This window comes from Musca vetustissima, unplaced genomic scaffold, assembly GCF_032173495.1.
Source record: "Musca vetustissima isolate MV318-11 ecotype Yass unplaced genomic scaffold, APGP_CSIRO_Mvet_v1 utg174795, whole genome shotgun sequence".
In the NCBI taxonomy this organism is placed as follows: Eukaryota; Metazoa; Arthropoda; class Insecta; order Diptera; family Muscidae; genus Musca; species Musca vetustissima.
Genome location: NW_026884114.1, coordinates 466 through 72,554, shown reverse-complemented (window position 1 = coordinate 72,554; position 72,089 = coordinate 466). Strand labels below are relative to the sequence as shown.

General features: G+C 34.4%; 2 protein-coding genes across 2 annotated transcripts; both read right to left on the bottom strand.

Moving 5' to 3' along the window:
* Positions 1-25,414: 25,414 nt before the first annotated feature.
* LOC133331120 (uncharacterized) lies at positions 25,415-54,658 on the bottom strand. Its single transcript, XM_061539525.1, is given in 3 exon segments — positions 25,415-25,722; positions 52,225-54,013; positions 54,107-54,658. Coding segments are annotated over 3 exon segments (2,649 nt in total).
* A 5,789-nt stretch (positions 54,659-60,447) lies between these two features.
* On the bottom strand, positions 60,448-60,903 carry LOC133331124 (uncharacterized). Its single transcript, XM_061539530.1, has one exon. The coding sequence runs from the start codon at positions 60,901-60,903 to the stop codon at positions 60,448-60,450; it is 456 nt and encodes a 151-aa protein (XP_061395514.1).
* Between the last annotated feature and the right edge of the window lie 11,186 nt (positions 60,904-72,089).

The following is a 72,089-nucleotide window of genomic DNA, read 5'->3' as shown; positions in this document are numbered from 1 at the left end:
CAATTTCAACGTTTTATAACATAAAATAAACATAATTCGACAAAAAACTGCATTAATTTCATTTTAAGCTGCTCAAATATCGAAGAAAATAGTAAAATCTAGAAGAACCAATAATTAAGTCACTAGGACGTAAATAGGTTAATTGTTAATATTTTTAAAATTGTCACATTATGAACTTGAATTAAGTTAATATTTAGTTGTAGTTAGTAGTTATTTACTTCTGCACATATCTTGCTCATAGAACTGACGAGTTTGAAACATTGCTCTGGAGTTATTTTATTCCATTAGTCCTTTATAATTTCCCCAAGGATGCTTTGTTTGCTGGCTTTCTAACTGAGACAGCTCTTTTTATGATACCTCAAAGATTTTTCAATGTGTTTAGGCCCGGCTTTTGTCTAGCCACTCTAGCATTTTAATATGATTGGCCGCAATCCAGTTCTACGTTTGATCAGTGTTTGGGGTCGTTGTCCTGTTGAAATATCCAGGCCAAGGGTAAATCATCAGAATAACCATTTAAAAGGTGTTCTTCTGAGATATCTCTGTACATAACACATGTCATTTTTCCGTCTATTTGGACATTTGGACCCACGCCTGATGCCATGAAGTATCCCCATACCATCACAGACCGTGTGTAACGTGGATTTAATTCCTGTAAAGGAGGACGTGTCACATAAGGTCTAACATCATTTCCGAACACATTGAACTTAGATTAATCCCTCCAAACAATTAAATTCCAGAATTCGGGTCGCTTATGGAGGTGTTGCTTAGCAAAGACAAGTCTTTCTGCAATGTTTCTTTTTGACACATTGGGTTTACGTCGTGAAATTCTTCCATTCAACGAATTTTCTTGCAAATCTGTAGATGTGAGACATAAATCGGCTTTACTCAAATCATGGTATAATAATAGAAGGTAACAGCAAGTGTTGTTGTACAAAAAAACGATACAACAACCACATGGAAATTTGTTTTTGTAAGTTCTACTAGTGTCAACTCATTTGACAGAAAAATGTAAATAAACAAACAAATTATGATCAAATTATTTTTATTTTGAAAATGAGATATTTTCGAATCCTCAAAATAAAAATTGAAAAACATGAATGAAAATCTATCAAATTTATATTTCTATCGCTTCCACATCATTCCTATAATTGAGCCATTGCCATATATATGTGTAACACATATGAAAATGCTGGGAATAGCGAGTTATTCCTTGAAGAACGATTTGCTTCCTCAAACTTTCCCAGCAGACAGATTGAGTAAATTGAATACGGGAGCACTTTTAATAAAGAACAATTTCAAATTGTATGCGTTCCCAATTTTCCTGTTGGGTGATTTTTAAAAACAAAATTTGTCAAATTCATATTGACACTAGTATTACGTTGGAATCAAATCAGCTGGGATTTGCTGTTACCTTTAATAATTGTACCATGTACTCAAATTAACAAAGTGTCTATCATCAGCTGGATTTGTTTTTCTCGGCTTCTTACGAGGTAATATGGAACTAAAATGCCAATTTTAGTTCCATATTATAAAGTAGGTTAACCCGGTAAAAAGTTCTAATGTATATGCCGTTTTATGTTGATTTTGAAGTATTGACATCTAATTTTGGTATATTTTCTAGATTTGCGTACCCAGTATTTTTTTTAATGGTAAAACTAGTAAAAGGGAAACATTTCAAAATTGCTCTCAGTGTACAAAATAATTTCAAAAGTTCGGGGACGCAAATCTAGTAAATATGCCAAATTTAGATGGCAATACTTCAAAATCAACATAACAGCCAATCAGAAGTAGGCATTCCTGTTTACCATTTTTACTCGACCAAATTTCTCGAGTAAAAAGTTTTCAAAGAGAACGCCATTTTGTTTTGTGCTCTCTTAAATTTTAGTCAATGGTTTACCAGTTTTGTGAGTTGAGGAACGGTTTTTGAATAAAAAGTTGGAAAACATGTAAACTGAGTAGATTCTTTTAGGTTCTGGAACGGAACTATAGTATTAATGAATGCATGACTTGTGGTCTGTTCCCGTACTGCAAGAAACTACTAGATTTTATTATTTTCTTCGATATCATAAAGGAAAAAAGTGTTATCATAGTAAAAAAATAGTAGATTCTTGTAGTACGGGAACAGACCATTGGTTATATGAAAAAAATACTTATTTAAGAAGAAAATAATGGAACGTTTAGACAAAAAAAATCTCCTCAATTTCAAACAGAACATTTCGTATGGTTTTGAACTCTGAGAGCGATTTTCACATTTTTCATTTTTACTAGTTTTACTCTGGAAAAAGTACTGTTTAATTTTCATTTCAGCAGCTCATTTATTTGGAACTTTTTATTAGGTTAACCTACTTTATGAGAATTTATTTGGCATGTATGTAATGGAATTGGCAATATAATAGTACGTTTACATTTACCCGGATTTCATTAACCAAGTGGGTTTTAATTGTCAATTCCTTTGCATATACGTCAAATAAATCCTCATAAAGTAGGTTAACCCGGTAAAAAGTTCTAATGTACAAGGAGTTTAAACCCAGCACAATGTAAATGTACTATTACGTGAAAATATAGAAATAAATTTTGTATACCATTCGTATTTTCTTTAATTAGCTGACTTTAATTCATGCAGTCATAGGTTTTAATGTTTGTATTAATACAGGTTTCAAAGTTTAAATTGAAAAAACTTTCTTTCAAAATGTACATACATCTTGTATTAATTAAAAATTGCTACATTTTTTATATTTATAAAAATTGTTAAGTTCCCTGACTCTATAACCTATTTATATATTATTTTAACACCCACATATCTTGGGAATATTGTGAATATAATTTATTAATTTCTTGAAAATATGTCAATCGACTTAGTCCCTGTCCACACTAAAGTAATTTCATGAAATTTTTTACATGAAAGTAGGCGTTCTTAGATCGAGTTCCCCACTACAATAATTTTAAAAATTGTTGAACTGAGGAACTCGATCTAAGGACTCATAGTTACGTATAAATTGTTTCATGAAATCACTTTCGTGTGGTCTTCGACTTACATACAATTTTATGGAATTTATTTTTTATTGAAATTTATTCGAAATTGATATATGAGTTACTAATTGAAAAGGGTTGTCATTACCAATTCCTCAAATGAGACAACCTTAATTAATTATGCCATCTTTTTTATTCTGACTTATCAAGCCCAAAGATAGAGGTGTATTTTTTATTTGGCCATGGTTTGAGTTTTTAATACAATTTTATGAATTACATCATGCATAATTATACAAGGTAGTCTCATATGTTTCAAATTTTTCATAAATTTGCCTGTATTCAGCCCTCAAAATTTAAATGAAAATATCTTCCTTCGAAATGTACGCATATTATGTGTTCAGTAGCAAAAATTTCTGAATCATTTGAATTTATAAATATTTTGAAGTTCTCTGCGTCTAAAACTTATACGATTTAAAAACCATGGTTAAAGTTTGAGATCAATGTTCAGCTTTAGAAAATTTATTTTGTTTAATTTTTTGCAAAAAAAATGTTGTTGAATTTATTTTTCATATTATTTAAAATTTATAGTTGAGTTTTAAATTAAAAAGAGTTTCCATCATAAATCCTCAAATGAGACTACATTCTGTAATTATGCCATGGAATTACACAAATTAATTTAATCGATAGTCGACCTATGTATCCCTAGCTGTGACTATGCCTTACTATGACGCCGTCAATTTGTATAAATTGTTTGGCAATGTTGCCGCCAATTCTGTATGACACATGATGCAATAAGAAGATGATGTATTAAAACAAAAACATCTGTTTTTTATTCTAACATCTGTCAAATTTTATCTAGTAATATTACTTATGTTTGGCAACACAAACAAAGTAAAAGCTATACACGTCAAATTCAAGTAGAAGCTATGCACTTTGACATTTAATTGGATAAAGGGCTAAGCAGAATGCTCGCGTTGAGCCATCCGTCGCGTTATATGTTATCGAAAATACAACAACCACAAGGAAACGATAACATAAACGCATATCGTTTCCTTGGGGTTGTTGTATTTTCGATAACATATAACGCGACGGATGGCTCAACGCGAGCATTCTGCTTAGCCCTTAAATGATGCAATAATAAGGTGATGTATAAGAACAAAAACGTTTGTTTTTGTCTCGACCATCTGTCAAAATGTTCCTTATAATATTTCACATGGTTGGCAACATTGCACATCGACTTCAAGTAGAAATTACGCACTTTGACAGTTAATCGAGTCATTAGCTGCGCTAAGTGGACTACCTATTTATTGTGCCATAGTTGAATAGTCAGCTGCCATGGTACCATGGTATGACATAACGTACTAGCTTTACGTTAGTATCAAATCAGCTGTTACTTGTTATTACCTGTACTTTTCTTAAAAATTAAAACACATATTTGTTTTTTTCTTATTTTTTACAATTTTTATTTAAACCAGTTACAAATTCATTTTTTTTAATTATTTATATATAATTTTTATTACTGTTGTTTTTTGTCTCTGTGTTTTTTGTTTCTTGTTGTTGTCTTTATTATTAAATTTATACTGAATCTACATAGTTTGTTGAGTTTGGTTGTGGGGGATTTGTTAATACAATTTTTATTTAATTATTTATTTTTTTTTTAAATATTAGTTTGGTTTTCTTCATTCATCTATGGTTTGATTTTTGATTGAAATTTGAGTTTGAAATTAATTCTTGATTTATATTCATGGTTTGTTTTTCACTTTAATTTCTCAACTTTATAAAAAAAACAAAGTTGTCAGTTATTTCATTTTTTTTTAACAAATTGTTTATGAACAAATGTACCTTTGTTGCGTTTTCTTATTTTTGTTTGATTTTTGTGTTTATTTGTTGTTTGTAGTTTCGGTGTCTTCTTATATGAGAATTTATATCTCATTTTGGTTGCGTTTTTTTTCTAAACTTCATTCTTAGTAATTACAATATTTAGTATTATTATTATTTTTCAACAATTAACATTTTATTATTACTTGTTTTTTTTTTTTAAATATGTATAAATTTATTAGTTTTTCTGTTTATTTTTTTCGAAATTTTAGAAATGCTTCCATTTTTTGTTTGTTTTTTGGAAATTCGTTACCTTATTTCTAAAAAATTTCATGTTTTTTTTTGGTCGTAGGTTTGAAAATGTTTTTTTTTTATTGGGAGAGAAATTTAAAACACATAATCAAGTAAGTGGTTGGTTTAATTCAAATTTGTTTTTTCTAACGCGTTTTTTAATAGTCTTTTCTTTTGAATATATCATAAAATAAATATGGTGTAAACATAATTTAATGTTTATTTATTGCAAACGAAACAAAGATACTCCGATGACGAAAAACAATAAAGAATTCCGCAACTTAAAATTTATTTTTGATTTATTCTTTTCAAATTAAATTGATTTGTGGCCTGGCCGCTTTAAGTTATCTTCAGTTTAATTATTCTATCACACATTTGAGGACAACTGTCTTTTGGAAATTATAGTGTGTACAGCACTTAAGATAGATTTAATTAATTTGTGAATTACCCTGTTTGTATTTATTATTGATCATAACCATGGCACAATAAATAGGTAGACCATTTAGCGCAGCTGATGTCTCGATTAACTGTCAAAGTGGGTAATTACTACATGAATTCGATGTGCAAAGGTGCCAACCATGTGAAATATTATATGGAAAAATTTGACAGATGATCGAGATGTAATAATAAGGTGATGTATCAAAGCAAAAGCCTTTATTTCTGTAGAAACTACCCACATTGACAGTTAATCGAGACCATAGCACAATACGCATTCCAGTTAGCGCAAATTAACTGAATCAACGACAAAAACATCTGTTTTTTATTTGACCATCTGTCAAATTTTATCTAACAATATATCTCATAGTTGGCAACACTGCACATCGAATTCAAGTAGAAACTATGCATTTTTACAGTTAAGGAGTACCTATTTGTTGTGTCATGAATGAGCTTCGCATATAGCCTGTTCACACATCATATTTGTTTTTTCTTTTATTCTTAAAGCTGCCTTGCCAAAAAATATTTTTCAAAACCAAATTTCGAATTCTGCTCTGTAATTAGGACGGGTTGACAAATGAGTATTTTGTTTACTAAACCTACGAAAATCGCTTCAATGATTGTGTTCTTGTTCGTTATTTGTATTGTTTCAGACTACAAATAATTTAGATTGCGATGTTACTGTTGTTTTCCAAATACGGGTTTGTTAAATACTATTTTCATTTTACCACTTAGTTTTTGGTTTCTATAGCTGTTACTTAGTTGTTTAACTATAATTTTTATTATTATTATTGACATTAGACTTTCAGTTTTAGATTTGATTTCAAGGTAATGAGAAATAACTTTTTAATAAAAAATATATTAATATTATTATATTATATTATTAACAAATCAGTCGATTTAAATAATAAATAACACTGTATTTACACACCCTAAACTGTAATGTAATAAAACTTTTAGTCATAAATAAATCTTACAATAAAATTATAGGAATAAAACAGCTGATTAGTCTAACAGTTTAACTCATGATAATAATTTCTCCCGACCATAAGCTCAAGTATCAAAACAAAAACATCTGTTTCATTATTCGATCATCTGTCAAAATTTATCTAGTTATATTTCGCATGGTTGGCAACGCTGCACATCGAATTCAAGTAAAAACTATGTACTTGACAGTTAATCGAATAGTCAGCTGCTCTCATTGAATTACATTTTTATTATCCCATGATGGTGTGGACATTTTACATCGATCTAGTTACCCCTGGAACTTATTACATTTACTATATATCAGGGATGGTCCGTGTGACGAATTTTTAGGTTTTCGATTGTCAAAAAGGTGTAAACGTCGAAAACGTCATATACCTGTATAAAATGTAATAAACGTAGTAAACGTCATTTATATCAATATTATCAGCATATACAGTTATTTTCAAGAATATATATTAGTTTTACATATATCTGACTATTTCTTACTAGAACTGATAAAAATTTCTAAATTTTTTTGAGAAGAAAATTTTGAAATTTTATATCGATTTGAGTAAAGCATGCGTAATTCCCAAATTGGTTAATGGAAATAGCTATTTTGTCAAAAACCTAATGGATTTAGGTAGGTTTCCGACGTTTCTGACGTATGTATTATACGTCGGAAATGTATGTCATTTACGTCACTGTTTCTGACAGGCCATCTCTGTATATAATGCGATAATGAGGCGATGTATCAAAAAAAAAAAAAAAAAAAAACATCTGTATTTTGTTCGACCATCTGTCAAATTTTGTCTAGTAATATTTTTCATGGTTGGCAACATTGCTTGTCGAATATAAATAGAAACTATTCATTTTGACAGTTAATATGATAATCAGCTGCACTGAATGTTGCATTTTTTAATAGAATATATTTTATATTTTATATATATTTATATTTTTAATAGAATATAGAATATAGTCTAAATGCGCTTTTAATATTAATTATGCCACTGTCAACATATGACGAATTTATTCATTACATTACAGGGTGTGTCAAAGAAAATTTAATATTTATATTTTTAGAAAATGACAATAGAGGTTGGTATTTTTAGGAAAATTTGTAAATTTTTTAATACAATAACACTGTTGTTTTGAAATAATCTCAATTAGGCACATAATTGAGATAATGCACACCCTCACTATAAATTCTATAGTCTAAATGCGCCTTTAGTATTCATTTTACTATTGACAACATATGACTCATGGCACAATGAATTGGTAGTCCATTTAGCACAGCTGATGTGTTGATTAACTGTCAAAGTGGGTAATTTCTACTTGAATTCGATGTGCAGTGTTGCCAACCATTTGAAATATTATATGGAAAAATTGGACAGATAATCGAGACAAAAACAAAGGTTTTTGTTGGTATTATTGCATCATGATATGAATGATTTATTCATTACATTACAGGGTGTGTCAAAGAAAATAAATATTTATATTATTAGAAAATAAGAACAGAAAGAGTTGTCCTTTTTGGAAATTTTTAGGAAAATGTATATATTTTTTTATACAATAATACTTTTGCATTTGAAATTGTCTCGATTTCGAAATTTCAAAATGCTCCTTTACTGTTCATTTTATCATTGAAAACATATGACTGCATTATTTATTACATTACAGGGTGTGTCAAAGAACTTAAATATTTAAATCATTGGAAAATGAGAATAGAGGCGTTGCCATTTTGGTAGTTTTAGGAAAATTTATAAATTTTTTTAAATATAAAACACTTTGAAATAACATTCATTACGCGCAGAATCGAATTTAATGAACACACATCACTATATAAATTTTAAATGGTCCTTTACTATTCATTTTACCATTGACAATATATGACGGATTTATTTATTACATTACAGGATTTATTTATTACAAGAAAATAATTATTTAAATCATTAGACATAAAAATTGAAATGTTTTGTTTGAAACTGTGTGCGTTATCAGCATTTGGGAAATCTTATAAAAAATTAATTTCATTACAATATCCATATGAAATAAATATTTTATAAATATATTTATATTTAAATAAATATATTTATTTATATCAAAAACTCGTTTCAAATTTTTAATTATGACTAACTATAACTAAATAATACAACAAAAAATGTAAACCAAAAACAAATAAAAGTATTTTTTAAATATTATTTTACATCTTAATGTATTATTTATTTTTTAATATTTATTAATGGGATGATAATGTGTTTTCTTGTTTTTGGTGGTGATTGAATTGATTTATTAAAGCTTTTTTTCTCTCCTAATCAAATATTTTGTTTTCGATTTCTATTTCCATTATTTTTTACAATTTCCATTTTAACGAACATTTTTGTTTTATTTGGGCTGATTTCTTCTCTACTTGCCGTCAATTGAGTGAAATTGACAGTGATTTATTTTTAAAATGTTCTAATATTATACAAATTGTTTTATGTTTTAATGTTTCTAATTAATTTGTGTTGGTTTTTTTCTTGTTTTGTTTATGTTTTTCTCCTTTTTATTAATTAACTGGTGACAGGCACAATCTCTGCAAATTCACAACAATACTTATTATAAATAATTTTTTTATCGTTTCATAATCATTTTTGCTTGTTTACATTTTTATTATTTTTTTTTTTCATTTCAGTTTTTTGTTGGTAATAAATACAAATTTTGACACATCTCCAAATAATGCTTAGCCTATGTTTACACTTGAAAATATTTGTTGCATAAATTGTGTAGTTGGCAAGCCACTTAATAAATTAAGTAGTACACATTGTCGTGTGTAAACGGCTAATTGGAGATGTTAAAAAAATATATAAAATTATAATAAAAAATGTTTTTAGTAATACAAACAAACAATAAATAAAAATCATTAAACTACAGGGTGTTACAAAGAAACTAATTATTATCATTTTGACATTTAAAGCAAAACAAAATAATAATTGGTTTACCCATAGCATATTGTCATTATTATATCTATCAAGAGATAATGAAGCTCTATTAATTGGACACCGTTTATATTAACAACCACAAAGCATCTGTCATTTTACACAATTTCTTTGATTTAAAATATCCCCTGAAATTATTAAAAAAAACATTTTTTGCAACACCCTGTGAAATATTAACATTTAATAGGTTAAGCAGCAGATAATTTATTAAATTATTTTTTTTTTGAAATAGTTAATGTCTCAATGAAATAACAACAGTTATACTAATTACACAGTTTGAATTATAACATAGATTTTTTTTGGTTTATATTTTGTACCTAAACTTAACACAAAAGCCTAATTGAAACCTTTGGTTGCAGCAAATTAATACAAATATACATATCGTTTTTTATAAATGTATTTAGGTTTTGTAGTGTTATTTGTCTGTGTTTTTTACATTTTTCTAAGTACTTAATAGTAATTATTTAGTTGTTTTGCGTGTTTTCAAGTTGTCATTCTAAGTCAAATCTCTATATCGAAACTAGTCTAGATGTAAACGTGTGTGTATGTGTCTGAGAGTTTTTTTTTAACAAGTCGTATTAATTTACAAGTTAGAGATAATTATTGTACTGATTCATGGTTTTATAAATTAGATTAAAAATAACTGGAAAAGAAAAGTGAGGTTAAATAGATATTTAAGATGTCAACTTAATACTCATTGTAGTTGGCAACTCGAAGCGGTGTTGTTAGGTTAAAGCAGGAATAGCCATTGTGTATTCGAGAAAAGTAAAAAATAAATGTTTGACTATAATATAGTAAAAGCTATTCTGTTTTGCTGTTAAGAAGTTATACATAAAGGCAATACAAATAATACTGTGATCCAACTTATTTGTTATTTATTAGAAAAAAGTTTAAATGTCAAATCATCACATTTAAGGGGACTGCACACTATTAGTTTTGACTATCAGTTTTTTTTTTGTTTATGACGGACATAAATGGTTACACAATCAAAATTTTGGGTCAACATGTTATTCAAAAGAATAGACAGTTCATTATATATTAATAAGGTCACCCATCAAGCAAAAGTCAGCTATTTTTTCTCAAGCCGAATGTCAAAAATTTGCACATTATTTACATTTCATAATGGAAGTCAATTCACAATAATGTATTTTGACAGCAAACTAGAGAAGCAGCTGATATCAAGCTGACCTCCATGGAGGATCATATTAATAGTCCTTGATACAGGACAAGGTCTATTAAAAAGATCATCCAGGAAGACTACTAGTAAATTAGGTGATTCTCAAATTAGTTGTCAAAATGCATTATTGTGAATAGTTTTCAATTTATAATATCGTACATAACATCCAAATTTTTATCATTATTAATTACAGTTGTTTTGCAATACAGGCTATCAGGAAAGACAAATATGATAGACATTATAACAAAACGGAAGGGGACCAATCTGTTTCGATAATAGCTACCTCCCGATTACAATTTTGGTCTATTCGTGTATTTAAAATGCGGTAGAAACCGTGATGCAATAATAAGGTGATGTAGCAAAACCAAAAACATCTGTTTTTAATTCGATCATCTGTCAAATTTTGTCTAGTAATATTTTTGATGGTTGGCAATATTAAACGTCGAATACAAATAAAAACCATGATGTAATTATAAGGTGACGTATCAAAACAAAAACCTTTATTTTTGTCTTGATCATCTGTCAAATGTTTCCTACATGGCACAATGAATAGGTAGTCCATTTAGCGCAGCTGATGTCTTGATTAACTGTCAAAGTGGGTAATTTCTACGTGAATTTGATGTACAGTGTTGCCAACCATTTGAAATATTATATGGAAAAATTTGACAGATAATCGAGACAAAAATAAAGGTTTTTGTTTTGATACATCACCTTATTATTGCATCATGGTTTCCTTATAATATTTCACATGATTGGCAACATTGAACATCGAATTCAAGTAAAAATTATACACTTTGACAGTTAATCGAGACATTAGCTGTACTAAATGGACTACCTGTTTATTGTGTCATGGTAGATACTATGCACTTTGGCAATTAATCGGATAGTCAGCTGCGCTAAATGGAGTACCTATTTATTGTGCCATGGCTAAAACTTTTCTCTCTGGATGACCTAATCAATAGACCTTGGTCTGTCTCAGAAGTGCAAGAATGTAAAAATGTTTAAAACGAAAACAATTTGTCCTTTATGATTACAAAATAGCAAACATTATTAGATTCTTGCAGTTCTGGAACACAAGGTACACTAGAATTTTATCGGTAAAATCGGAAGAAATTATCGGGATATAATAACAGAAATGTTGAGCGGATTTTTTCAGCAAATTTTCAGACCAAACTCTTTTTCTTTATCGGATGTGTAGTATCAAGGAATATCCGGATTCTAGGAAAGAGAAAGATGGCAGCAAAGTAGCCAGGATCACTGTAGAAAGGATGGTGATAGCATCATGGTAAGGAGGCAAATCGTTCCTCAGCTACAGCATGTAAATGTTTTTGTAAGAGAATCGAATGTGTGAAGTCAGAATGTGAAGAAGTGGGAAAACGTTCACAGGGAGTTGCACGAAGGTGGAGCTCTCTTTGCGGTGGTTTTAAAACAAATTTCCATGGCCATAATAATATGCAACAAGTTTTGACAAACAGCTGATTGAAGCCATCAGCTGTTTGTCAAGCAAGTAAATGCTTCTGTAAGAGAATCGATCAGCGAGTCCGAACGTGAAGAAGTGGGGAAACTTTCACAGGGAGTTGAACGAAGGCGGAGCTCTCTTTGTTGTGGATTTAAAAAACACTTTCCCATGGCCACAATAAACTTCAACTATTTTTGACAAACGTCTGATCAGCTGTTTGTTAATTTCTCATTTATGTATGTAGTTGTGTCACCTTGTTATACTAAAATAGATTTAAATGTGTTTGTCACTTAGTCCTCTTTTTCAAAGGCAAATTGTTATTTGGCAAATTTTTTAGTTTTCTCTTTTGAAATTATTAAAATAGGTTAAAAAGGAAATGTCAACAAAATTGTTTTCAACGAACATAGCCAAGCAGAATTTGGGGGTACCGCAAATTCTGAACATGCAAAGTTTTGTTTGCCAATTAAAAATTAGCCTGTGGAAAAGGGGACTTAGTAAAATAGCGGAAAATGTCAAAATTTGGTATATAAAAAACATGGAATTGATTCACATTTAATAAAAAAAAAACTATTTTATCAGTGTAAAACAGGTCCATTTTTTTAATTTTAAAAATGTTTAAAATAAGGTTTTATTAAATAATTAAGGTATAAGATCAATAAAGGTATCGTGTAAACCCAATAGATCGTTGACATTATTAAGGGGAACACATACCAAGATTTAAATAAGTTGGCTTTTTCAGATAAGTTGGCTTTGATTAATGTCATGAAGCAATAATATGGTGATGTATAAAATCAAAAACATCTGTTTTTTATTCGATTATCTGTCATGGTGGCCTACATTGTACGTCGTATTCAAATAAACTATGTACTTTGACAGTTAATCGTATAGTCAGCTGCTCTAAATGGACTATCGATTTATTGTGCCATATTTAATGTAAAGGAATGAAGGCGTTCAAAAACCAAGTTTGACTCTGATATTCCCATGATTCAATAATAAGGTGATGTATCAAAACAAACACCTTTTTGTCTCGACCATCTGTCAATTGTTTCCATATAATATTTCACATGGTTGGCAACATTGCACATCCAATTGAAGTAGAAATTACGTACTTTGACAGTTAATCGAGTCATCATGGCATACTCCCTTATAAATTGACATTTCATACAATGCCAACGTAACACGCCAAGTCTGAATCCTTGTATGTGTTTCCCGCTTTACATCCTATTATATCTATTTATTAAATAAATACATAGCAGTTCACACTTTTCTTGTTGGGGGTTTCTCTTGTCATTTCTTTATTGAAACTTTGTTGTTGTCGGTTTTCCATTGGTTTTGTTTTCTTAACTAATTTTGTTAATAACAAATTACAAATATTTTTAGACATTTAATAACAAATTTGAAGTTCGTTTATAATTTTTTTTTTTTTGCTTCTATTTCAGTTCACTTATTTTTTTTTTTCATTATCATACATTTTTGCTAGTCTCTTTGTGTGTATGTGTTTGTGGTTTATAACTATTTAAAACACAAAATTATTATTTAATTAATAATAATTAACTATACTTATATATGTAATGTTTTAATTTCAATGTAACCTCGTTTTGTTTTGCTAATGGCTGTCCTTAAAAAATTGTTACGCCTGCGCAAAATGCCCGTTTAAATGTCATTTCATTAGTGGCCACAACAATTTTTTTTTAATTTTTTCTATTTCTTTTTCATTTTCTATTTCATTTGTTTTTTTGATAATCAACTAAAAATATAAATATATGAATGTACGTACGTCAGTATGTATGTAAGTAATAATAAAACTTATTTAAGGATGGGAAGATCAATGAAAGGCCATTTGATGGATCACATTAGGGTTTATTTTTATTATGTGATGATGACCTGTGGTGACCCTCCACCCCCTATATAGACCCTGTGTATTAAGGTGTTTTGCGTTTTCAATGTCTCTTTACCTTTCATATTTTATTTAAAATTAATTATTTCTTATAATTAATTTTTTAATTGTATTTCTTTTTTTAATTTTTCTCTAAGTCTGATTTAGTTCTTGTTTTGTTTTTTATTTTAAAAAATCAACATTATTTTTTATTACTTAAAACTAGCAATTAGCATTTAATTATTATAAATTAATAGTTACGTTTACTAATTTTTTCTTTTTAATTTTCGTTATATATTCTAGTATTTACATGAGTATTGTTATTCTTATTTTGCCCAATTTGTTTGGTTATTTGGGAAATAGTGGATTTTGTTTGCGGAACTTTAATTAGTCCATGTGGTTTTTTATACAATCGTTTGGTTTGGTTGGAAACATAATGAAGGCTTTATGCTAAGCGTTCTCCAAGCGCAAACAATATTTTATTATCAATTATTTTCGCTCGTAATAATAACAAAGTTTGAAGATTTATTTAAAGCTCGGAGCAAGGCATAAATTGTTTGCATGGCTTTCATTTTGTGTTTGTTTTTTGTTTTTTTATAAATATATGTCTTAGTTTGTATTAAAAAATGTCAGTCCGATTTTTTTAAATAAGCAAAAGCAAAGTTTAAATTTGAAGGTCCAAAGCCTTTTAATAAAGCCACCCAATAAGATCAGCCATATTTCATCCAGTAAGATCAGCTGTTTAGACATTACATTCTGAAGATGTCATTATTTCGCCTAATTTCTTTCGTCTAAATTTTGGAAATGAGAAAAAGATTATTATCCAGAACACAAAAAACTTTTGGCTGTAGCATGGTGCAATAATAAGGTGATGTATCAAAACAAAAACATTGGTTTTTTATTCGACCAACTGTCAAATTTCATCTAGTAATATTTTTCATGTTTGGCAATTAGAAACTATGTACTTTGACAGTTCGTTGAATAGTCAGCTGGGCTAAATGGACTACCTATTTATTGTGTCATGGTCTGAAGCATGATGCCATAATAAGGTGACGTATCAAAACAAAAATCTTTTTTTAGTCTCGATCATCTGTCAAATTTTTCCTTATAATATTTCAAATGGTCGGCAACACTGCACATCGAATTCAAATAGAAACTTCCCACTTTGACAGTCAATCGAGTAGTCACCTGTGCTAAATGAACTACCTATTTATTGTGCCATGGTCTGTAGTATTTAGTTTCGTGTTACCAACCACGAAACTGACGTTGGTTTTCGTGTTACCAACCACATGAGTTTCTTATGCCGTGCATGATGCAATAATAAGGTGATCTATTAAGAATCTAAACGCAACTAGAGCGTCTATAGTCAACGACGGTCGTTTATCGTGTATTTCTTATTGGCAACGGAAAATCGCGACGGCTGACGTTCACGTCTAGCGGCTTGACTCTAGAATAGATTTTATTCATTTTTGCTTAGCGTTATAATCAAATTTTCTCTCTTGCTCTCAATTGTGTTGCCATATTTTAGGAAAAAATCAGCAGTGCTAACAACATTTCAGTGGAAATTTATATCAAAACATACGGCAGTGCTGTTATAAAACAAATATTTTAAAACATTTGGACGTGTTTTAACGAATTAATAATAAAATGGAAGAAAAAATTAAAAAAAAAATGAAAAAAAAATCCACAAGTTCATTGACATTATTGTTTATTAAATAATAAATTGAATTTGTTTAAAATTTTCTGCCAGAAAATGAAAACAAATAATTGACATATTGCGCCGCTAACGCTAAATCTTTCGTTTGATTTTCACGCCGGCGAAAAAGTATGCCGCTGACTCCTGACTCTATGGTTGCCTTTAGACTCTAAAACAAAAACCTTGATCACCTTGATCATCTGTCAAATTTTTTCGTTATAACATGGTTGGCAACATTGAAAATCGAATTCAAGTAGCAATTACACACTTTGACAGTTAATCGAGTGATCAGCAGGGCTAAATGGACTACCTATTTATTGTAACATGACGCTGTGGTTGCCTTCGCTTTCATTGTAAGGCCTATTAATAAGGTCATCCAGGAAGATCAGATGTTTCTCAAGTTTACTTTAAAAATATATCATTGTGAACTGAATTAGCGTCAAAATTGTTGACAATTAACTCGTTAGCTGGGTGACAGAATAAGCCGAGAATAAGTAAGCTGTATAGTCCTTAGAGGAACTTAACTTCGGAGAGATTTGAACCAGTCTGTTATGCAGACGACGTTAAGAGGAAAATACAAATCTAACATGCATAAAATCCGAAATGGCTTTAAATAATACAAGAAACTTAAATGGAAAGACCATATTGAGCCCGGTACCACCATCTGTATGTCCCCGAAAGGTTAAGAAAATATTCCGATATTTGGCAAAACGCTACTTTTTTGCTGGCAGAATTTCCTTAATGAGACCGATATATAAGCCAGATCCTCAAGAGTGACAAAGCAAATGGTGCCGTCATGATGCAATAATAATTTGATAAAATTTGTTTTTGTCACATGGTTTTTTTCAAATATTTCACATGGTTGGCAACATTGCACATCGAATGCAAGGAGATATTACGCACTTTAACAGTTAATCGAGACATCAGCTGCGCTAAATGGACTGTTAAAAATTTCACAAAAAAAAAACTACGAATTGTCGTCAGCTGCGATAATTGGCGACATTTCTTTTAGATTATTGCAATTCAAAAAACCTGATAAATCTACTACTAATGGAAAACCCCACCGCCCAAATTCTCTTCTTTCACTAATAGCCAAGCTTTAAGAATTTCTGATATTAGGAGAGTTTTTCGGATTATTTCAATTCTAACACTTGATAAAACTCTTAATATTGGGAAATCCATATTTGCAGAACAGGAGTAACTATCAGGAGATGCAGTGAGGTGTGACAATTGTCTCCGAATTCAAGCAATAAAAAGGCCATAATACGGATGGCAAAAGGGCTGGGTTATCTAACAAAAATCCTCTAATTAGCTTTTTCATAGTGGATAATTTCTGATATTTCAAAAACTGTCCGGATTATTCCAATTCAGTGGTGTCAACAATACCAACTAGGGCCTCAGAGACTATAATGTATATACATGTGTACATCTAATGGATATCCAAATAAAATACGTGGTGGCCCACCCAGGTTTAAGACTTATAACCATAAACTAATGAATCGATACAGGCCACAATTCCCCGCATAAATATATCGGATTGTTAATCATTCTCAATTTTGAGTCAGATTAAATACCTGAAACAATAGCAGACACATCACGTGAAATTCTGATACCGGAAACTGTTGTTACACTTACTCGTAACTCGTCTAGCATGGATGTGGAGTTAAAAACAGTAACGGTGAACGATTGATAGGACTGTGTGAAACATTACTTCTGGCCATTGATCATATATTCGTTAGTAGAAGATGGCCCTTAGAAAGAAAAGGCGAACTGACAGTGAGTCCATGAGCTCTTTATGGACGAAATCAAATTCAAATACCCTAGAAGAACCACCAGACATAGCAGACGAAAACAACTACGCCTATAATAGCTACAAAACAACGCAGTCAGAAACACCCTAGCCGTGCCAAACTCGGAAAGCTGGCAATAAACCAACATCATACATAGGAAGAAATCTCATTAACACGGAAGAACGTGGACTACATTTGGGACCTAATTTCTCAAAGAAGGGAACCTAAGATACGCTTCATTCTAAAAATGTGTCAAGTCCATATGTTTCACTTTCAAATTAACTTGTCACGAAAAATATTGGCAAATTTAATTTTACACACACTTTAAATAATAACAGACCGGCATATATTTTACATATATATATACATATATTTTACGCCCACAATGTACATATGTATGTGAGTTTGTAAATTATACATAGGTATGTAAATGCTCTGCTCACGATGTTGACGTTTAAAGGTATGCAAATTGTTTGTTAATGGCGAAATTTACTGTTGGTTTAACACTATCTAGCCTGAGTCGTTTTTTTCGGACTCGCTCTCTTTTCATTCGGTTTATTGTTTCAATGTATGGCTGTTTGTTTGTCCTTCTTTTTGTCCTCTTTGTGTTCAACACAAATGGCTGTTATCAAAGCTTTTGTTGTTGACATGTTCGCAACGGGAGGGCGGAGGAGAATGAACTGAAGGATATACTTTTTTTTGTGGAATGACAAATGTAGCCAAATGTGGGAAAAGTATTCCATGGTGTAAGGAACTAATTACATTTGGCAAGTGAACACCTAAAAAGGTTGGGTTCACAGTTTATTTGAAATGTTTCCAAGTTTGACAGTTAAACATTTGCTGAGAAATTACTACCGAATTCGCAGTAATCGAGATGTTTTGGAAGCATAGTGGAAATAAGAGAGTAATGTGTGAGAGCATGAAAACACTTGGCAACTACTTCAACAAATGTAGGACTTAAAATCAATGTTGGAAAATGTGTCAATAAAACATTGTTGTTCGTTCCATGCAAACCCAAGTCCAAGGTTAGCAGTTAAAGTCGGAAAGCACATTCCATCCTATATCGAGAGGATTTATACAAGGTGACAGTTTGTCGTGTGACCTGTTTAACATCCTGCTGGAATAGGTCATACGAGATGCAAATGTGAACAGAAATGTCATTCTGTACACCTGCATATGAGTCTAAACACAACCAGAGAGTCTAGGGTCAGCCACCATGTGTATTCAGTGCTTTCAAAGGCCAAAAAGATGAACTTTGCCCATCAGAGACTCTTCCCAATTCCAAGAGGGCTTTCTTCGGAAGTAAAGCTGCTAATATACAAGCAAGTGATTCGTCCAATCATCACCAATACTTCCAGTTGCTGCAAGTGTAGAACTTGTAAACGACAGCTTCGAGGTAGTGAACGATTTTATATACCTTGGTACCGTCATAAAAAAACTAATTCGCATCAACTTTAAAATCCGTAGGAGAATAGTGTTGGCCAACAGATTCTACTATCGTCTGAGTATGCAAATCGAAAGCAAGGCCACCTCTCACAAGACCAAGCTCACACTCTACAAGACGCTGATGTTAACCGTGCTGTTGTATGGCTCTGAAGCATGGACTCTTACGCCAAGCTGAAGAGGCATCTCTTGTAGTGTTTGGAGAAAAATTCTCCGCAAGGTTTATAGACCGATTGGCTTCGGCGTTGAATATTGCCATCGAATGAACCATGAGCTGTACCATCTATTCTCATAACTTCGACATAGTCAAAGGTATCGAGCTACTGCGACTACGTTGGCTAGGCCATGTTGTGGGAATGAATGAAAATGTCCCAGCTTAAAAGGGGAATGCCACGAATCCGATGGAAAGATCAAGTGGAAGACAACGTCAACGTCGGAACATGGTTTTTCAAATTGGATCAACTGCGCTCAAGAACGACGCTCCTCAATTTTTTTAAGCTCGGCTTATGGAGTAAACGTTCTGTCACATGCCAGCTAATTAAGTAAAGCTGTAACGTAAAGTTGCAAATAAAGTGTGTCGATAAAACATTATAGTAATAGTAACCTTCAAGGATCCAATAGAGAGTATCGGGGAATAAAACAACATCTACACGGGCTAAAGATAACCCAAGACAGAGGTAACGAGCTGCAGCGACTACTTTGGCTAGGTCATGTGGTGAGAATGGATGAGGATAACCCAGCTCAAAAGGCATATAAAAACGAGCCAAGTGATGGCTCACGCAGAAGGGGAAGGCCACAAAACCGATGGAAAGATCAAGTGGAAGACAACGTCAGTGTAGGAAAATGGTTTTTCAAATTGGATGAAAACGTTCTGCCACATACCAGCTTTTTTAGAGTCGCAAATAAAGCGTGTCAATAAAACATTGTAGTAATCGTAATCTGCAAGGATCCGATACAGAGTCTCGGGAGATAAAACAACGTATACACAGGCTAAAGATAAACCCAAAATCGTAACAATATATCTTCTTTATATTTTTAATATCTCATATCATAATATCAATCTTGACAGCCCAAAAAAGAGAAACTACATTTAGAAGAAGTATAGGTTTGAGTATCATGAACCAAAATGATCTATGGAACTAAACGGATAACCTAGCTCCTTTTTAGAAGCGAATTGTTTAGAAAAGAGTTATAAAAAAATAAGGCAATCAACAATCATCCTCACTGATTTTATGGCTCTCCTTTTACAAGGTCTTAAAAACTCATATTATTTCCCTAAGAGAATATAGCCCTTAGTAACATGGCGCAAGGTGTCACTTTCAGTGTAGTAGTTAACTGTGGACACCTTATGTTTTATTTGTTATAATTTTTTATATTACACTTCATCTGCCCTAATATTCATTCGATAGTTTTTTTTTTTGTTTTCCTGTTTTAAAATTTTGACATTTACTATCGTAGTTTACAGGTAAACAAACAACAACAGAGTTCCATGGGCGGTCCATACATAGTTAACACCTATTTATTTTGTAAAACATTTTTTGTTATATTTTACAAGGACAGAACAAAGCATGCGAAGCCAGATCACATATTCAATCAATTTAGGTGAAATGAGAATAAATAAATTTTTTACATTGCATTTCTTGTTTTTAAAAAAGTGAGAATTTAAGAACCTTATCTATGTAATTGAAGTTATATATTATTTTTGAATTAAATTCACAATACCCCAAACTTTAAAAAGAATAAGAAAATATTGCATATTTTGGGCTGATTAGAATATTCAGTATAAAAATTGTCTTCATATGTCAAATAATTTAAAGAATTAAAATGGGAATTAAAGTATCTCCGCTAAGCAACCAAACCGCTGCTATGTGATGCTCAAATTTTTTAATTATCTAAAAACAATAAATGGCGCCCAACGTGTGTCCCTTTAGGGTCCAAACTAAGCGTATATGGTCTACAAGTCTCTTTAAAGCGATAATTTTTAGTTGAGAATCTTCGCTAAGCCAGTAATGGGTTTTTATGATATTCCCACACATTTTAAATCATATAGATCCATAAATGGCGCCCAACGGGTGTCTTTTGTTTTTTGTCCGACATAAGCATATGTGATGCTCAAAATTTTTAATTATCTAAAAACTATAAATGGCGCCCAACGTGTGTCCTTTTAGGGTCCAAACTAAGCGTATATGGTGTACAAGTCTCTTTAAAGCGATAATTTTTAGTTGAAAATAATAAATGACTACCAACGTGGGTTATTTCGGATTCCAACTAATTCCCATATGGTCTAGAAGTCTTGTTCATTTATGAACTTTCGCTAAGCCAATAAACGGCTGCTATTACATTGTCAAAACCTGTAAATAGCAAAAAACAATAAATGGCGCCCAACGTGTATAGGTATATAATGTTTCAAAGTCGAAAAGTTTTATTTAAGAACCTTCGCTAAGCCAGCAAACGGCTGCTATGACATTCTCAAACATTTTAAATAGCAAAAAATAATAAATGGCGCCCAACGTGTATACCTTTAGGGTCCAAATTAAGCGTATATGGTCTACATGTCTCTCAGTTCGATCAGTTTTAGTTGGTAATCTTTGCTACGCCAGTAAACTGCTTCTATGATCTCCTCAAAGATTTTAAATCATATAGATCCATAAATGGCGTTCAACGTGTGTCCCTTTAGGGTCCAAACTAAGCGAGAAACTTCGCTAAGCCAGTAAATCGTCTTCTTTAATATTCTCAAACATTTTAAATCATATTGATCCATAAATGGCGCCCAACGTGTATCCCTTTAAGGTCCAAACCAAGCTTATCTGGTCTACAAGTATCTTTTAAGCGATAATTTTTAGTTGAGAATCTTCCCAAAGCCAGTAATCAGCTTCTATGATATTCTCAATCATTTTTTTTAAATAATCCATAGATCCATAAATGGCGCCCAACGACTGTAATTTTTTGGTCTGACATAAGCATACAATGTTTCCAAATCTTCTAAGCAATTGATTTCTCAAAATATGTATATCACATGAAACCAATAATGGCACCCAACGTGGGTGCCTTCAGATTCCAACATAAAGGTTTATGGTCTGGAAGTCTTTTTAACAGGGGCGCCCAACGTGGGCGCCTTCAGATTCCAACATAAATGTTTATGGTCTAGAACTCTTTTTAAATAGACACTTTGTGTTTAAGAATCTCCCCTAAGCCAAAAGTTGGCTGCCATGAGTTCTCTTAAGATTTTCTAATCGCATAAAATTATAAATGGCGCCCAACGTGAACACCTTCAGATTCCAACATAAGTGTATATGATCTAGAAGTCGTTTCAAAAGGAAAATTTGTGTTTAAGAACCTCCGCTAAAACAAAAGTTGGCTGCTAAGAGTTCTCTCAAATTTTCTAAACGCATAAAACAATAAATGGCGCCCAACGTGGACGCATTCAGATTCCAACATAAATGTATATGGTCTAGAGGTCTTATTAAAAAGACAATTTGATTTGAAGAATCTCCCCTAAGCCAAAAGTTGGCTGCCATGAGTCCTCTTAAAATTTTCTAAGCGCATAAAACAACAAATGGCGCCCAACATGGGTTCCTTCAGATTCCAAAATAAACTGATATGGTCTAGAAGTCTTTTTTGAAGAGACAATTTGTGTTTAAGAACCTTCGCTAAGCCAAAAAATGGCTGCTATGATCCCTCTCAAAATGTTCAAATCTCATAAAATTATAAATGGCGCCCAACGTGTGTTCTTGTAGCGTCCAACCTAAGGGTATTTGTCTCCAAAAAAGTCATTCACATCATTTTCTTTAGATTACAAAAAATGTTCTTTGTTTTACTAAAGTCTTCTTGATGTTTCTCTTTAACATTGCCTACTTTTAGGCAGCTTATTATATAAGAGTGCCTAAAAGTAGGCAATTAAAATTAAAATAATATATAAAAAGGCTTTAGTAAATCAAAGAATATGTTATGGTAATATTTTATTAACAATTTTTATTAAATAGTTTTTCATTGTGGACTAAACACCCTGAAAGTAGGCAACTTTCTGTTGTTGTTTATAGCATCCTAAAAGTAGGCAGCATATTTTTGTATTTTGTATGAGTATTCAGATGTTAAGATTATTATAAAAACTTAACAAAAATATTTTCGAAATTTAGAGAATAATTTACGTAAAATAAATAATAATTCTTAAAAAATACCAAGTGTGATTTTTTTAATTAACCAAAATTTTTAATTTTTTTTAAAAAACTATTGCCTACTTTGGGAGTTGTTTTATGCATATATTGTAGTATGTATTTTAAATTTGTCTATAAAATATTATTAAATCATAACCTATGATTTTTTCTGAATTCTTTTTTTATGGTTTAAAAAAGAAGTTGCCTAATTTTAGGCTGTTTATTATCGTTTATAAAATCCCAAAAATAGGTAGCATTTTCTTATATGAGTGTTTAAGTGTTCCTATTATAAGAAGCTTAACAACAAAATGTTCGGAACAGAGAAAATAGTTTACGCGAATAGATAATAATTCTTAAAAAAATACCCAGTGTGATTTTTTTTAAATTAACCAAAATTTTGAAAAATTTTTTAAAAATATTGCATACTTTTGAGTGGAGTTTTATGCATAATTTGTAGTATGTAATTCAAATTTGTCTATAAAATATTATTAAATCTTTACCCATGATTTTTTCTGAATACTTTTTTTATGGTTTAAAAAAAGGTATTGCCTACGTTTAGGCTGTCTATTATTAAAAACATATTTTTGCCATTTACAAAAAAATGAAAGAAATCTATTTTGTAAAAATTTTAGGACTTTTGTTATTGTTGTTTCTAGTTTGTGCAAAATGCTGCCTAAAAGTATGCAATATTTTTTGTCATTTATAAAATCCTAAAAGTAGGCAGCATTTTCTTATAGAGAATAGTTTAAGAAAATTAATAATAATTCTTAAAAAAAATCAGTGTGATTTTTTTTAAATTAACCAACATTTTGAAATTTTTTTAAAAAATATTGGGGGTTTTTTGATGCATATGTAATTGAAATTTGTCCATAATTCAAATTTGTCTATAATTCTATTTGTCTGTAATTCAAATGATTTTTTCTGATTTTTTTCGGTTTGAAAAAGTTATTGCCTACTTTTAGGCTGTTTTTTTACTAAAAGTATATTTTTGCCAAAAAAAGGAAGGATCTTTCTTTTGTAAACAGTTTAGGGCTTTTGTGCGCAAAATGCTGCCTAAAAGTATGCAGCATTTTTTGTTTGTTTATAAAATCCTAAAAGTAGGCAGCATTTTTTTGTTTTTTTATGTGAGTATTAAAGTGTCCCTATTATTAGAAGCTTAGCAAACAAATGTTTGGGAATATAGAGAAAAGTTCTTTAAAAAAATTTAGTGTGATATTTTTAAAATTACCCAAACTTTGAAATTTTTAAAAAACTATTGCCTATTTTTGGGGGCTCTTTTTATGCATAACTTGTAATTCAAATATGTCTATAAAATATTATCAAATCATAACCTAGGATTTTTTCTGAATTCTTTTTTTTTTTGCTGTTTAAAAAAGTGTTGCCTATTTTTGGGATGTTTATTACTAAAAGCCGAGTTTTTGCCATTTACAAAAAAAAAAAAGAAATTTCTTTTGCAAAAATTTTACTTTTTGTTGTTGTTGTTTTTTCTCATTTTGTGCATGTGTTTTTTAGGTGGGCCGGAATATACGAGCTGATCTGCAAAACTAAGTCACTAGGTGAAATGTATATAAAGCAAGAAAATATATAGGTAAAAGTATTGAGTAAAAGTGCCATGCCGGCACACACACACACACATCCAGCCTTACATAGTATATACAAAATACTGTTGTTATGGCATCAGCAGGGTTCTATGGGTTTTTACTTCGATGCCTGCTGGGATGCTTGCATTATGTTTATCGAACTGTTCTTGGCCCTCAGTTAGTTTGGCCATTTACTGTGTATGTGTGCCGAAATAGAGATAGCACACGTTTTTGTTTTGTTGTTGTTGTTTTGAAATATGTTGTTGTAATTTGTGGGTGGTGGTGGTGTTATAGCTGGCTGACTGACTGGCTGTCTTCAGGGCCCATGTCAATTCTGTTAATTTTTACCCAACATCGTATTGTTGCCTTTTTGGGTAGAATATGGATATCCTAAAGACAGGCAACATGCTTGGCTAACAACAACATGATGCTTATTATTACTATTGATGTTGTTGTTGTTATTGCGGAATGCTTCAGCTGCTGGTATATCGTTGATCATTGCCATAATCATCATCATCATCGTCGTTGTCGTTGTCGTAGTCATTGTCATATTCTTGCTCGTCATAGTCATCGTTATTTGAGTTTGGTTTTTGTGCAATGTCAACATTTATATCCATTTAACAAATTAATTTCATTATATCATCTCCTTTGCTGTTGTTGTTGTTCTTTGGTCATTAAAAATTACTACTGTTGTTGTCGCTGCTGTCACTGGTGTTGCTTTAAGGCGCTGTCATTGTTGATGATGATGGTCGGTCGGTCATGTCCACAACAATTGTTTCGTTTGTTATGGAATCTGCTGCAAATGAGGCATATGGTGTTGTTGTTGTTGTAGCTGCTGTTCCGCCTGGTATTGAGCCGGCATCATTAGTGCCGGTCCATTCGGGTCCTGTACTAACGGCTGGGCATAGGCTACGGCCTCACCATGAAGCTGCTGCTGATGCTGTTGTTGGCCACCTGCTGCCCCCGCCGCCACCGCTGAGACCAAGGATGAGGTAGTTGCCGCCAGCAATGAAGAAGCCGCCTCCGTATAATTCTTACCAAAACGAGCCCGATCCATTGTTTCCTTCATAATACGTTCGTTTTCTTGGCGAACTATAATAAGATGGCACGTCGCAAATGGAGCAGTGGATAAAGGTGAAGAGGGAGAAAAGAGAAGGAGAAAAAATAGAACAAGAGAGAGAAAAAAAATATTCAATTAGTATTGTTTGCTGGCCACACACAAGTAATGAATGCAATTAACAATTTCAAAAGCATAGGCATTTAAATAAAGTATTGGAAAATTAAAATAAAAAAGGAAAAAATTGAAAATTATTTCTTTCAAAATTAATATATAAAAAACTAAATTGTATATTAAAAAATGGAACATTTTATATATTTTTATTTTAATTTTTTTAATTTTAATTTTTTTTTTGATTTTAATTTTTTTTTAATTTTATTTAAAACAATTTTTTTCCTGATGATTTTTGCCAAACGTACAAAAAACTATAGTCAAAGTAAATGCCTGTTGATGAACAGTTTCTAATAATTCATCAATCCAGACTATTTACTTTAAATATAATTCGGCAGGATATTTTTGGTTATTTGTATTCTTCATTTTTTGTATTTTCATTTCACAATGGCTATACGTTGAAATTTTGCTTGGGGAAATATTTTATATTTATATTATACTTACACCTTCTTTGCAAATTATTATCCATGAATATTCACATTTCATATAACAGCTTTTTATTAATAGCCTAATTGTGTGCTATACAATTTGAAACAAAATTGACAAAATTCACAGCTTCTGCATACGATTCTTAGTTCATATAATATAATAGTTTTTTATTAATAGCCTAAAAGTATGCTAAAAACTAAAAAAAAAAAATTAAGAGCCCCATACAAAAATAGGACAAGGACTTTTATTTCACATTATTTTTTTAAAGCATTGTAAAATGGTTTTTAAAAACCATTGCCTATATTTGGGAGCTTTTATAATCAATTAAACATATGGAGTGTAAACTGTATTTTTACTGATTAAAATAGTTCAACGAGTTCAAAATCCATGTCTCTACCATTGTTTTAAAGCCTTAAAAACTAATTAAAAAATGTTGCATACTTTAGGGAGCTAGACATTTTTACTATAAAGTTGACTGTAAATTATGAGATTAAAGAAATATTTTTTTTTTTATTTAAAATTCGTAATATCCATAAAATGAATTTTTTGAAATTTTTATAGTTTGTTTGTAACCTAAAAGTATGCTACGGATTTTTATTTCATTTTATTTTTTGCAAAAAGAACCATTATATGTAATTTAGAAATTTGCCACATAATTTTGGGGGGAAAAATAAAAATTAATTAAAAATTTTAATTGTCGAATATTTTTAATAAGCAGAGCCTACTTTTGTGGTGTTTCATAGACTAAACAAATATATATTTAAAATTGTTAATATGCATAAAATGTAAATTTTGAAATTTTTATAGTTTGTTTGTAACCTAAAAGTATGCTATTAATTATAGCCTTCACCACACTGTGGTACAGGGTATTATGTCTTTGTGCATATGTTTGTAAAAGACAAAAGGAAACGAAATAGACACATGGTTCCTTTTGAGAATATGCATAGAATCACTTTTTAAGACGATTTATGCATGTCCGTCAGTCCGTTTGTCCGTCTGTCTGTCCATGTTCAATTGTAAACAAAGTACAGGTCGCATTTATAATCCGAATTTGATGAAATTTGGCATAGGTCACTTATTTGGCCCAAGGACGAACCATATTGAAACTGGGTAAAAATCGGTTCAGATTTAGATATAGCTCCAATATATAGTTTCGTCCAGTTTTAGGTAAATGGTGCACCAAAATTCCAATATATTTCCGATTGTAACAAAATTTTGTACAGCGAATTTTTGTGGAAATCGGTTCAGGTTTAGATATAGCTCGCATATATAGTTTTGTCCGATTTTAGATAAATTGTGCACCAAACTCGCAATATTTGTCCGATTTAACCAAGATTTTGCATAGCGTACTGAATTAGGCCCATCTTGGTGTACATTATGTTTTGTTGAAATCGGTTCAGATTTAGATATAGTTCCCATATATAGTTTCGTCCGATTTTAGGTAAATGGTGCCACAAAATCCCAATATTTTTCCGATTGAGACAAAATTTTGCATATATATAAAATGCTAGAAAGTGCTAAAAAACTTAAAAAAACTTAACTTCCAGAAGGAGTGGACCAATGGGTACCATCTTTAAACTTCATCTAGGCTTAGTAGAGATAATAGGTTGTGCAAAGTTTGGTTCAGATCGGACATTCCATTAGGCTGATATTGAATTTAAAATAAGGAAAAGGAGTGAACCGATATTCACCATCTTCGAACTTAAATTTAGTTTGGAAGAAATATTAAGTGCAAAGTTTTGATGAAATCGATAATTCCCTTCGAGAGTTATCGTGCGCACCAGCCAGACAGTCAGACGGACAACGGACGGACGGACATGCGTAAATCGACTCCAAATTTTCTGAAACGGATTTGGTCCAAAGTAACACCCAAGTGGGTGTAATTAAAAAATAAATTTGGCGAAATTTTTCGAAGTAGGACCATTTTTTACCTAACTTCCATATAAAGTGGGACGTGACCCTTTTTTTTGTACTATGAAGTGGCTATAATTTGACATTCCAGAAAGTTTATAATTTAGGTTTATGATTGTTGTTTTTTTTTTGTCATTTTCCCAAATAAACAATCTAATACCAGACAATGTTAGAGTCACCATATGGGGTACCGAACCATGTTTTGAGCAAATTTTAATAAACACCACGTGGTGCAGGGTGGTGTTTAACATGGCGTTTAGAACAAGTTCCCCCGTTCACAGATATACTGACACTTCTTTAACATTAAAGCTCATAGCGTGAAACATAAAAAAATCTATAGGTCTATGTGGAATCGAAAAACTGCAAATTTTTTGGTATAAAATCAAATAGACGGAAAATTTTGAAAATATCCAGAAAAAAAACCAGTAAGGAAAGCAGTAAAGTCGGACGGGGCCGACTATATGATACCCTTCACCACTTTCGGTATATCCAACAGATGAAACCTAAAAGACGTCGAATTTTTAAAGGACCAGGGATTCAAATTATGAAAATCTATTATAAGCGTATATATATATATATCGGACGATATATATGGAGCTATATCTAAATCTGGACCGATTTTCACGAAACTAAACACACATTCATTAATTCATTACGCAATGCCAAATTTCGTGCAAATCGAAAGATATATAGAGACTTTGGTGCACCATTTACCTTAAATCGGACGAAACTATATATGGGAGCTATATCTAAATCTGAACCGATTTTCTCGAAACTTGACACACATCATTCTGGACCTCTGTCAGTACTCTGTGCCAAATTTCATGCAAATCGATATACAGGGACTTTGGTGCACCATTTATCCTAAATCGGAGGAAACTATATATGGGAGCTATATCTAAATCTGAACCGATTTTCTCGAAGTTTGGCACACATCATTCTGAACCTAATTCAGTACTCTCTGCCAAATTTCATGCAAATCGAAAGATATAGAGGGACTTTGGTGCCCCATTTACCTTAAATCGGAGGAAACTATATATGGGAGCTATATCTAAATCTGAACCGATTTTCCCGAAACTTGACACACATCATTCTGGACCTCAGTCAGTACTCTGTGCCAAATTTCATGCAAATCGAAAGATATAGAGGGACTTTGGTGCCCCATTTACCTTAAATCGGACGAAACAATATATGGGAGCTATATCTAAATCTGAACCGATTTTCTCGAAACTTGACACACATCATTCTGGACCTCTGTCAGTACTCTGTGCCAAATTTCATGCAAATCGAAAGATATACAGGGACTTTGGTGCACCATTTATCCTAAATCGGAGGAAACTATATATGGGAGCTATATCTAAATCTGAACCGATTTTCTCGAAGTTTGGCACACATCATTCTGAACCTAATTCAGTACTCTCTGCCAAATTTCATGCAAATCGAAAGATATAGAGGGACTTTGGTGCCCCATTTACCTTAAATCGGAGGAAACTATATATGGGAGCTATATCTAAATCTGAACCGATTTTCCCGAAACTTGACACACATCATTCTGGACCTCAGTCAGTACTCTGTGCCAAATTTCATGCAAATCGAAAGATATAGAGGGACTTTGGTGCCACATTTACCTTAAATCGGCCGAAACTATATATGGGAGCTATATCTAAATCTGAACCGATTTCGTTGGCACACATCATTCTGGACCTAATTCAGTATAAATATGCAAATCGAAAGATATGAAGGGACTTTGGTGCACCATTTACATTAAATCGGACGAAACTATATATGGGAGCTATATCTAAATCTGATCCGATTTTCTCGAAATTTGGCACACATCATTTTAGACTTAATTCAGTACTCTGTACCGAAATTAGGCTGTGCAAATCGGATGATATATAGGGACCGTTTACATTAAATCGGTTAAATATATATATGGGAGCTATATCTAAATCTGAACCGATTTTTCCCAATTTCAATAGGGTTCGTCCTTAGGCCGAATAAGTGACCTATGCCAAATTTCATCCAATTCGGATCATAAATGCGACCTGTACTTTGTTTACAATTTAACATGGACAGACAGACGGATAGACGGACGGACGGACGGACATGCATAATTCGACTTAAAAAGTGATTCTATGCATATTCTCAAAAGGAACCATGTGTCTATCTCGTTTCCTTTTGCCTGTTACAAACATATGCACAAAGACATAATACCCTGTACCACAGTGTGGTGAAGGGTATAAAAAATATATTTGGCGAAATTTTTCGAAGTAAGACCATTTTTTACATAACTTCCATATAAAGTGGGACGTGACCCTTTTTTGGTACTATGAAGTGGCTATAATTTGACATTCCAGAAAGTTTATAATTTAGGTTTATGATTGTTGTTTTTTTTTCATTTTCCCAAATAAACAATCTAATACCAGACAATGTTAGAGTCATGTCATATGGGGTACCGAACCATGTTTTGAGCAAATTTTAATAAACACCACGTGGTGCAGGGTGGTGTTTAACATGGCGTTTAGAACAAGTTCCCCCGTTCACAGATATACTGACACTTCTTTAACATTAAAGCTCATAGCGTCAAACATGAAAAAATCTATACGTCTATGTGGAATGGAAAAACTGCAAATTTTTTGCTATAAAATCAAATAGACGGAAAATTTTGAAAATATCCAGAAAAAAAAAAATAAAAATGCTAAAAAAAGATGCTAGGTGCTAGATCAAATTTTTTTTTGGTGTTAAACGAGTTTAAAAAGTGCTAAATCTATCACTAAAAGAGCTAAATTGGCAACACTGGTCCTGATTGATGTATGCGAAGTTATGTTGAAATCGATTCTATTTTAGATATATCTCTCACATATATTTTATTTATATTTGTAATTTTTTATACCCTTCACCACACTGTGGTACAGGGTATTATGTCTTTGTGCATATGTTTGTAACAGGCAAAAGGAAACGAGATAGACCCATGGTTCCTTTTGAGAATATGCATAGAATCACTTTTTAAGTCGATTTATGCATGTCCGTCCGTCCGTCCGTCTGTCTGTCCATGTTAAATTGTAAACAAAGTACAGGTCGCATTTATGATCCGAATTGGATGAAATTTGGAACAGGTCACTATTCGGCCCAAGGACGAACCCTATTGAAATTGGGAAAAATCACTTCAGATTTAGATATAGCTCCCATATATATATTTAACCGATTTAATGTAAACGGTCCCTATATATCTTTCGATTTGGACGAAATTTGGTGCAGCCTAATCATTTAGGTCTAGAATGATGTCTGCCAAGTTTCGTGAAAATCGGTCCAGATTTAGATATAGCTCCCATATATAGTTTCGTCCGATTTCATGTAAATGGTGCCCCAAAGTCCCTATATATCCTTCGATTTGCACGAAATTTGGCATAACGTACTGAATTGAGCCTAGAATGATGTCTGCCAACTTTCGAGAAAATCTCCAAATTTAGATATAGCTCCCATATATAGTTTCGTCCGATTTCATGTAAATGGTGCACCAAAGTCTCTATATATCTTTCGATTTGCACGAAATTTGGCATAACGTTTAATTTAGTAGTGTGTCTGTCAAGTTTCGAGAAAATCGGTCCAGATTTAGATATAGCTCCTTATAGTTTCGTCCGATTTCATGTAAATGGTGCCCCAAAGTCCCTATATATCTTTTTTGCACGAATTTTGGCGTAACGTACTGAATTGATATGTCTGCCAAGTTTCTATATATATATAGTTTGTGTGGGGATGTAAATGGTACACCAAAGTCGCTATATATCTTTTATTTGCACGAAATTTGGCATAACGTACTGAATTGAGCCTAGAGTGATGTCTGCCAAGTTTTAAAATCAGATAATATAGCTCCCTTTTAATATAGATTTACTATATAATCCTGTTTAGTATACCCATAGTGGTGAAGGGTATCATATAGTCGGCACCGTCCGACTTTACTACTTTCCTTACTGGTTTATTATTATTTTTATATTATTTTCAAATGCGTTTTGTGTTATTTAAAACCTTTGTTTGAAATTTATAAAATAAAGTTGAAACTTTCCCTGACTTCTTTGTCAAATGTATTTCCAAAAACCCAGAAATCCTTTGCCATATTTATTTTTACACACACACATAGAAATATATAAATATCCAGCATTTCAAATCTAATGACTTCTCTCAAATCCAGTTGACAATTAATTTAACACAAGGAAGAAGAAGATGAAGAAAAATGAGAAGAAGAGAACCGACTTTCCCAAAAAAAAAACTTTTCTCTTTTATTGTCGGTCATTTGTTGAGCATTTTGAACGAGATTCAAGTGCCACTTTTTTGGCAATTCTTTTCCGGAAGAGGATAGTTGTCCAAATGAAAAAGGACTAGCATTTCTGCATGTTTTGTTTTGCTTTTTGGTTACTTTTTTGTGTGTGTGTCAACTATGCAACCATTTGTTTGCAGCTTATTGTGTATTGTTTTGTAACTGGGGGAATCCATTTTTTTTTTGTTTTCAGGATATTATATAACTATTATAGGAGTATTGGGTTTGTGTAGGGAGAAAGGGGTGTTTTTTTATTTTCCAAATGCTCATCCGCTTAAAGTTTTACATGGAATAATTAATGAACGCAGCTTGTTCGGGTAATAGAGGTATTTCTCTGGCAGATTCCTTCCAACAATTTTCTATATACCAATTATGTACCAGAGGTCTTAAAAATTCTAAGATCCTCCAGTATAGATACCGACATAAGTTCTTCAAAAGTTCTTCTAGAAAGAGGATTCCATTCTATTCCATAGAAGACAAATGTTGGGGGTCTTAGCTTAATTTTCTCAACTAAGAGTCGTAATATGAATTTTCGAGTTCATAGAGGGTAATTGTTGTATTTTATAGAGAGAATACATCGGGAAGGACGCGTAAAGGCAATAAACCTGTTAGCGATATTTTTATATACAGAATAGGTACAAGAGTCCTTCCAGACCGTGTATTGATAGCGACACTAAATATTCAAGAGATTTTCCATAAACAGAATGCCATAGAAGACCTACGAAAGTTCTTCAAGGGACTTTTCCTGATAGAAAACCTTCTAGAGAGAAGAAATATTTGACTGTACTCTATAGACAGATGACCTCTGAGAAATCCGATATAGGCAGAAAAAAACCTATAGACAGAGAATCCTTTCAGAGACCTTCCATAGACGGTCTTCAACAGTACTTCTATAGACAGATGACAATCGAGAGGTCTTTAAGTGATCTGCTATAGACGGAAAAATCCTTCCAGAGGTCTTCACGGATACTCCTTTAGACATAAGGCCTTTGAGAGATCTATAGACAGAAAAACGTTCTAGGGGACTTTTATAGATTGATAACACTTTTAGAGTTCTTTTATAGACGAAAGAACGTCAAGAGGCCTTCTATAGACAGATTACATTGGACAGATTTTTCAGAGCTCTTCTTTAGACCGAAAAATCTTCGAGAGGTCTTCGAGGGTATCGTTGAAAGATCTGCTGTACGCAGAGTCATTCCAGTGGTCTTCTATAGACTTAAAACCCTTTCAGAAACCTTCTATAGCCGGAATACCTTCAAAAAATTTTGCAAAGGTATTCTATACTCTGAAACCCCTATCAGAGAGCTTCCATAGACGTAAGAACTTCAAGAGGCCTTCTGTAGACAGGACAGATGACAATCGAGAGGTCTTTAAGTGATCTGCTATAGACAGAAGACCTTCAAGAGAGGTCTTCTTCCATAAACCAAAACCCCCTCAAGAGGCCTCCTATACACAGAAGAAATTCGAGAGGGTTTTAGAGCTGTTCTATAGACAAAAGAATCTTCGAGAGGTCTTCGATGGTAGCATTACAGAAAATTTTCCTTATGAACACAGAAAATTTTCACAAACCACCTCAAGAGGCCTCCCATACACAGAAGAAATTCGTGAGGGGTTTTATAGATCTTCTATAGACAAAAAAATCTTCGAGAGGTCTTCGATGGTAGATGTACACAGAAAATTTTCCTTATAGAGGACTTCCTTTCAGAATAATTTCACTGAGGGAAGAGATTTCAAGAAGTCTTCTATAGACAGATGACAATCGATAGGTTTTTATGTGATCTGCTATAGAAGGAAAATCCTTCCAGAGGTTTTCGAGAGTACTCCTATACATAGAAATGAATTTTAGAAGCCTTTTATAGACGAATTTCTATAGCCGGAATAACATCTGGATGCCTTCTATAGATAGAAAACATTCGGGAGGGTTTTTAAATATATTCTATAGACAAAAAACCTTCGACAAGTATTCGAGGTAGCTTTGAGAGATCTGCAGTACACAGAAAATCCTTCCAGAGCTCCTTTATACCTTCCAAAAAATTTTCAAACGTCTTCTATGCGATGAAACCCCTTTCAGAACCATTCCATACACGGAAGAGGTCTCCTGAAGTCTGAGAGAGATCTGCTGTACACAAAAAACCTTCCAGAGCTCCTTTATTGACTTAACACCCCTTCAGAGGTCTTTTATAGCTTCCAAAAAACTTTCAAACGTATTCTATGCGATTAAACCCCTTTCAGAATCATTCCATAGACGGAAAAGGTCTCATGAAGTCTTTTATAGGCAGATGACAATCGAGAGGTTTTATGTGATCTGCTATAGACAGAAAATCCTTTTAGATGTCTTCCGGAGTACAGAGAGAAGACCTTCGACCTTTACAATATATAGACGGAAGATCCTCAAGAGGCTTTCTATAACCGGAATAGGTTCCGGATGCCTTCTACAGACAGAAAACATGCGAGAGGGGTTTTCAGATATCTTCTAAATTGCAATAGGTCTTCGAGGTTTGAGAGATCTGCTGTACACAGAAACATTTTTTCAGAGTAATAACTGCAAGAGGATTTCTCTAGACCGACGGCATTCCAGAGGTTTTTGAGAACTTTTCTATAGATAGAAAAATCTTGCAGAGGTTTTTTGTAGACGAAAAATTATACACTACAGATTGAAACCCCTTGTTAGGTCTTCAATAAATAGGATACTTTCCTGAGGATTTTTAGATACAGAAGAAAAATACCTTTAAGGGATTATTCATCGTCTGCTATAGGTGAAAGTTTGAAAGATTTTCGAAAGGTCTTTTATAGCCTCAATTTCAGAGGTTAGAGGTTCTTTTAGAGTCAGAGATTCTTTTCATTAAAGAGTTCTGAAAAATCGAGGCACTTATTAACAAAATACCAGTCATTCGATTTTTCGAAGCTCATTTTGCAGGCAGAAGATCTTGAGGGTGTTTGTAGAAATCCATCAGGTTCTAGTAATAGTCTACATTCAAAATTTAGAGATCAGCATACTTCCTTAAGGATTTTTAGAGACAGAAGAAAAATACCTTTAAAGGACATTCATCGTCTGCTATAGGTGAAGTTTTGAAAGATTTTCGAAAGGTTTTTTATAGCCTCAATGCCGTTGAGAGGTCAGAGGTTCTTTTCAGAGTTCTTCTATTAACAGAATACCCTCGAAAGCCTTCCAATAGATTTCTGCCTCTGAATGATCATTAAAGAGTCTAAGGATTTCTATCGATGGAAAATCGAGGCACTTATATAGGCAGGCAGACCCTTCAGAGTCTATCTATTCAGTCATTCGATTTTTCGAAGCTAATTTTGGAGACATATGATCTTGAGGACTTCTATCGATGGAAAATCGTAGGTGTAGAAATCCATCCAGAGTTCTATCTATTCAGTCATTCATTTTTCAAAATTTTGCAGACAGATGATCTTGTGGGTGTTTGTAGCCATCAGGTGTAATTGTCACATTCCATTTAATTATTTATTTATGGTAAATATAAATTCTTAGAGAACATCAAGAGACTTTCTCTGGACCTACAAAATGTATTCTATAGATCTCCTACAAGAGTCCTTTTTTCTAATATCTTTAGAAAATCGAGACACAGACAAAATACCCGTAGATTGGAGATTGAGGGTTATTTGTTGAAATCAATTGAGTTTTATGTAGAAGTCGAATTTGAAATTTAGAGATCCGAATCTGTCTGACATCAATTTATGGTAAATAAAAATCTTAGAAAACATTTTGCATATGTACTCAAACCATGTAGGGTGTCTACAGGTGCTTCCATGCCCATGCCCATATATTGCTTTCTGGTCATGGTCTTTACACATAAGAAACCTAACAAAAACGCTTCCCAATAACTGAACACCAAAAAAAGAGCTCTAAATTCCCTTTCAAATCTGCGGATAAGTTTTTTTTATACCCTTCACCACACTGTGGTAAAATGCTTCCCAATAACTGAACACCAAAAAAGAGCTCTAAATTCCCTTTCAAATCTACGGATAAGTTTTTTTTATACCCTTCGCCACACTGTGGTACAGGGTATTATGTCTTTGTGCATATGTTTGTAACAGGCAAAAATAATCCAGATAGACCCATGGTTCCTTTTGAGAATATGCATAGAATCACTTTCTGAGTCGATTTATGCATGTCCGTCCGTCCGTCTGTCCATGTTAAATTGTAAACAGGTCGCATTTATAATCCGAATTGAATAAAATTTGGCACAGCTCATTTGTTTGGCCAAAGGACGAACCCTATTGAAATTGGGTTCGGTTCAGATTTAGATATAGCTCCCATATATATTTTCATCCGATTTAAGGCAAATGGTGTACCAAAGTCCCTATATATCTTTCGATTTGCACGAAATTTGGCACCGTACTGAATTAATTCTAGAATGATGTGTGTTAAGTTTCCTGAAAATCGGTTCAGATTTAGATATAGCTCCCATAGATAGTTTCGCCCGATTTTAGGTAAATAGTCCACTAAAGTCCCTTTAGATCTTTCGATTTGCACGAAATTTGGCACAGCGTAATGAATAAGGTCTAGAATGATGTGTGCAAAGTTTCGTAAAAATCGGTTCAGATTTAGATATAGCTCCCATATATAGTTTCGCCCGATTTTAGTAAATAGTCCACTAAAGTCCCTCTATATATATATTTCGATTTGAACGAAATTTGGCATAGCGTACTGAATTAATTCTAGAATGATGTGTGTTAAGTTTCCTGAAAATCGGTTCAGATTTAGATATAGCTCCCATATATAGCTTCGTCCGATTTAAGGTAAATTGTGTACCAAAGTCCCTATCTATCTTTTGATTTGCACGAAATTTGGCATAGCGTACTGAATTAAGTATAGAATGATGTGTGCAAAGGTTCGTGAAAATCGGTTCAGATTTAAATATAGCTCACATATATATCTGCGTTCGATTTAAGATAATTGGTGCACGAAAGTCCCTGGAAATTTTTTCATTTGCACGAAATTTGGCATAGCGTACTGAATTAAGTCTAGAATGATGTGTGTAAAGTTTCGTGAAAATAGGTTCAGATTTAGATATGGCTCCAATATATATTTTCGTCCGATTTTATGTAATTGGTGCACCAAAGTCCCTATATAGGATACATCTGTTGAATATACCCAAAGTGGTGAAGGGTATCATATAGTCGGCCCAGTCCGACTTTACTACTTTCCTTACTGGTTTACTTTCGAAAATATCTTAGCAATATTCATATGTGGGTGTAGGTGAGTGTGTGTGGGTGATTGCATGGCAAATATGCAAAACTTTATCCTTCTATTTAACAGAGATTATAAAATTTTTCCATATAGCCATTTAGTTTATTATTCCCAAAAATAAAAAAGACAGCAACAACAGAATAGCACACACGAACATGAACAGTTTTCAAAACTTTGCCTTTTGGGAATTTTTTACTTTCACATTTCATTTTTGTGGCCATATGAATTACAACAAAAGGAGCATTTGTCTGCCTAACTCTCTCTCTCTCTCTATCTCTTTCTCTCTCCCCCTTGAGTTCATCGTTCGTCGAGAGCCGTAACAAGTTCTTGTTCGTGCTAATTGGTTATAATACTTTTGTGAGTAGTAAGAATTTTTGTTGTTGTCGCAGCCAGTGCCAATCCATTGTGAGATTGGTACTCCTCCCACAACAAAAAACGAAACTTCTTCGTCCTGTTGTTGTTCTTCTTCTTCTTTCTATGCAAGTTAATTGTTTCGAAAACATTGTTGAACACGTTTTGTTTTAGTTGGCACTTTGTGGCCAATTACCAGTTCATTTTTGTAATGCCATGGTAGAATATGTCGAACATATCGAAATATAATATATTTACATAGCAGATGGAGGAGAAGAAGAAGAAATTGAATCGGCAGGAGCATTGGAGGTATGAACAAGAGGAAGAAGTTATGCTCTATATTTGTAGTCAGGGACAAGGACACCAAGGACTCAAACATGCCATTGATAACTTCGGAAAGCTATGAACGTTTTTTTACAATCCAATGCTTCCACCTTGGTAGATCTATAGTCGGACCAGAAAATATTTTGTTTCAATATTTTCTTCATATTTTTTCATTCCCTTCTCTCTTTCTTTTTTTTGGCCAGCACATTCCAGCATAAAGAAATTAGTTGCCAAACAATGTAAATTTAATTTATACAAAGAAAAAAAGCAATGAATAAAAATTATCGATGCATAACTTAGTAGCATAAGCAAAGAGAGCAGAGGCAAAATATTCAATGTTGCATACTTTTAGGAGCTAGAATGTTTTTTTTTTGAAAAGGAAATTAAAAAAAAAAAAAAATAAAAAATGTTTTCATACCCTTCACCACACTGGTACAGGGTATTATGTCTTTGTGCATATATTTGTAACAGGCAAAAATAATCGAGATAGACCCATGGTTCCTTTTGAGAATATGCATAGAATCACTTTCTGAATCGATTTATGCATGTCCGTCCGTCTGTCCGTCTGTCCATGTTAAATTGTAAACAAAGTACAGGTCGCATTTATGATCCGATTTGGATGAAATTTGGCCCAGCTCATTTGTTTGGCCCAAGGACGAACCCTATTGAAATTGGGAAAAATCGGTTCAGATTTAGATATAGCTCCCATATATATTTTTGCCCGATTTACGGACTTTAGACCCTGAAAATCTTTCGATTTGCACGAAATTTGGCATAGCGTACTGAATTGCGCCACGAAAGATGTGTGCCAAGTTTCGTGAAAATCGGTTCAGATTTATATATAGCTCCCATATATAGTTTCGCCCGATTTACGGACTTTAGACCCTGAAAATCTTTCGATTTGCACGAAATTTGCATAGCGTACTGAATTGAGCCACGAAAGATGTGTGCCAAGTTTCGTGAAAATCGGTTCAGATTTAGATATAGCTCCCATATATAGTTTCGGCCGATTTTTGGCAAATGGCGTACCAAAGTCCCTATATATCTTTCGATTTGCACGAAATTTGGCATAGCGCACTGAATTAAGTCTAGAATGATGTGTGCAAAGTTTCGTGAAAATCGGTTCAGATTTAGATATAGCTCCCGTATATATCTTCCTCCGATTTAAGGTAAATGGTGTACCAAAGTCCTTATATATCTTTCGATTTGCATGAAATTTGGCATAACGTACTGAATTGAGGCTAGAATGATGTCTGCCCAGTTTCGCGAAAATCGGTCCAGATTTAGATATAGCTCCCATATATAGTTTCGTCCGATTTCATGTTAATGGTGCCCCAAAGTCCCCATATATCTTTCGATTTGCAGAATATTTGGCATAACGTACTGAATTGAGCCTAGAATGATGTCTGCCCAGTTTCGAGAAAATCGGCCCAGATTCAGATATAGTTTCGTCCGATTTCATGTAAATGGTGCACCAAAGTCCCTATATATCCTTCGATATATTTGGATAGAGCTTCCATATATATTTTCGCCCGATTTTAAGTAAATTGGACATCAAACTCTTCATGCTAGTCAGGTTGACATCAAATTTTGCACAACGTACAAAATTGAGCATAGAATTACGTAGTTGCGTTTTCTAGAAGTACAGACATAGCCCAACAGATAACCTATTTATATTTGATTGAAGTCGATTTATATAACTTATGGATATATAGGTAGATTCACATTTAGATAAATATCACATATTTTATTTCATCCAATTTCATGTTAATAGTCGGCCCCGTCCGACTTTACTACTTTCCTTACTGGTTTACTTTTATAGAAATAGATAGGGGGAAGAAGAGAGAGAGAGTGAATATTATTTAGAGAGATAAAAAAAAACTTCAATAATTCACCTACATACAAACATTGTATATATAGAAGATCCTAGATCTGTTTCAGAGGTCGTATATATCTAGAAGACCTACCAGATGTTCTCCAATTTTGAGAGTCATTTGAGTGATTTAGAAAATACCTCCTTAAGAGGTCTTCCGATGAGAAACCTTTAAGAGGTGTTTTTCCAAGAGAACTTCAATAGGCAGTTTCTCTTGAGAGAAGTCTTACGAGTGGCCCTCTCTAGAATTAACTGTCTTCTGTCTATTTTGCCAAGGCGAACTTTAAGAGGTCTTCCGATGAGAATCCTTTAAGAGGTGTTCCATCGACATAGGACATCTATGGTTAGAAACATCTTCCAGGCAAAAAGACCTATAGTATGCCCTCTATAGATAGAAATATCTATAATAATTACCCTATATATTCATGAGCTCTTCTAGAGATTTTTTTCAAGTTGGAAGATCTTTGAAAGGTATTTAATCGATTTCAATATATTTCTAGAGACCGCAACCGTGATAAATTTTTTTATATAAAAATCTTCAATCTATAGGAGACCCCAAAAAATTCCAAGTGTCTTCTATAGATGAAAGGATTTTGATTGTCTATGGACAGAATATCTACAATATGTCTTCTATCTAAAAAAGGTCTTCGATGAAAAGAAAACATTCAAGAGATTTTCTATATACGGAAATCGTCTGAGAGGTATTCTATAGAAGGAGAATTTTAAGGAATCTTCCTAAACAAAGATTTTAGATGGGAATCATTCACAAGGTCTTCTCTAGACTGAAGGACTTTTGAGAGGACTTCTATAACGAAGAGGGCTATAGGATGCTCCGTTTGAGAGGTGTGCAGTATATTTATTACTAGAGGCCAAAGGGGCCTATTTATATAGAATATTTTCGATAAATCTGTAGATCTTCAATCTATAGAAGAACGCAGGCCGCCAGGAGATTCTTTTTGATTTTTTAATAGATGTTTTCTATATGCCTTCGGCCAATAAAAGACCTCAGAAAATCTTTCAGAAATACGTTACCTACCATGCAAAGGTCTTCGAGAATCCATCGACAGGTCATCTATATGCTGAAAGCCTTTAAAAGGATTACTATTGGCAGAAAAATCTTACAGAGATCTGCCATAGCTAAAATACCTACAGAATGTCCTCTGAAATTTCTACAATAAATGTGCTATATTAAAAAGATCTTCTGAATACCTTCAAGGCCTTTGGGAGGTAGTCAGTATAGGTCCTACAATAGGGGTACTTTATAGATATAAAACTGGTTTCCTGAAGAGGATATTCTAATTTTTAGAATTCGCTAGGTTTATCGAAGACTGAAATACATAAACGTCTTGTAAATACCTGGAGGCGGTCCTTGTCTGAGAATGTGCTGAAAGAAGGTCTGGCTATGGAAGGTCTGAATGAGGTATTATTCCCTAATAAGTTCCCACGAAATCTGAAATACTCGAAGAGTTTATAAGAAGACCCAAAGAAAATATATGTTCGAAAGGGGTGTTTTTTTAGAAGTTCGAAAGAAGATCAATATATAACATGAAGAGGTATTTTGTCCTCATGATGATATTCGGCCCATAGAAGTCCCCCATGGTTATATTTTGTCTTTAGAAGGTCTGGTGGATGTTCTAGAGAAAAACGGCGGATGACTTAAATAAACTTAAAGAGGTATAGAAGACCTAAAGAGGGTATTTTGTTATTAGAATTCGCCAGGTGCAGCAGGTCCTTGCCTGAGAATGTGCTTAAAAGGGGGCCTAAATGAGATATAATTCACTTATAAGACTCAAAATACTGAAAAATAGGTCAGTACATTTAAAATTGTCTTATTAATATTTTTCCAGGAGTATTTCTGTAATATTTTCTAACAACTCGAAATGTCGAACTTCCCGTCACTTCGGTTGAAATTAATTGGTTAGGAAAAATAAAACTGATTATTTGAAAAATATGGGAATATATTGATAATTTTTTTACCAGGAGGGCATTTACTACTCCAGATACTATGTGGCATACACTTTTGTGAGAATGTGCGAGCTAGGGGCTTAAAACAATTTGGCAATCCATTAACATCGACATTTGAATTAAAAAAGAGAGGGTTGTCTTAAATCGTTATAAGATTACAAGGACATTTCTAAAAATATCCCCTAAAAAGTTGGCAACACAAACCAAAAAGCAAGTGGTAAATTACTTTAACTATTCAAATATTTGAACAATATTTTTTGAAAAAAAAATTGTATCACTTGTTTTTTACTCTGTTCGTCATCACCACATCATCATCACCATCAGCACTTTGTTGTCATTGTCTTTCCCTATATAGATTTTCGTTAAATCGTCAACGCTGAACAACAGCAGCAGCAGCAGAGTGAGTGCTTGTGGCACTTGTCAGTGTGGCCATTTCACTGTGCCACTTAATGTTGAATGCCTGAATCTGCTACACTTAGGAATTTTTGTTGTTGTGTTGTGGATTCAAATGATTCGGATTCGTTGTGTGTGTGGATTTTGCTTTTCGTTTCATTTGTAACGTTTTTTTTTGCGGGGGGACTCCCCAACTGCCGTTACGGCATTTGTTTTTCTGTTAATTTTTTTTCTTTGGTTGGTGTCTTCTGTCGACTGGTTATGCACAACTTATTGTTGTCGACAACAGAAAACAAAGTGGCATTGTAAAGTGTCTTGCAATGGGTGTGAGTGTGTGTGTGTGAGATAGTCTTCTAGAAGATGTAGCAACATTCCTTGAATCCTTACAATGACTGTCATCATCATTTTCTTCTTGGTGAATAAACAGAAACTAAGATTGAACGATATTACGAACTAGTCCTGGGCACCAAGAAAAAGAGGGAGGGGATGAGAGTGGATCCAAGAGAAGGGTGTATATGAAAGAAAGAGATGTCTGTATCAATTCTGGATTTAAAATTTAAATTCTATAATATAACCAACCAATTGAAATTGAAGCCTGCCAAGGCGTGGATTTTTTAAAAAATATTTTTTTTTAAATCAATACTCGCAAGGCGTGGATTTTTTTAAAAAATATTTTTTAATCAATACTCGCAAGGCGTGGATTTTTTTAAAAAATATTTTTTAACCAAAACTTGCAAGACGTGGATTTTTAGAAAATATTTTTTAACCAATACTTGCAAGACGTGGATTTTTAAAAAATATTTTTTAACCAATACTTGCAAGGCGTGGATTTTTAAAAAATATTTTTTAACCAATACTTGCAAGGCGTGGATTTTTAAAAATAATTTTTTTTTAATCCATCTCATTTTTTTTAATATACATTTCGACTCTAATTAAATACCATATACCAAAAAAAAAAAAAAAAAACAGAAAGGTCGGATGGGGCCTACTATATGATACCCTTCACCACTTTGGGTATATTCCACAGATGGAATCCCAACAGACGTCACATTTTTGAAGGACCATTAACATGAAATTAAACCTGTCATTCTGCAACCTATACTAAATTTTGGTCAGCAAAATATCGTAATCTAAACCGATTTCATCGAAACTTGTAACATGTTAGGTTACACTTATTTTACATCTTTCTAGACTTAGTTCAGTACGCTGTGCCAAATTTCGTGAAAATCGAAGGATATATAGGGATTTTGGTGCCTTATTTACCTTAAATCGGACGAAAATATATATGGGAGCTATATCTAAATCTGAACCGATTTTCACGAAACTTAGCACACATCATTCTAGGCGTTATTCAGCACCCTATGCCAAATTTCGTGCAAGTCGAAGGATATATAGGGACTTTGGTGCCCCTTTTACCTTAAATCGGACGAAAACATATATGGGAGCTATATCTTTATCTGACCCGATTTTTTCAAAACTTGACACACATCATTCTCGACCTAATTCAGTACCCCAAGCCAAATTTCGTGCAAATCAAAAGATATATAGGGACTTTGCTACACAATTTACCTTAATTCGGACGAAAATATATATGGGAGCTATATCTAAATCTGAACCGATTTTCACGAAATTTAACACACATCGTTCTAGACCAAATTCAGTATGATATGCCAAATTTCATGCAATTCGAAGGATATATAGGGACTTTGTTGCACCAATTACATAAAATCGGACGAAAATATATATGGGAGCTATATCTAAATCTGAACTGATCTTCACGAAATTTAACACACATCATTCTCGACCTAATTCAGTATGTTGTGCCAAATTTCATGCAATTCGAAGGATATATTAGGGCTTTGGTGCACTATTTACCTAAAATCGGACGAAAATATATATGGGAGCTATATCTAAATCTGAACCGATTTTCACGAAATTTAACACACATCGTTCTAGACCAAATTCAGTATGATATGCCAAATTTCATGCAATTCGAAGGATATATAGGGACTTTGGTGCACCATTTACCTAAAATCGGACGAAAATATATATGGGAGCTATATCTAAATCTGAACCGATTTTCACGAAATTTAACACACATCGTCTCTAGACATAATTCAGTACGATATGCCAAATTTCATGTAATTCGAAGATATATAGGGACTTTGGTGCACTATTTACCTAAAATCGGGGTAAAATATATATGAGAGCTATATCTAAATCTGAACCGATTTTCACGAAATTTAGCACACATATTCTCTAGACTTAATTAAGTACGCTGTGCCAAATTTGGTGCCAATCGAAAGATATATAGGGACTTTGGTGCACCATTTACCTAAAATCGGGGTATGCTATATATGAGAGCTAAATCTAAATCTGAACCGATTTTCACGAAATTTAAAATACATCTCTCTAGACTTAATTTAGTACGATATGCCAAATTTGGTGCAAATCGAAAGATATATAGGTACTTTGGTGCACTATTTACCTAAAATCGGACGAAAATATATATGGGAGTTATATCTAAATCTGAACCGATTTTCACGAAATTTAACACACATCGTTCTAGACCTAAATCAGTATGCTAGACCAAATTTCATGTAATTCGAAGGATATATAGGGACTTTGGTGCACTATTTACCTAAAATCGGACGAAAATATATATGGGAGCTATATCTAAATCTGAACCGATTTTCACGAAATTTAACGCACATCTCTCTAGACATAATTTAGTACGATATGCCAAGTTTGGTGCCAATCGAAAGATATATAGGGACTTTGGTGCACTATTTACCTAAAATCGGACGAAAATATATATGGGAGCTATATCTAAATCTGAACCGATTTTCACGAAATTTAAAATGCATCTCTCTAGACTTAGTTTAGTACGATATGCCAAATTTGGTGCAAATCGAAAGATATATAGGTACTTTGGTGCACTATTTACCTAAAATCGGGGTAAGCTATATATGGGAGCTATATCTAAATCTGAACCGATTTTCACGAAATTTAGCACACATATTTCTGGACTTAATTAAGCACGCTATGCCAAATTTCGTGAAAATTGAAAGTTATATAGGGACTTTGGTACACCATTTACCTTAAATCGGACGAAACTATATATGGGAGCTATATCTAAATCTGAACCTATCTTCACGAAATTTAACGCACATCTCTCTAGACTTAATTCAGTATGCTATGCCAAATTTCATACAATTCTAAGGATATATAGGGACTTTAGTGCACTATTTACCTAAAATCGGACAAATCTATATTTGGGAGCTATATCTAAATCTTAACCGATTTTCACGAAATTTAACACACATCTTTCTAGACTTAATTAAGTACGCTATGCCAAATTTCGTGAAAATCGAAGAATATATAGGGATTTTGGTGCCTTATTTACCTTAAATCGGACGAAAATATATATGGGAGCTATATCTAAATTTGAACCGATTTTTCCCAATTTCAATAGGGTTCGTCTTTGGGTCAAATAGATAAGCTGTGCCAAATTTCATCCAATTCGGATAATAACTGCGACCTGTACGTTGTTTACAATTTAACATGGACAGATGGACGGACGGACATGCATAAATCGACTCAGAAAGTGATTCTATGCATATTCTCAAAAGGAACCATGGGTATATCTCGTTTCCTTTTGCCTGTTACAAACATATGCACAAAGACATAATACCCTGTACCACAGTGTGGAGAAGTGTATACAAATAAGCTAACCGCGCAAGGTGCGAATTTTTTAAAAAATATTTTTTAACCAATCCTCGCAAGGCGTGAATTTTTTAAAAAATATTGTTTTAACCAAAAAATATTTTTTAGGTCGTGGATTTTTTAAAAAATATTTTTAACCAAAAAATATTTTATATTTCGTGGATTTTTTAAAAAATCCACGCCTCTCTATTATCCTTCCCCTTTAAATTTTTCAATTTTTTTCCATTAAATTTCTTTGAGTAGATAAGCAATCTCAATTTGTTTTTTGAAATTGCATTTCGACTCTAATTAAAGACCATATTCCCCAAAAAAATTACACATACCCCAAAAACACACACAAATTTTAATCAAAACCCCTATTCTCCGAAATAATTGCATTCAAATCTTGGAAAAAAAATCTCATTCTCGCTTCATCATATGGGGCCTTCATTAATTTCCATGTGGAATTAGGTGGTAAGCAAAAGTAGATAATCATTTATAATGTGTCGAAATACTACTGCTACTATTGCGGAACAATACATGTGAATATGTGTGCAAGTGTGTGAATGTATCTAGAAAAGTAAAGTGATATTAAGTATAGTTTGTAGCATACTTTTAGGATGAAAATCGAGTATTAGGTGGGAGAGAAAGAGAGAGAGAGAGACATTAAATTGCAATTTTGTATGAAGAGGGTTTGTTTTCTGTGGGTACTACTAATTAAAAAAAAATTGAAAACCAAAAACATGAATAAAATAAATAATAAATTGGAATTCTTCAAAATTGCATAATTTTAGGATTAAATAGGATCACAAATTTATTGTTATTTTTTTTTGTTTAAGGAAATGCTGCATATTAATATTTCTAAATAAGTATTTGGTGTTGTAAAGCATGAAGATTAGGGGTTGAAATATTGAAGCTATGTTTTAATAACACCTTGGAATTGAAAAAATATAAATCTTAATATTTTCTTATTAAATAAAAAAATGAATTTAATTTAAGTGCATACTTTTAGGAGAGCATCTTAGTTGGTAAATTGAAATATGTTGCATTTTTCATTAAACGAATTATTATTTAATTTCAATATATATGTGTCTAAATTCATTTGAAACGTTTTTAATTACTTAAATGGAAAAATAAATATTTTTGCTCTATATTGCATACTTTTAGGGATTAAATTTAATTGAAGGTAATAAGTAGTGAAAATAAAAGATATAAATTTCATTAGAAAAATAATATATATATATATATATATATTGCATACGTTTTATCCTTATCCTTAAGTTTTATCCTGAAATTAAAATAATATTATTCATTTTCTTCATTTGAGTCCAATTAAATTGCATACTTTTAGGCTAAAGTTATAATTGCAGAATTTTTAAAATAATTTAAAATTTTTAGGGAACCGCTCAACTGAATATAATTGGCAACGCGAAACACATTAGTCTAACTTGAATGCAGATATTTGGCAATATGTTTTATGCAAAAGGAAGAAAAATACTAGTAAGCATTATTAGTATTTTCCAAATTTTGAGCAATATCTTAAAAATTTGCAATGCTATAAAAATATAATTCGAAAATAACTTATAGAAGAAATGTTTCTTAATCGGAATCAAGTTATTTCATAGAAATTGGTTGTATATTTTCAAAGTTATTGTCATCAGAAAGTGATTACTGAAAAAAATTTCCAGACGTTGAAAATGCCATGTATTTTTAAATTCATAGGGCTATATCTCCGATATTTTTGGTTCTACATAAAAATATTGGGAATATCATTTAAAGTATATTTCCGTGGCTTTTTTTAAAAGCCCTTTTTATTAATATCCATCAAGAAGTTCCATAGCTATGACTCCATAAAGCAGATACGAAAAAACATGGTCGATAATTTGGTATTTCGGTAACTTTCACATTTAAATGATAACTTGAAAATTTGGTGAGCTATATTAATAAGACTCGAAGAGAATTTATAGAAGGTATGTTTCTTAATCGGAATCAAGTTATTTCATAGCAATCGGTTGTAAATTTTCAAAGTTATGGTCATCTGAAAGTGATTACTGAAAAAAATTTCCAGACGTTGAAAATGTCATGTATTTTTATTTTCATAGGGCTATAGCTCCGAGATTTGGGGTTCTATATAAAAGTATTGTGAATATAATTTGCAGTATATTTTGTTGGCTTTTCAAAAAAAAACTTTTCTTTAATATCCATCAAGAAGTTCCAAAGTTATGGTCCCTTAAAGCAAATACGCAAAAACATGCTTAGATATACAGTATTTCGGTAACTTGCATATTTAAATGATATCTTGAAAATTTGCTGAGCTATATGAATATGACTCGAAAAGAAATTATAGAAGAGATGTTTTTTAATCTATATCAAGTTATTTCATAGAAATCGGTTGGAAATTTTAAAAGTTGTGATCATCAAAAGTGATTACTAGAATTTTTTTCAAGACGTTGAAAATGCAAAGTAATTTTATTTTCATAGGGCTACAACTCTGTTATATGTGGTTCTATATAAAAATATTGTGGATATAATTTGCAGGATATTTCCTTGGCTTTTCTAAAAAGTCTTTTTCATTAACATCCATCATGGAGTTCAAAAGTTATGACCCCTTAAAGCAGATACGCAAATATATGATAAAAATACTGTATTTCGGTAGCTTTCATATTTAAATGATATCTTAAAAATTTGCTGAGCTATATGAATATCACTCGAAAAGAAATTATAGAAGAGATGTTTCTTAATCGGAATCAAGTTATTTCATAGAAATCGGTTGAAAATTTTCAAAGTTATGGTCATCTGAAAGTGATTACTGAAAAAAAAAATCCAGACGTTGAAAATGCGATGTATTTTTATTTTCATAGGGCTATAGCTCCGATGTTTGAGGTTCTATATAAACATATTTTGGATATAATTTAGAGTATATTTCCCTGACTATTCTGAAAAGCCTTTTCCATTAATATCGATAAAGAATTTTCAAAGTTATGACCCCTAAATCAAATACGCAAAAACATGATTAGATATACAGTATTTCGGTAGCTTTCACATTTAAACGATATCTTGAAAATTTGCTGAGCTATATGAATGTGATTCGAAAAGAAATTATAGAAGAGACATTTCTTAAGCGGAATCAAGTTATTTTATAGAAATCGGTTGTAAATTTTCAAAGTTATGGCCATTAGCAGGTGATTGCTGAAAACAATTTTAAGACGTTGAAAATCCCATGTAATGGCTCAAGTTTCGGAGTAGTTTCCGAATGGGCTGCAATTTGATATTTTAGATTATATTTCGGTGTAAAATCTTTCTACCAAAATGTTATAGATATATGAAGCATACTTTTAGGCTTATTAAAGACAAAATTAAACTTTGTTGCATTTCAAGAAACCATTACAATTTGTTTCTGCACTCACCACAACACTTGCACTATTTTTAAAGAACACTATATTCACTTTTCATTCCTTGTTGTTATTTATTTTTCATCACTTTACCATCATTTGGCACACCCTGACTATTTTCTTTTATTTTTATTTCGTACTTTCAACTATTTCTCATTTATCTTCCGTTTTGGATGACTTAACTTCATTCATTCAGGCTGCTGCCGATGTTTGTTTTCCTTTTTTTTTGGTTCTTTGGGAGGAAAAAATTTTCAAAAGTAGCCATTACACGTATCATCAAATTGACATACACGAACGAGTAACGGGACGAACGACTAAATGTACTACCGACCAAAAATGACCGAGTGCACGTTAGGAACACACAAACATTTTACATATTTGAGCTTGCGAAAAACCCTAACTCCGAGAGGGCTCACGTCCGTTTTGATAAACGTTTTTGAGAGTTTTTTTATTTTTTTTCTCTCTGCACTTTGTTCCGAACAAACATCACTCACACTCATACACTTGTGTACACTCACTAGGATTGCATTGGAAGTGCAATTCGGTGGAAAAAAAATGCAAAAAAACAAAAAATTTGAACTGAAAACACACAGAAAATCGAAATATGTTGACCTGGGAAATAAGATGGCAGGTCTAGGTTGAGTTGGCCATCAGCCTGGCAGAAAAGTTCACAATTTTCTTTGACAGTCCGATTGGGGAGTTGCAAAGAATTTTCATTGTCGAACATAAGAATTTACGTAAGTCATTTTTCAAATCGATGGAAAAGAAGTTGTGAGGCAAAAAGTTCAACACAATTTTGAGGGATGAGACAGGAAAGAATGCGGGAAGTATACAAAGAATACTCGAAAAAATAAATAATGGTCTTCTATTATTGGTTCCATAGGTCATCTATTGATAAGAGATCTCCTCTAGGCCGTTTATTGACAGAAGGGCTTCTATAGGCCTTCCACGGAATATGTCCTAGAGATCTGTCAGATATAGAAGAACTTCCAAAGGCATATTTTAGAGGACAGCAGACCTTCTATAGGCTTTTGGGAGGACAAAATAATTGTTTATAGGACCTCTTTCTAAAGAAGTGCTTCTATAATTCTTCCATTTTTTATATACCTCTATATATTCTATTGAGTAACGTCATCCTAGAGATCTATCAGAAATAGAAGAACTCCCAAAGATATATTTTAGAGGACATCATTTCTTCTATTGGCCTTTGAGAGAACCTAAAAATCCTTGTATAGGTCTTGCTTGAAGGGTCTCTGAAGGTGACATAATCCAAATAGAGCACCACTGACAGGCCTTCTGTAGATGAATAACCCAGGGAGATATTCTATGAATATAATATCTCTGACCGATCTTCTAGAGATAGAAGACCCCAGACAGTTTCTCCAGAAACATAAAACTAATCTTTAAAAAATCCACGCCTTGGGAGTACCTTGAAAAACTAATCTTTAAAAAATCCACGCCTTGGGAGGATCTTGAAAAACTAATCTTTAAAAAATCCACGCCTTGGGAGGACCTTGAAAAACTAATCTTTAAAAAATCCACGCCTTGGGAGGATCTTGAAAAACTAATCTTTAAAAAATCCACGCCTTGGGAGGACCTTGAAAAACTAATCTTTAAAAAATCCACGCCTTGGGAGGATCTTGAAAAACTAATCTTTAAAAAATCCACGCCTTGGGAGGATCTTGAAAAACTAATCTTTAAAAAATCCACGCCTTGGGAGGACCTTGAAAAACTAAAAAATCCACGCCTTGGGAGGATCTTGAAAAACTAATCTTTAAAAAATCCACGCCTTGGGAGGATCTTGAAAAACTAATCTTTAAAAAATCCACGCCCTGGGAGGACCTTGAAAAGGTAATCTTTAAAAAATCCACGCCTTGGGAGGACCTTGAAAAACTAATCTTTAAAAAATCCACGCCTTGGGAGGACCTTGAAAAAGTAAACTTTAAAAAATCCACGCCTTGGAAGGACCTTAGTCCGAAAAAATATTCTTTAAAAAATCCACGCCTTTTGTATTTAGAACTTCAATAGAAGTCACCTATCCTCGAAGTAGGTCACCAATACACAACTCCCCTCACACTGTTCCTCTCACTGTGTGCAGGGTACATTCAATCGTTTGGAAAATGACATTCGACGTTCCGGATGTCAAACATTGCGAATAATGCTGTTGTTGTTGTTGTTTTCGGCTGACCTGCTACTAAAACAAAGGCGTTTCTTTTGTGTGTGCTGAGTTGTTGTTGTTGGCAGTTGCCACATTACATGGAGCTTTCAATCAATTTCAATGTTCGACATCATCAATCAAATGCAGGGTTGGGTCTAGGCAAGGAAGAAACCAGAACAGCCATAATGGCGGACAATGAAAAAGGATTTAAAAAAATAGCGAACGAAAACAAAGGATAATTGATTGGGGCCTATACCAAGGATGCCATCTTATTTCACGGGACCGGGGAAATAAAAATAAACTATATTTTTTTTTATTTCTGTCCTCCATACCATTATAGTGTACCGGTACATCTCGATTATAGGTGTTGATCTTTTTCGTCAGGCCATGATGACCATGCGTGCCATAGTGCGACTGACCCGACGAATGGGTCAGTGTCATGATGACCACAAAAACGGCGGCACAGACCAGACACAGAAACACCGTCATTACGATGCAGACTATGCGTTTACGTTTGCGATCGGCCTCCTCTTCGTCGTCGGCTTCATCTGCAATAGAGAGAAGGAGGGGTGAATTTTTATTGTGTTTGTGTGGTTAATTTGGTTTTCATCATTTACGTGTTCCAATGCCCGAGGCCGCCTTGTGATGAAATGGCCTGAGAACCTGTTCAAAGGCGGCATCTCCCAGTTCATAAGTCATGGAGGACTTCCTTTCGAACGAGGGCCTTTTCTCTTCCATAAATGCTGTGGTCACTGTCCCCGCCGGCGAGGTGGAGGCGCCCAACGATACCGGCCTGGGACTACGTTTTATTTCCTCCAGTGTGGCTGCTCCGCCTGAGCTAGTGGCACTGGCCAGGGCGCGACCACTATTCCGTCGGTGGGGTGAGGTCAGGGCCACAAATTCATTGGACACACTAACCAGTGGTGGTGGGTAGGTACTGTCGCCAATAAAGCTTTTCGATTTTTTCGTAGCACTCAGCGATTCACGATAGGTACGCAGCCGCATGCTGGCACTGTGCAGCGCCTTGGCCTGTTTGATGCTGGTCGCTGCACTGGCATTGGTGCCGCCAAAGGCTGCGGCTGCTGCCAACACCGCTGGGCGATGATGGACCTGGACCTCCTCCAAATTGTTGGGCGATAGGTAGAGGGAACGTCCGTGTTCACGGCCACGTTTAAAATGATATGCTGCCGTGGCGGCGGCCGCGGCACTGTGTAAATGCAAAGTGGAATGGGTACCACCGGCAGCCGCCGCTGCTGCGGCCGCTGAGGTCGAGGGTCGGCCATCCAGCTCCAAGCTGTGGGTGCTGTGTTGTCGCGATGAATGCGAGTGGTCACGTTTCTTGAGGGAACTTGTGGCCACAACCGCTGCGGGGGCTCCATGTGTGCTGCTGGGATCCTCAAAGGAGCCGGAAGTTTTGCGCATTGATATGCGTTCGGCCAGACCGACATCTTCCATTTTCGTGTGACTGTTACTGCGCGACCTTGACTCGATGAACAGCTCATTCTCCAGCGAGAGATTGGTGGGTGCCAGCAGACCGGCCGATCTGGCATCGACCGGCTCCAAGAGATCATCATTCAACGAAGGGTGGCGTATCTGAGAATCGATTATCGATTCCGGTTTGGCACTGGGCCGACGCTGGGGATCGTGCAGGGATCGATGCGATTTCGCCCCCCTCCGACTGGGCGAGGGAGAGCGACTCAGTTCTTTGGTGCCCGCGTGGCCGGGCATTAGGAAATTCCCCCGCACCGAGCTGGTGCGACGCGACGACGAGGCGGAGGTGGGCTGGCCGCCGGCACTCAGAAGCAGCGGATCCATGATGGCCTCCGAGGGGTCGTGCGGCGCATGAAACGAATGCGTCTTCTTCATCTGAAAAGTAGAAGCCGGATGTATATCGATTGTGTCAGATCGACGAAATTGAGATTTTTTCAAAGGGTGTGTGGCATGCTGTTGTTGTTGCTGATGCTGCTGCTGACGATGTGACGGTGGCAACAGATAGTCGTCGATGAACTGTATGGGCGAGGCCGAGGAGCCGCCCATACGGCCACCGACATCGTCCACCAGGCTACTACTGCTAACCAGATAAATGTCGGGCTGATGTTGGGAATGTTGGTGTTGTTGTTGGTAAGCATGCGAAGCGGTGGATGGATACCCGCCGCCACTGGCGCCCCCATCACCACCAACACCACCGCCACCCAACCTACCACTGCTGCCCATCAGCGGACTGACGGCCCCATGGCCAATGGGCGAACTGGTCGAACTGGAGTGGGACTGTTGCTGGCTGAACTGGCGGGCCTGGGCCGCCATTTGGGCAAAACTGTGCTGCGAATGGTGTTTGCGTGAAGACAAAGCTGGTGATACCGCGCCGCTGCCACCAAAACTGCCGTGCATAGAGCCCTGAGGCAGGGCCAGTGTTTGAGGTGGTGGTGCTGAGCGTAAGGCAACCGGCGAAGCAGATCGATGTATGATCGGCTGTTCGACAATCAGTGAGGAATCGTCCAACATTAACGGTCCGCCGCCACCCGGACCATCATAGTTGTCAATGGCCATCGATATGGAACGATTGATGGCCTTCAGTTTGGGTGGTTTCTTTTTGGTGGCCGGATTGTCGAATGACGATTTACCGATATGTTCGTCGGAGGCGGCTGTCATAAAGGTGGCGTGTCCGTGCGGATGGTAGTAGGCCTGCTGCTGGTGGTGTTGTGGCTGCTGCTGATGCTGCTGCGGGTGATGTTGATGTTGGCCACCACCGCCGGTGCCACGCTCCATGCGGTAGTAATAGCGTTGCGGATATCTGTGATAGTAGTTGTGTGCAATTGTGCGGCCGTTTTTTTAACAATTACCAGAGGGGAACAAGAGAGACAGAGAGAGAGAGGTGGTGGTGGTGATGATCGGTTCGGTTTGGTTCGTTTGTTCGTTGGTTGATTGGTGGTAGAGGTGGTGGGGTGGTGGTTTTCCAGATGTTGTTTTTTTTTGTTTTGTTTTGGTGTGGTTTGGTGGCTAGTGGCGGCTAGTGGTAATGGTGGTGGTGTGGCTAAAAGGTTTCAAGTTTTTGGATTTTGGAAAGGATGGTGGGCGGGCGGTCTGGCTGCCAGCTAAAATTTGGCCCAGTATGGCAACTACGTTTTCTATTTTTTTATATTTTTTGCTAGGGCTAGTTGGTTGGTAGTGGTGGTGATTTGTGGTGGGTTATTTTGGTGTTGCTGTTTTTTTTTTCTTAGTGGTGGTGGTGGTGAATAAATTCGTTATGCTTTTACTTAAACAAACAAAGGATAAATCAAAACTCTTGCCTTGGTGTTTGGTGATTATGTACAGTTCAACACACACACACACAGATGCACTAAAAGAGAGAGCGAGCGAGCTCTGGGGAGAAATCAAAATGAGATCTCCTTACGTTAGTTGGTGTGGTTAGTTTGGTGCTGGTTCACTTATGGTGGTTGTGGTGGTGGGATTTTTGCTTAAGTGTGGTGAATTTCTTGCTTTGCTGCAATCCGGCTTTTTTCAAAAATGGTGCATTTTCTTTGGTTTTTTTATTGTGCTGGAATATTTTCTGGTTGGTTGGTTGTTTGGTTTCAAAGGAAGGGATATTTGTGATGTGGTGGGTTAGTTGAGTTGAGTTTTTGTGGGATATTGTTTTTTATTGCGGTTTTTAAAAAGAAATTAATTCAAAATTTTATGAATGAAAAAAAAACTAGCTGTTGCAGGTGAGACACAAATACACACACACACAGACACAAACATCTAGAGACACTGAACTAAGGTGAAGCATTTCATTGGTGTGTCTGCCGCAATAATTTTGTTGTTGTTTTTTTTTTAATTTTTTTAAATTACAATTGTTTTTTTGTGCGTTTTGTTGTTATTGTTGTAGATACAGGTGAGTTGTGTAGTTTGTTTTTTTTTTCAAAATTTCTTCCTTTTGTTGTTGTTGTATTTTTCTTGACATCCAAAAGTTGTTGATTTTTTTTAATTTTTTCTTTTCAAAATTTTATTGTCACATATTGTATTTTGTTGTTGTAATTTTTTTTTCTTAAGTGTTTTTTTTTCTTTTCGTTTTTGTTTCTTTTCTTTCTTGTTCCTTTTGTTTACATCAACAAAAGTGTTCTTAAAGCTTCGTCATCCATACAATTATCATAATAATGCAAAAAAAGCACAACAGACTTTTGTGTTGGTGGTGGTGTTGGTGATGATAACTAAATAATTGAAAAAAATACACACACACATTTTTTTTTTAGAAAAAAGCCCGTGAGGTGAATACTTTGTTGATGTGTGGTGAGTAAAAAAAAATCACTATGTGTATAATCAACACCGATGCAATTAGTACGAACAAATTTTGTTGCTGCTGGTGATCTGTGAAAAAGAAGTAATCCATAAAAGCAAATTAAACCAAGAGAAATTGACCTCTAAAGGGTCTTCTCTTCATTCAGCATTAAAATGTAAACTTCGTAATTTTTATTCTAAGGTGAGGTTTTTGAGGTTTTATACTTAAAACTTTAAAGAAAATAGAAACTGTTTTTTAGGTAAAGGGTCACCAAAAGACCACCAAGATATTAAATATATCATTTTAAATAATAGACCCCTGTGGGTCCTTTAAGCAGAAAGACCAACGATTTTTTCTAAAAAATCCACACCTTGGCAGGACCTGGAAAAATATTTTCTAAAAAATCCACGCCTTGGCAGAACCTGGAAAAATATTTTCTAAACCAGTGAGCGGAGCAGTATAGTCGGACGGGGCCGACCATACGATACCCTACACAACTACCACGGAACTCAAATTTTCTGCGGATGTTTATTCCGAGACTGGGCAATATTTCATGATATTTGCACCCTCTTGCCCGATTAGAGGTAAACAGCACCTCTTCCTCACACTGACATATTTTCCGAATATTACGAGCATTCAGTACAGCTATTGTCCAGATTCCCACCGTGGGTTGTGTTGTGATGTTCGGCTTTCATTTGAGGTCTATAGATCGACTCGAAAATAACACAAAAAATTAAGTTTTCGGTCCACTTCATTCCAAAATTATTATCTGATCATCACCGAAAATTATAGGCGTTGTCCTTGACCATAACTGGAACCTCATGAAGCATTTCAAAGCGATCAGCGCTATAGTTCCGCTCTCCAGAGTGATAATGGGTTACTAAATAATATACGAATACGGAGATACCTGTAAATATTTAGGTGTAACTCCCACATCCGAGCACGTACAACAATATAATTGGTCTTAATTTAAAGGTCAACCACTCCTCTTGGATATAATATCAACCTCTAGGATATATGTCCTTCAGGGGTAAATATATACGCCATAGAATACAAATTTTGTCATTTTTCACACAAAAGTCAGGGTCCATTTGAACCGCTAAATATTGACCGATCTTTATCAAAACAGGCATGCTTATTTTTTGGCCCGATCCGCTTCTCCATGCAAAATTTCACGATGTTCGGACCATTGTTGCGGCCTCTGGAGCGACCAGAAAAACCGACAAAAATTTAGTATTTGGTCCAAAATTTAGTTTAGGGGTCTTCATTGGCCAGAACACATCCTACATGCAAAATTTCGTGAAGATTGGTCCATAACTGTGGCCTGTATCGTGTTTACAAATTATAATGGACAGACGGACGGACGGACACACATGTCTAGATCGACTCAGCTAGTCGAGATATGACGATCGGTATACTTAAAGGTGGGTCTATTTCGCGGCGTTACAAACATTTGTGGCTGAACAAAGATATACAACATAGTTGTGTAGGGTATAAATATTCTTCCACGTCCTGCCAAGGCGTGGATTTTCGTGCAGCCCCAATAATTTGTAACGCCGCGAAATATTGGTCCTAGACCCACCTTTAAGTATACCGATCGTCATATCTCGACTATCTGAGTCGATCTAGAAATGTGTGTCCGTCCGTCTTTCCATTATAATTTGTAAACACGATACAGGCCACAGTTATGAACCAATCTTCACGAAAATTTGCATGTAGGATGGGTTCTGGCCAATGAAGACTCCTATTGTTTTTGGTAAAGATCGGTTAATATTTAGGTGATGAAATGGACCAAATACTAAATTTTTTCGGTTTTTCTGGTCGCTCCAGAGGCCGCAATTATGGCCCGAACATCGTGAAATTTTACATGGAGAAGGGAATCGGGCCAAAGAATAAGCATAAGCAGAGGGTCAATTGGACTCCGACTTTTATGTGAAAAATTACAAAATTTGAATTCTGTGGCTTATATATTTACTCCTGAAGGATATAGATCCGATAAGTTGATAGTATATCCAAGAGGAGTGATTGACCTTTACAGTGGAAGTTACACTTAAATATTTAAAGGTGTTTAAGGATTCAGATATTATTTAGTAACCCATTACCACATTAGAGGTCGGAAATTTTTAATGAAGTTCCAATTATGGTCAAGGACAACGCCTATAATTTTCGATGATGATCAGAATAAAATTTTGGGATGAAGTGGACCGAAAACTTATTTTTTTGTATGTTTTATAGTCGAATATAGGCCGAACATTACAACACAATCCACCGTGAAGGGTACCTTGACAAGTAACTAGAAGGGCTGTACTGAATATTTATAATATTCGGAAAATGTCCTGTTGACCTCTAATCGAGCAAGTCGCGGCAAATATTAAGAAATATTGCTCAGGCTCGGAATAAACATCCGCAGAAAGTATGGTCGGCCCCGTCCGACTATACTGCTCCGCTCACTGGTTTTTAAATATTTTTTTTACTAGATCTAGAAAAAATATTCTTTAAAAATTGACGTCTTGGCAGGACGTAGAAAAATATGTTTTAAAAAATCCACATCTTGGCAGGACGTGGTAAAATACTTTTTTAAACAGCAAGGAAAGTAGTAAAGACGGACTGGGCGGAATATATGATACCTTCACCACTTTGGGTATATTCTACATATGTATCCTATTATATATCTAATATCTGAATCGATTCCAGGAAAACTTGCCAGAGACTAATTTATATTACTTCAGTACGTTGTGGCAATCGGCCTAGCTATGGATCTTTTCACGAAGCTTGGCATTCTAGACTTAATTTAGTACCCCATACCAAAATTCGTGCAAATCGAAAGATATATAGAGACTTTGGCGCATCAATTATCTAAAATCGGATGAAAATCTATATGTGGGAGCTATATCTAAATCTGAACCGATTTTCATGAAACTTGGCACACATCATTCTAGCCTTAATTCAGTACGCTATGCCAAATTTCATGCAAATCGAATGATTTTCAGAGACTTTGGTGCACCAATTACCTTAAATCGGACGAAGGTATATATGCGAGCTATATCTAAATCTGAACCGATTTCCATGAAACTTATCACATATTATTATAGACGCACTTCCGTACGCTATGCCAAATTTCGTGCAATTCGAAAGATATATAGAGTCTTTGATATGGGTGCTATATCTAAATCTGAACCGATTTTCATGAAAATTAGAACACAATATTATAGACGCAATTCAGTACGTTATGCCAAATTTCATGCAAATCGAATGATTTTCAGAGACTTTGGTGCACCAATTACCTTAAATCGGATGGAAATCTATATGCGAGCTATATCTAAATCTGAACCGATTTTCACGAAACTTTGCACACATCATTCTAAACTTAATTCAGTACGCTGTGCCAAATTTCGTGCAAATCGAAAAATATATAGGGACTTTGGTACACAATTTACCTTAAATCGGTCGCAAACATATATGGGAGCTATATCTAAATCTGAACCGTTTTTCACGAAACTTTGCACACATTATTATAGACGCAATTCAGTACGCTGTGCTAAATTTCGTGCAAATCGAAAGATATATAGGGTCTTTGGTATACAATTTACCTTAAATCGGACAAAATTATATACGGGAGCTATATCTAAATCTGAACCGATTTTCAAGAAATTTTGCACACATCATTGTAGACCTTATTCATTGCGCTGTGCCAAATTTCGTGCAAATCGAAAGATCTTTGGGGATTTTATTGCACTATTTACCTTAAATCGGACAAATATATATATGGGAGCTATATCTAAATCTGAACCGATTTCCTTCAATTTCAACAGGGTTCGTCCTTGGGCCAAATAAGTTACTTGTGCCAAATTTCATCCAAATCGGATTATAAATGCGACCTGTATTTTGTTTACAATTTAACATCTACAGACGGGCAGACGTACGGACATGCATAAATCGACTCAGAAAGTGATTCTATGTATATTCTCAAAAGGAACCAAATGTCTATCTCGTTTCCTTTTGCCTGTTACAAACATATGTATAAAGACATAATACCCTGTAGCACAGTGTGGTGAAGGGTATAAAAATGCACGCCTTATAAGACGCCTTAAAAAAACGTTCTTTGAAAAATCCACACCTTATGAGAGCCCTTAAAAATATTCGCATTAAGTTATTTATTTTTTACATCCCTCCAAAACAAAATTCCACTTAATCTACTAAAGAGAAAAAGTAAAAAAATATATTATCAATGTTTGAAATAGTGTCGGATATATGTTTCAAAATCCGTCACTATTTCAAAATCCTTTCATAATACTTTCAATCACTTCCTCCCTTTCTTTTTCTTCTTATCAGCCTCCACCTTGCGAATTTCCTCCCTTGCCCTGTGTTTTCCCAAACGTTCCGCTTCCTTCTCCATACGACGATTATGGGCTCGCTCAGCTGAAGCTTCAGCCAAACTCATCGGCACCGGTGGACATTTGAACCCAGCCGGGAACGCTCTAGTCAGCCGTATAAAACGATAACCGGTACAATAGTACAGAGGCAAACATGCCGTTGGGCGAATTCGTGATTTCGGCCAATTGGGAAAAATTAAATCTTTTCGCGTGACCGACGTCAAACGTGACCCTTCAATGTCACGCCAGTGATTGATGCAATGTGGCTGCTGGAATATTGGACGTTTCCATGATCGTTTGGAATCGGCTGGTTCATGATAATGGTCCCACAGAGGTTGGAGTTCGGTGTAAATTCTGCCATTGCTTTGGGGTTGATAGCGCATTTTTAAAGGAGGGATTGGGTTTTTTTACGAAGTTTTGCAATTTTTTTTTGAGTTTTTTTTTTTTTTTTTTGAAGAGTTCAAGTAATTTGGAAATAAGTTTTAAAAAGAATAAATGACAAAAATTCCAAAGTAGACCAAGTTATGTATAAAATTGCGCCTTCACACTTTTTTACACCACTGTATGCGGCATATGGTAGTGTGGAGCCCAGCTATTTTATTTCTCCTCTGGAATATCTTCCTCTTCTGGAATATGCAACCGTTTAGGAATGTTGTACAGGAATAAGAATTAGTGAGTATGTATGTGTGCATAATTGCTGTCATTGCAATAGAACTCTGACAAGCTGTAATCCGAAGAAAACTGATTAGAAATTTTTTGTAAGGCATTTCAATGTCTTATTCATGATATGTTCAATTTTGGGAAATTATTTTGAGGTTGGATAGTCATCTGAAGAGATTTGTCTGTCAGTAATAATGTAAATTTGATATGCGATGGAGAACTATCGGGAGAAAAAGGAGAGGGGAGAAACGTATTTTCAGAAAAAGAGCAAGAAAAACGTGAGCGTTTGCAAATCGAGATGTACAGGAGTCAGAATGAAGTCCGAAAATTCTACCAACGGGTAAAACACCAAACCGAAGGCTTTGGTGCAGGCACATCCTCCTGTGGAGATCATGAAGGAAACCTGGTGACAGACACAGGCAGCGTGCTGAGGATCTGGAAGGTGCATTTTGAAAAACTACTGGTATCAAATAGTAGCGGTGAAGAGGATACTCCAGAACCAATAGTAGATGACGGTATAGAGTATATACCACCTAGCCAAGATGAAGTCAGAATAGCAATCAATCGGCTGAAGAATAATAAAGCAGCCGGTGCCGATAGGTTACAAGCCGAACTATTCAAGACCGGTGGTCAGATGCTGGTACGGATCATGCACCAGCTGATTAGTACAATTTGGCTAGAGGTATGCATGTCCAATGATTGGAACCTCAGCATCCTGTGTCCCGTGCACAAAAAAAAGGAGACAAGACGATATGTGCCAACTATAGAGGAATAAGTCTCCTTCCCATCGCATATAAATTGCTATCCAGCGTACTGTGTGGACGGGCAATGGTCAATGACCATACCAATGCGGCTTCAGACCTGGCAAATACACCATTGACCAAATTTTCACTCTGCGCCAAATACTGGTAAGAACCCACGAAAAACACATCGACACATTCCACCTATTCGTCGACTACAAAGCCGCATTCGGTAGCCTTATCCGTTCAAAGGTGTTTGAAGCCAAAATTAATTCTGCTATGCAGGATAACTTTAACTGGCACAAGATCAGCAGTTTCGGAAAAGGTGATAGTTTATCGTGTGACCTTTTTAACATCCTACTGGAAAAGGTCATACGAGAGGCAAAAGTGAACCGAAATGGCACTCTGTACACCAAACTACACATGTTACTCGCCTACGCCGATGACATCGACATAATGGGTCGAACACTGAGAGCGGTAACAGGCACCTTTGAACAAATTGCGAAGGAGTCTGCCAAAGTGGGTCTGGCAGTAAACGGTGAGAAGACCAAGCTAATGGTATCAATGCGCAAGCCGTCCACTATATTCGGACCAACTGTGGAACTTGAGAACTACAGCTTCGAGGTAGTCAAAGATTTTATATACCTTGGTAACGCCATAAACAAAACGAATGACATCAGTTTTGAAGTTTTGAGAAGCATCGTGATGACCAACCGGTGCTACTATGGTCTGAGAAAACAACTCAAAAACAAGGCCACCTCCCGCCAGGCCAAACTCACACTCTACAAGACGATGATACTAGCCGTGCTGTTATATGGATCTGAAGCATGGGTACTTGCGCAAGCAGATGAGGCAGCTCTTGGAGTGTTTGAGAGAAAAATTCTCCGAAAGATCTTTGGGCCGATCTGCGTTGACGGTGAATATCGCCGTCGAATGAACCATGAGTTGTACCAGCTATTCTCGGACATCGACATTGTTAGACGTATTGAGCTGTAGCGACTACGTTGGCTAGGTCACGTTGTGAGAGTGTATGAAGATGCCCCAGCCCAGAAGGTATATAAAAGCGAACAAGCTGATGGTTCACGCAGAAGGGGAATACAATGGAAAGATCAAGTCGAAGACAACATTGCCGAAAATGGTATTTCAAATTGGAAAAACTGCGCAAAAAACCGACACGTCTGGAAATCTTTTCTAAGCCAGGCTTATGGAACGAAAGTTCTGTCACATGTCAGCTAAATAAGTAAGTCCTGAATTTTTTTTTTTAATATTGACTCAATTTCCCCAAGAACAATATCTCATAGGCCCATTTTCAAGTCTATTTCAAACATACTTCACAAGCGTTTCTCCAATTGAAAACTGCAACTAAGAAAAACAAAATTCCAAAAAAATGTTGCCAAAAAATCGAAATAAAATCAAGAAAACGAATTTCAAGTGATATCTACTGCCACACACACAGTCATCTTCAACTTCAACAGGATACCAAATGCGAAGTGATAGACAAATAGATACATATGCCATATCAGAAGGGATACCTTCGTTCTGCCTTCCCTGTTCTTTGGCTATACATTTTAAAATATCCATGTAATGCTGTTCGTTTAAGCTTTTAACTAGTTTTGTGGCAAAAGCTGGCAAAAGCTAACAAAATACCAATCACGCAGAAAAACGAAATGCTCCCACAAGAGGGTATGGAAACGGATTTTCGAGCTATGTTTGCCTTTATCCAATTGTGAAGAGTGTTTCAATTGAGTGTGTAGGTGTACGGGTGGGTGTGTGTGTCGGTTCTCTTAATGTGTGTGATTGGATGAGAAATGGCAAACAAATTGACTACACTATGAATTGGCATACAGGGATAAGAAGACAAATTCGAAGACAACGATGGGAATCAGGTGATTTTAAGAAAGGTGTAAAGGATTTAGTTTTTGGATTATCGAATTTGATGGGATTTGGAAATGTTGTATGTGTAGAATGAATAATATGAAGGACTTAGCGTCCTTGAAAAAATATTCTTTAAAAATTCCACGCCTTATCCTTGTTTATCCTTAAAAATATTTTTAAACAAATGTTGGCCTTATGCAGGTTTTTAAGGATATTTTTTAAAAAATCCAAGCCTATAGGTAGACCAGAAAAATATTTTTTAAAAAAGTAAGGGAAGTAGTAAAGTCGGGCTGGGCCGACTATATTATACCCTTCAACACTTTGGGTATATTCTATATATGTATCCTAACAGACGACGCGTTTTTGTTATATATCTATATCTGAACCGATTTCAGGGAAACTTGTCAGAGCATAATTTATATTACATCAGTACGTTGTGTCAATCGGCCTGGCTATGGATCTTTTCACGAAGCTTGGCATTCTAGACTTATTTAGTACCCCATACCAAAATTCGTGCAAATCGAAAGATATATAGGGACTTTGGTGCACCAATAAAAAATATATACAGGAGCTATATCTAAATCTGAACCGATTTTCACGAAACTTAGCACACGTCATTCTAGCCTTAATTCAGTACGCTATGACAAATTTCGTGCAAATCGGATGATTTTCAGAGACTTTGGTGCACCAATTACCTAAAATCAGATGAAAATCTATATGGAAGCTATATCTAAATCTAAACCGATTTTCACGAAACTTGGCAGACATCATTCTAGACCTTATTCATTACGCTGTACCAAATTTCGTGCAAATCGAATGATATATAGGGACTTTGGTGCACTATTTACCTAAAATCGGACGAAAATATATATGGGAGCTATATCTACATCTGAACCGATTTTCACTAAACTTGGCAGACATCATTCTAGACCTTATTTATTACGCTGTGCCAAAATTCGTGCAAATCGAAAGATATATAGGGACTTTGGCACACTATTTACCTAAAATCGGACGAAAAAATATATGGGAGCTATATGTAAATCTGAACCGATTTTCATGAAATTTAACACACATCATTCTAGACTCAACTCATTACGCTGTGCCAAATTTCGTGCAAATCGAAAGATATTTAGGCACCATTTGCCTTAAATCGGACGAAAATATATATGGGAGCTATATCAAAATCTAAACCGATTTTCACGAAACTTGGCAGACATCATTCTAGACCTTATTCATTACGCTGTGACAAATGTAGTGCAAATCAAAAGATAAAAGATAAAATCGGGCGAAGTTATATATGGGAGCTATATCTAAATCTGAACCGATTTCCACGAAACATTGCACACATCATTCTAGACATAATTTTAAACGATATACAAATTTCATGCAAATCAAAAGATATATAGGGACTTTGGTACACAATTTACCTTAAATCGGACGAAGATATATATTTGAGCTATATCTAAAACTGAATCGATTTTCACGAAACATTGCACACAACATTCTAGACATAATTTTAAACGATGTACCGAATTCCGTGCAAATCGAAAGATATATAGGGACTTTTGGGCACCATTTACCTAAAATCGGGCGAAGCTATATATGGGAGCTATATCTAAATATGAACCGATTTTTACGAAACTTTGCACACATCATTTTAGACTTAATTCAGTACGCCATGCCAAATTTCGTGCAATTCGAAACATATATAGAGACTTTGGTGTATTATATACCATAAATCGGACGAAAATATATATGGGAGCTATATCTAAATCTGAACTGATTTTCACGAAACTTGGCAGACATCATTCTAGACTTAATTTAGTACGCTGTACCAAATTTCGTGCAAATCGAATAATTTTCAGAGACTTTGTTGAACCAATTACCTAAAATCGGATGAAAATCTATATGGGAGCTATATCTAAATCTGAACCGATTTTCATGAAATTTAACACACATCTTTGTAGACCTAATTTAGTACGCTGTGCCAAATTTTGTGCAAATCGAAAGATATATAGGGACTTTGGTGCACCATATACCGTAAATCGGACGAAAATATATAGGGGAGCTATATCTAAATCTGAACCGATTTTTTCCCAATTTCAATAGGGTTCGTCCATGGGCCAAATAAATGAGCTGTGCTAAATTTCATCCGATTCGTGTCATAAATGCGAACTGTACTTTGTTTAAAATTTAACATGGACAGACAGACGGACGGGGGCGGACATGCATAAATCGACTCAGAAAGTGATTCTATGCATAATCTCAAAAGGAACCATGGGTCTATCTCGATTATTTCTGTCTGTTACAAACATATGCACAAAGACATAATAGCCTATACCACAGTGTGGTGAAGGGTATAAAAATTAACACCTTGGTAGATCCTTTCTTGAAAATGTTTTTTTTTGCAAAAAATCCATTGTAAATCTTTGAAAAAAATCTTTTCTTCCTTGAAAAGAAAATATATATTTTTTTCAGTCATCATTAATTGTCCTTTAATAAATCCTGATATCCTTTTTGATTCTTAATTTGTTACCAGTTATTTTTTTTTGGTTCCTCTCAAAATTTAATCCTATTACCGTTCATCACATCATCAACCACATTCAATGTGTCACAAATAATCAAAGTCAGTATCCAGTTTTTTTCGATGATTTTTTTCTCCACTCCTCCTCCTATCCTCTCTCTCCCCCACCTGTCATTATTAATTTGTACGTACCATAATCAATCTAGCTGTGTGCTGTGTTTTTTTCTCTTTGATCCTTTTGTAGTTACAATGTTGTCCACTTCCATTTTTTGTTCCTGTTTGCTGCCTCAAAAAGTAATTATTGCAAGTGATAGAGAGAGAGAAAGAGTGCAACAAAAAAAATCACCAAGCTGTTAATCCTTTTTGAATTCATGTCATAAATTCTCTCTGTTTATCTCTTACATCCTGTTCCCGGTGGGGACTAACGAATATTTAATAAAGTTATTACGGGCATTTTTTGTTGTTGGGCCTTTGTGCCGGGCAGTTTTTTGTTTTGTTGCCACAAAAATGTGGCCGGGTGAACATCGAACTGTTGCTGCTGTTGATGATGATGACGAACTCCAGTCCGGTGCAGAGGCTCGGGCATGATGAGTTTTGTTTGTGTGTGTGTCTTTTTTTGTTGTAGTTGATAAATACAATACAAATTGCTAGTGAAGTTTCCTTTTGCAAAAACAGGCTGTTGATGATTTATTGAAAAGTATCGGTTATTCCTTTTGTTGTTGGCGATTTCCCATTGCTGTTGTTGTTCCTTCCTGTTTCCGCTTTAATTTTTATCGTTTTATTAAAGGATTTATAGATGTGACTATTGTATAATTTTGAGGCTTATTCAATGCCTGTCAGAGCAAAGGATAAAGCAAAGTGGCCCACTTTTCTTTTTATCGGACCATTGACCAACCAGTTTGTCATCCTCTATTACAACTCAAAAAGTCTGACATAAATCCCATAAATTTCATCAAAAAGACACCTCCCAAAAAAACCCTATCTCAAAAATCCATTAATTTTCTCATAACTATTTCTCCATCCTCCCGAAAAAAAATATGGAACCTCATAAAAGAAGCCACATCGCAAATGACAAAAGGAGGTTCCGCAAAAGGGAGGTTGTCATCCTCCTCCCCCCCAAATGTGTTTACACATTTTCTTTGGCAATTCATCATTTATCACCAAAACCAACAACAACAACATGCTTGGCTGATCTGCAACTTTTTTTGTGACAAAAAAAATCTCAAGGTTCTTAGAAGAAAATCAAAGCCAAAGAAAGAAATTTAAAGGGTTGCCATCATAAATAACTCAAATTCCATTAATGTGACAAAAAATTGCAAAATAAAAAAAAAATTATCCGAAAAATGAAGAAGGACATTTTTTTCCCAGAAGTGTCCTCCAATGATGGTGGTGGAGGTTGGGGGTATTTTTTTGAAGTCTACTTAATTTAATGATATTTATATCAATCCCATATAATCACACAGCCGCACACAGACACACACCCACACATTTGGCCACAAATTTATTTTGTGATGACAGTCCTGGGGTTTCTTGTAGAGGAATGTGTAATTAATGCGCGAGCAGGTTTCTTGGGCGATTAAGCCCATTTCAGTTGGGATACTTTTGACAAATATTGACACAAGACACACACACACGCACACCAGTTGCTGGTTAAAACACCGAAAGACGTAATATTTTAAGGATATTACTTTGTGGTGGTAATTAAAGGCAGCAACAAACACAAAGGACACAGAAACGAACGATAAGAACCCGATTTTTTTTTTAAATATTTTTAAGGACCTACATAAGGCGAGGATTTAAAAAAAACACTATTTTAAGGACCTACATAAGGCAAGGATTTAATATATATATATTTTTTTTCAGAGACCCACAGAGGTGTGGATTTTTGAAAAATTTTTTTTTTTTTTTTTCAGGGACCCACAGAGGCGCGGAGTTTTAAATGATTTCTTTTAAAAAATAATTTTCAAAGGAGGAGTGATTTTTTAATGAATAATTGTTTAAGGACCTTTAAGGACTCGGATTTTTTTAAAGATTTTTATTTCAAGGACTAAATTAGACGTTCATTTTTTTAGAAAATTTTTTCAAGGATACTGAAGGCGTGCATTTTTTAAAGAAAAGTTTTCTAAGCATACCAAAGGCGTGGATTTTTATACCCATCACCACACTGTGGTACAGGCTATTATGTCTTTGTGCATATGTTTGTAACAGGCAAAAGGAAACGAGATAGACACATGGTTCCTTTTGAGAATATGCATAGAGTCACTTTTTAAGTCGATTTATGCATGTCCGTCCGTCCATCTGTCCGCCTGTTCATGTTAAATTTTCAACAAAGTACAGGTTACATTTTTGATCCGAATTGGATGAAATTTGGCATAGATCACTTATTCGGCTCAAGGACGAAAACTATTGAAATCGGTACAGATTTAGATATAGCTCCCCTATATATTTTCGTCCGATTTTATGTAAATGGTGTACCAAAGTCCCTATATATATTTTAGGTATAGAATGATGTGTGTTAAGTTTCGTGAAAATCGGTTCAGATTTAAATATAGCTCCCATATATATGTTCGTCCGATTTAAGGTGAATGGTGCACCAAAGTCCCTATATATCTTTCGATTTGCCCGAAATTTGACACAGCGTAATAAATTAGGGCTAGCATGATGTGTGTTAAATCGGTTCAGATTTAGATATAGTTCCCATATATAGTTTTGCCCGATTTTAGGTAAATGGTGCACCATAGCCCCTATATATCTTTCGATGTGCACGAAATTTGGCACAGCGTAATAAATTAAGTCTATAATGATGTGTGTCAAGTTTCCTGAAAATCGGTTCAGATTTAGATATAGCTCTCATATATATTTTCGTCCGATTTAATGCAAATGGTGCACCAATGTCCCTATATATCTTTTGATTTGCACGAATTTTGGCATAGCTTACTAAATTAAGTCTAGCATGATGTGTGTTAAGTTTCGTGAAAATCGGTTCAGATTTAGATATAGTTCCCATATATAGTTTTGCCCGATTTTAGGTAAATGGTGCACCAAAGCCCCTATATATCTTTCGATGTGCACGAAATTTGGCACAGCGTAATAAATTAAGTCTATAATAATGTGTGTCAAGTTTCCTGAAAATCGGTTCAGATTTAGATAAAGCTCCCATATATATTTTCGTCCGATTTCTGGTAAATGGTGCACTAAAGTCCCTATATATTTTTCGATTTGTCCGAAATTTGTCATAGCGTAATGCATTAGGTATAGAATGATGTGTGTTAAGTTTCGTGAAAATCGGTTCAGATTTAGATATAGCTCCCATATATGTTTTCGTCCGATTTCTGGTAAATGGTGCACTAAAGTCCCTATATATCTTTCGATTTGTCCGAAATTTGGCACAGCCTACTGAATTATGTCTAGAATGAGGCGTGCTAAGTTTTGTGAAAATCGGTTCAGATTTAGATATAGTTCCTATATATAGTTTCGCCCGATTTCAGGTAAATGTTGCACCAAAGTCCCTGCAAATCTTTTGATGTGCACGAAATTTGGCACAGCGTAATAAATTAAGTCTATAATGATGTGTGTCAAGTTTCCTGAAAATCGGTTCAGATTTAGATATAGCTCCCATATATGTTTTCGTCCGATTTCTGGTAAATGGTGCACTAAAGTCCCTATATATCTTTCGATTTGTCCGAAATTTGTTATAGCGTACTAAATTAATTCAAGAATGAGGCGTGCTAAGTTTCGTGAAAGTCGGTTCAGATTTAGATATAGCTCCCATATATAGTTTCGTCCGATTTTATGTAAATGTTGCACTAAAGTCCCTATATATCTGTCGATTTGTCCGAAATTTGGCATTGCGTTCTAAATTGCGTCTATAATAATTTTCACGAAGTTTCATGAATATCGGTTTAGATTTAGATATAGCTTCCATATATATTTTTCGACTGATGTTAAGTAAATGGTGCACTAAAGATCCATAGCTATGCCTATTGACTGAATGTACTGAAGTTAATATAAATTAATCTCTGACAAGTTTCCTTGAAATCGGTTCAGATTCATCTTAATTGTTTACCAATTAATCAATGCATGTCTGATTGAGATTAAATTTTAAACCGTGCAGCACACCAAATAGCGTGTGTCAAGTTTGCTTTAATTCGATTTACAAAATTTAACATAAGTTGCAGAATGACATGTGTAGGGATTGGTGGTAGTCGATTTAGATATAGATAAAGATCACATACTTCCGACTTCTGTTAGGATACATATGCAGAATATATCCAAAGTGGTGAAGGGTATAATATAGTCGGCCCAGTTCGACTTTACTACTTTCCTTACTGGTTTAAAATATATTTGTAAGTAGCTTTGTAAGGTATTTGAACTTTTTTTCCTTTTTCTGAATATTGTTTCCTGCATACCCTAATACTCCATTCCCCAGCAACATCAAAAAGTAAAAATTGTTTAATTCATGCCAAATGTTTGAGGTTTCGTTATTATTAAATAAAAATTACGCAATTTTTTTTTACAAATTCCACGAATAACTGTTGATGGTGGTGTATAAACAACGTCAAGAACTCCTAAAAGTAGACTATACTTTGAGAACATTTGCTCACACAGGCACACACTCAAATGTATGAATGGTGAATAAACATTGAAAACGATGTTGCATACTTTTAGGGGCTCCCACAGAAATTCAAATTCATTTGCCACTGTTGACTATACAATCATAAGGAACCGCCTGAGAAACGCTGTAAATATTTAAATGAAAAGTATTTTACTCCGAGTTTTAAATGTCAAAAAGGAAACAACGAACCTGAAAACTATCTGACAAGAATGCTAACTGGCAATGTTGAAATGTTCCACTCACTGGGGGCAAGGAGGAAAAAAGTCTTATTTGAGATTCATATTTGTCAGAAGTTGTGCTTCAATTTCTTGCACAAAGACAGGCAGGCGGACAGACAGACATCCAAACAAAACTCTAAACGAAGTCATAAATGTCTGCATAAAAATCTTCTCCGCTGAACTTTTGATTATCCGGTTCAGATTGTTTGTGTGGGTGTGTGTTGGGGGGATTCATTGTGGAATACTTTAAGGCGCCATGAATTTTGAACAAATCGCAAGAATTCACAACAACAATTTCCATCTAAGCAAAACAAAAACAAAAACTCACTTTGTAATGATTTAAAATCAACAACAACAACAAAAATGAAATTATTTCATGATCCTTTTCGGTATTTATTTGGGTGCGAACAAGCTGTGCCCGGGTTGGATATTACCTATTTCAATAATCGACTGTCATAAGGCTTTTGTTTTTTATGTTCTAGTCGGGTTTTTTTCATTTATCGGCCTGCAGCGAGGATTTGTGTGTTCCTCTCCGTTTTTTTATGTAAATCTATAAGCTAACTGGCATGTGTTGTCCCTGGGCCATGTCGGCATTTACCTTTAGATTATATTTCTCCCGAAACAAAGACTTTCAAATACTGAACAGCCTTTTTAAATAAAATTATTTATTTTGCCTAGCTTATCTTAATAACAAAAATTTGTAGCCTAAATGCTTTCTGCAAAATTTAAATAAACAAAAGGCACCTAAAAGTATGCAACAAAAAATGATTTGTTATGAAAACATATGTTTTTGGCATTTTAGAGTTTATTTCGTGGAATAGAAAAAAACGTTAAAAAATCCAGCCTTATTTTCGTGGATTTCTTAAAGAATATTTTTTCAAGGCCTATAGGAGGCGTGGATTTCTTAAAGAATATTTTTTCAAGGCCTATAGGAGGC

Excerpts from the sequence above, each read along its gene's own strand:
- LOC133331124 (XM_061539530.1), bottom strand. The coding sequence starts at position 60,903 with ATGCGCTATCAACCCCAAAGCAATGGCAGAATTTACACCGAACTCCAA.